This window comes from Hibiscus syriacus, unplaced genomic scaffold, assembly GCF_006381635.1.
Source record: "Hibiscus syriacus cultivar Baekdansim isolate YM2019G1 unplaced genomic scaffold, ASM638163v2 tig00111427_pilon, whole genome shotgun sequence".
Taxonomy (NCBI): domain Eukaryota; kingdom Viridiplantae; phylum Streptophyta; class Magnoliopsida; order Malvales; family Malvaceae; genus Hibiscus; species Hibiscus syriacus.
The window spans coordinates 3,952,751-4,013,698 of record NW_024063088.1 but is presented as its reverse complement, the minus strand read 5'-3'; the positions used below and the strand labels follow the sequence as shown (position 1 = coordinate 4,013,698).

The 60,948-nt window shown below is 32.7% G+C and overlaps 2 protein-coding genes, 1 long non-coding RNA gene and 2 pseudogenes across 3 annotated transcripts; 2 read left to right on the top strand and 3 right to left on the bottom strand.

Moving 5' to 3' along the window:
- Nucleotides 1-4,209: 4,209 nt before the first annotated feature.
- On the bottom strand, nucleotides 4,210-7,383 carry LOC120163037. Its single transcript, XM_039173065.1, has 3 exons — nucleotides 6,595-7,383; nucleotides 4,431-4,460; nucleotides 4,210-4,354 (listed from the first exon to the last, which is right to left on the bottom strand). The coding sequence occupies exons 1-3, from the start codon at nucleotides 6,956-6,958 to the stop codon at nucleotides 4,266-4,268; spliced, it is 483 nt and encodes a 160-aa protein (XP_039028996.1). The 5' UTR covers nucleotides 6,959-7,383; the 3' UTR covers nucleotides 4,210-4,265.
- A 5,019-nt stretch (nucleotides 7,384-12,402) lies between these two features.
- LOC120163151 lies at nucleotides 12,403-17,314 on the bottom strand (annotated as a pseudogene).
- Nucleotides 17,315-23,003: 5,689 nt separating this feature from the next.
- LOC120162952 lies at nucleotides 23,004-26,355 on the top strand (annotated as a pseudogene).
- A 2,432-nt stretch (nucleotides 26,356-28,787) lies between these two features.
- LOC120163077 lies at nucleotides 28,788-30,390 on the top strand. Its single transcript, XR_005519621.1, has 2 exons — nucleotides 28,788-29,155; nucleotides 29,980-30,390. It is a non-coding gene; the product is annotated as an uncharacterized LOC120163077 (long non-coding RNA).
- Nucleotides 30,391-32,424: 2,034 nt separating this feature from the next.
- LOC120163150 lies at nucleotides 32,425-33,849 on the bottom strand. Its single transcript, XM_039173145.1, has one exon. It carries the CDS (start codon nucleotides 33,847-33,849, stop codon nucleotides 32,425-32,427), a length of 1,425 nt encoding a protein of 474 aa, XP_039029076.1.
- Nucleotides 33,850-60,948: the final 27,099 nt, after the last annotated feature.

Sequence of the window (60,948 nt, the reverse complement as noted above, 5' to 3'; positions counted from 1 at the left end):
TATCCTGGGAGACCGACGTCCAACGTTACTTAAATCACCTAGGAGAGGACGAATTTGTCTTAAGGAAACTGTTCATACATGCCTCAACAAAATTCTTCTTCGATTTATGTTACTCTACTCATCCGATTCATTGTCTAAATATGAGTAAACCAATTTCTTGCCTCTATTTTAAGTTTTATTATTTTTCTTCGTTCGATTATATATAATATTTATTATTATTTTATTTCGGATTAACATTTTTTCTAACAATCTTAAGACAGATTCATTCTTATTTTAATTCAAGATGTACGAATGAATTATTTAATTTGAGTTTAAGCCTAGCAGTTTGCCAGTATGAATGGATTTTGTTGAAAATCTAAGACGAAACAAACGAAGGGTTGCATGTTCCATTAACACAATTTGACCCTGATGACCGTTTTGGTTGGGATATGGTGATGGCTCTGCGTCTGGACAAAGTTTCTCTAATTTTCACGTGTCCATCAAGGATGCCATTGGTGTCCATCCAAAGAATAGTACAAATAGTGGGAATAAGTTGTATTGTATCCAATAAACACAACTAACAAATATATCAAGCAAAAGGCATGACCCAACAGACATCATCAAGACATGATTTCGATCAAATTCAAGAGTTGCAATATTTGGGTGGCCTTTAAATTGGTATGCATGTACTGCTTCTTTCTTTATTGATTAATATTTACCATCACTGCCTTGAAACTTTGAAAGCGAGAACTAGGATTGAGACTTTTTGGAGATGCATTCCCACTAACTTTTGTGCAGTAAGGAACTTTTATTTGATTTGCCTATAAGCCATTGCACGTTTATTTTGATTTGTCTATATCTAGTGGAGAAATTGAGAATGAAAAGGGGGCAGTAGAACAAAGGACAAAAAGTCCAATATGCAATTCCAAAAATTGGATAAGGATTATGTTGTTTCAACCTTGAAAAGGTACGACTTGCGCACCAAGCCTTATTGAATTATAATGTTCTTTGTTGGATTAATTCTTCTTCAATTCAAGTTTAGCACTAGCCTTGTCCTTTGTGGTTGCGTTTCGCTTTAACCCAAAGGTTGATTGTTAAATTCTAGGTTGCAATATTGAAATTTCGATAAAGAAATCGAAAAGGTATGTATATTTCTTTTAAATATTTATACATTGAGATTATATTATTGTTTCAGATTTTATTAAATTCCCACCATTCAATAGAAGTTAGTTATGTTTCGAGAATTAATTTATTAAATTCTCATCGTTCAACAGAAATTGATTCTGTTTCGGGTTTTAATCCCATTGTCTACAGAAGTTTTTGTTTTGGATTTTAGTTTTACTAAATCTTGACCTTTAACAGATTCAACAAAATATTGTTGATTGTGAATTTGTGTTGCGGGATTTTAATTTTACAAAATTCTCATCGTTTAACAAAAATTACTCAATTGTTGGATTTTAGTTTTGACTAAAATTCGTTGCGATAAATAAGGTGTCGGAACGAAATTATGATATGTCTTTGAATAAAAATCAGCCCTATAATTTTGTTTCATGATTTTAATCATGTTGTTCAACAAAATTTATTTGATTTATTGTTGATAACAGGAATCGTTTGGAGGTAACAACATTGTTACAAATTTTGTTTTTAGAATTTTAATTTCTAGTTAAATCTTGTTGTTTAACAGAAGCAAATGGTAAAATAAATTGAATTAACTTTCAACTTACTTTTGGAATATTTACAAATTGTGGTTATGTGTTTTAAACGAAACAATGGTAACCTCACTGATTCACCTAACTCGTGACTTGAAATGTGATTCCTATTCAGACTTTGAATAAAATTCAATGATGTTGGTTGTGAGCCACAACGAAAAGCATGTGAAATTCATAGATAGAATTTCAAGACATAATGACATAAGATGTTATATTTAATCATGCCGAATATTGTCAATTATAGGATGATCCTCCTATTCATAGAGAGGATGAGATAGACGTTGTTGTCATTAAAGCTTGAAACCATTCTAAGTTTCTATGTCGGAATTACATCTTGAATGGATTGTCATATGCACCATATTATGAATGACATTTGGCAATGCTCTTAGTTGTCACAGAACATGTGGAGGAAGCTATTTTAGCAAATTACCTTTAATAAGGTAACTTACAAGAAAATAGGCGATACACCATATGAGTTATGGAATGTAGAAACTTTCCTATAACTACATCAAAGTGTGGGGTGTCTTGTATAAGTATAATGGTAAGTCGAGACACACACGTCGTTGACATAATATAATTAAACAATTGATCTCAACTAGTTATCTATATTGATTTTGTAAGATTAAAGATAACATTATGGATCCACTAAACAATGAGTTGAATCGAGATCAAGTTGATAAACATCGAAAGGAATGTGACAAAAGCCCATTAATTTTATGGCGCTATGTGAAGGAAAACTCAACCTAGTTAAATGTAGATCCCAAGATCTAGGTTAAATGGGACAACCCACTTGTATAAACCTTGTGAGATCACTGTGGGGTCCTTATCCCAAGTCCATTCCTATGATAAAATAGTGACTAAACTTTGGAAAAGGTTAAGCAATGCTTTTAATGACCACTATGTTTTTCGGTGAGCCAAACAACATAAGTCACCTATGTGAGAGTGAAGTGTAGCTGCTTCAAAGAAACTATTGGGGTATAGTTCTCTAAACTCTTGTAGAACCAGGATATGTCCACGACAATATGGACATAACCATGAGAACCAAATTCTTCTCAGTTACATATTTGTGTGAGGTATGTCATTGCTTACACCAACGACATGACAGTTCAAGGACATCACATCTACTGGACAACCAGTAAGGTAAACATATTTTCATAAGGGAAGGTTCAAAGGGGACGCTTACCTATCCTATGCAAATATCGAACGTAGAATATATCACCATATCAAGTCAGTGTTTGAAATCATCAATTTCATTCATGTGGGGGATTGTTGGAAAAATAATAGTTTAATTGAATAAAATTGATGCTATTTATAATAAGTCATGTCACTTGGTGAATAGACTTATTATAATAAGTCATATCACTTGGTGAATGGACTTATTTTTTAGTTTAAAGTTGAATCAATTCAATTATACCTATTAGTTTTTCAACAAATTCTTTCAAGAAATGTTTTAACCATTTATCAAAACCTAACCTTTTGATTCATATCCCCTCACCTATAAATAGGTTAGTTGAGGCACAATCTTAGAAACAACTTTGAGAAACAACTTTGAGAGACAACTTTGAGACACAATTCACAAATTTGAATTAGAAAATCACTTAGAAAATTCATTTCAAATTTGTTCTTTCCGGTGATAGAAAAAGACAAGATTGTGTTCGACTGATCATTACAGTTGTGCTTACTTTTGTGGTTGTTTGTTGTTGTATAATGGGAGACCGACATCCAACGTTACTCAAGCACCTAGGAGATGATGAATTTGTCTTAAGGAAACTATTCGTACAAGCCTCAACAAAATTCTGCTTCGATTTATGTTACTCTACTCATCCGATTCATTATCTAAATATGAGTAACCAATTTCTTGCCTCTACTTTAAGTTTTTTATTTTGCATCGTTCGATTATATAATAATATTTTATTATTATTTTATCTCGGATTAACATTTTTCTAACAGTTGTTGATATGACATCCCCACATATCATCAATTTGGATCGGGAACGGACACATAATTTTTATGTTAAGGAAGCGAACTTATAAAATTTCAGGGGACAAAAACAAATTTTCAATAGAAAATACATAAAAAAAATCTAAAATATATGATAATTTTAAATTTTCAAGGGGACGACTACCCCTACCATGCCCTCCTTCGGTCCACACCAAAGTAATGACATGGCGTGTGTCACGTTAACAATTAAGCACATATTGAATTATCATCAACATGTGTTGGTTGTTAGTCAACTAACAATTTTCATCCAACATGGGTTATTTTAATAAAAATTAAAATATTGAGCCTAAAATGTAAAAAAAAGACCGAAATGATAATTTATGCAACATTATGCTTATGCCAAAATTCTATGGTGTCACTTTTGCTTTAATTCACACTTTAAGCTAACCTCAGGCAATAAACATGGTGTAGATAATAGCAATAATCAACTCAGCTGGGGAATTAGCTCTACTCACAATGGAAATTAACATCCCAGATTCTTGAAATGTACACATTTATTGCATCAGTGAGGGTCCATAAGATGTTACAACTAATATCATCTCTAACAACCAGACAAAGAGAATTATGATTCTGGGTTTAACTGAAATGAACTCTTTCTAAAGGCTCTGCATTTATGTTCATTTTCTCAAAAGCAGTGAAATTATCAAACGCCATGGCTCCCAAAACTGTGTCAGACAAGAAAAAGATTAAACTTTTAAAAAAAATGATATCATAAAGTTACCCAGGAAATTAGGGGCATACCAGAGAAAGATGTGGACCATGAACATGAACCTGCCAGATATAAAAATAAGATGAACAAATTTTAGATGGAAAAGCTTAATAATTTCTGTATAGAGAGAAAAGAAGAGTGTAATATGAATCAACACTGAAGCGAGTGCTTATCTAAAGCTCTTTATAAAAACTGGAAATTAATTAAGTAATTGGGTAAAATACACCATTCCTCACTAACTATACTCTCTCTCCTTTTTTACTCAGTGTACTTTTAATTTTTCTAATTTACTCATTGAATTTTTGAATAGCTCCTGTTTTGATCACTCTTGATTATTTTATTATTATTTTTGTATGATGTGGCCTTCTTTATTATTATTAATATATAAAAATAGAAGGTGATCAGCACCACTGTCAGCCACAGACGATCGTCATAGATGGTGGTTGTTCGGTCCAAATTTCATGGGTTTGTTTGTCTCGACCCCCTAAGTCCGAATTTGGTGGTTGTTTCACCAGAAAATGTCTCAAAACCCATGAATCTCGGTTGAAATGTTTTGGCTTCCTCACTTTCGATCTTCAATTCGTGGACTTCAGAGCAAGTTCCAAAAAAAGAGGGAGCATTCAGGCTCAAGGTGTCAACCGTTTTTAACCTGGGTGGGGAAAAAAACTAACTCGACCTGGGTTTTCTTTGGAAAGATTTGTGAAATGTTGCGAGTCGCCACCAACCATTTTAAGGTGCGACTGGAACACTTAAAATTAGGTAATTTTGATAAAACATTTTTGTTTTATCAAAAATACCGTATTTTATCTGCGAAAACTAGAAATCGGGTTCGAGAGTCAGTTACATGTGGGGAAGGATTATAACCCCCACAACGCCCAAAAATTGGCACCTAGTCGATTACCCTACATTAAAAAATCGAAAATTTTGAGTTCAAGATTTTATCTAATCTAAAATTCATTATGTATGCAAGGTTTTTTTTTGAACAGGATGTTGATTTACTTCGGGAATTACCAGTGGTCACCCCCTGAGCATAATGCAGAGGATACACTATTAACTCCTTGGTAAATGAACATTGCCTTGTTTTGAAGACATGATGCAATCAAACAATTAATTCCTAATTAAACTAAGGTTAATTAAGGCTTTCTCTAACTTAAAATGTCAATTTATGTAAATTAAAGAACCTCAAGGTCTAAACCTAAAAATGTAGGCTCTAATATTAACCATAATTAATTATTGAATCAAATAAACGAAATAGTCCCTTGGGCATTAAGGCGAGGGTCAAATAGAAAATTCCCTAATTTTTAAAAAGTTCAAGGACTAAATTTAAAAGAAGCCTAAATTCAAGGACTTGATCTAAAAATAAATCTATTTAAGGACTAAAATGAAATACATCCGTTTAAGGTAAACATAATAATTTTAATAAATAAACAAATTAATTAATATGTAAGTACCCAAAGCTCAAATCACGTAATTGGAAAGAAAAGAAAATCAAAATGTAACAAACAACTAATGTAACGGTTTTTAAAAAAAAAATAACTTTAAATAGTTTTAAGACAAATTTGGAAGGAACAAAAAGTAAAGGACTTAAGTCAAGAATTTTCAATAAAAGATCAAATCTTATGTCAAAATTAAATGAAAAAAGGTACTAAAATAAAATCATTAAATTATAAGTTGAATTCTTTTTTTAGAAAGAAGTAAGTAAACAAGGAATACCGAGTTTAAAGATAATGTGAAACAAGTAAATAAAAGTAAACAAACAACCAAACAACATAAAAACACAATGGTCAAAAATAAAAAAGTAAATGTAAACTAAGGACTAAATTAGAATAGTGGAACATAATAAGGGCTAAACATGCAATAAATCCACATAAACTAAAATGATGAACCAAAAAACAGTGACCAAATCAGATTAAATGCAAACATAACCACAAAATCTAAATAAATTAAAAACTTGATGCATGTGGCTGAAATGCGAAAACACGCTAAAATTCAGGGCATCATAACGCAATTTTACCCTTATCCAAAAGGGACAATTAGGGACCAAAATACAAATTTGTGCTAAAAGTCGAGTGGCTTGAAGGTGATTATCCTGTGTACTCCTAAACGACGTGGTTTCCTTGTGTGTATAAAAAGCTGAAATTAAACCAAAAAAATAATTTTCACACTTATATTAAAAAAAGTGAGAGAAAGCTTTACCCTTTACTCTCCCATCTCCAGAAACCGAAGGCTTCACCGCCAGCCACCATGTTGTCGCCTCTGACCGCTGTGACGACCGTCGTATCCGGTGGACGTCGAAGGCCAAAATACCTCGATCGACTTGTTCTGACACCGAGAATATAGATCCGGACTTAGTTTTGCATGAATTGGCTAATAACTCCTCAAAAGGGCCGAGATTGTTTCGACTTCTACCTCGCCGATCTCCTCCGTCAGCCGTTGGATCAAGCCGATTATGACATATATTGCTCCCCTCTTTAATACGCTTCTTCTGATCGTTCGGATTAATCGACGAAGCTTCCCAACTCCGACAAGGGGGCTCTGTTGAATGGTAAAGTGCTCTCATTCTTTTTTCTTTATTTTGTTTTCGTTTTGAATGGACTCTTGCTTTTTTTAGTTGATTTTTTGTGATGATTCGAACATAAAAAGGAAAATCTTGTATTCACTGTTAATCAAAAAATGGGGTCAATTCTTTATTTTCATTGCTCGAAAAATATCGAGAACCCCTTTTTATATATTTTCAAAGAGGATTCTATAGAACCCCTTCAAAATTACAGATAAAAAAAGAAAATCCCAAACCTTCTCTCCCCTCCTTGATTTTCTTTGTAGGTTATATGGAGAGTCTCCTTGGTGGTGGCATGCAAAGCAACATGAGTAGTAGGTTTCTAGGCATGTCAGGCGTCGATGGTAACAGTGATGGCAGAAGACAATGGTGGCAGGAGTAATCGGGGCATTGAGTGCATCGGATATTCAGGGATTGCCCTTTTTTTTTCTTCTTCTTCTTCCAAAGAACAAAAAAAATTGGTGATTACATAAGGTATCGAGACGAAACAACCCATGAAATTTGAGAGTGAACGGCCACCATCTATGATGGTCGACGGTGGTCGGCGGTGACGTTCGACCATCTTATATTTTTAATTATTTTATATTAAATAATAAAAAAATACCATATCATATAGAAATAATAAAAAAAATAATTAAAAGTAATCAAAACAAGAACAATTCAAAAATTTAATAAGTAAATTAAAAAAATTAAAAATATAATTAGTAAAATAAGAGAAAAATATATAATTTAATAAAGAATGATGTAATTCTACGATGAGTAAAATAAGAGATGAAATATAATTCAACCAGAAATGGTGCAATTTACTCTCGAGTAATTTCATGGGGTGTAGAGTAGCGTAGCGTCCATGCTGATAGCCTCTTTACTCAAAGATATTTCGTCACTAACCAAGCTAAGCTAAATTGAACGTGTACGGCATTTTCTTTTGTTGATTATTATTAAAACTATCTGTGATGGGACTTTAACGCACTAAATACTAATTAAAAATCTATATTTAGAGAGTGAGCCAATGAATAAGAATATTAAATCCATAGAGCAAATGTTTATATGTTAATGTAACACCGTCTCATCAAAATTATTATTTTTTAACCGAAAAAAAAAACAAAAAGCACCCCAAACATCTCGTGACACATGATTAGGGACGATAATGAATTAGGCTAGATTAGGTTTTCAGTCATTCTAATTCAACTTAAAAAAAATATGTTTTTTTATTTTGATTCGATTTGAGTTTTAATATATCTCACGACTTAAATTTTTAAAATATGTTTTTTTATTGAAGAACTTCTAGAATATTACATAAATACCCTGCTTATCACCATCCACTTTAGTAATTTTTTTAGTATTTCTTTTTCCTTTTATTGTCCGACATTTTACCTCACAAGTGTCTTATTTTACAGCTTTTTGCATCGACAACCATAAACGTTTAGACTTCCTTTACTAATGGGACCGATATCCGACAGCTTGTTATCTACTATACTTACATTGACGAGTGTTCGCTTGTACTCATTACGGTGATAGTAAAACATGAACACTTGTGGGCTGAAACATTGTTGGCTTTAATAGGTCGTTTTTAGGGAAACATTGCAATGATTGTTCCTTGAAAGGTTCATAAGTTTAAATGCACGACACTTAGTGTTTAGCACGATAGAACAACGCATGGTCAATTTGAATTAGAAATCGTCGTACATCATTTTTTATCTCTTGCTCTTTCGTTGGGCCTTCTCTGAGTGAAGTTCTGTTTGTTTTCTCTTGAATTTCCTTTCATGATGATGAAGAAAATTATAGTCAATGTTGTCGGAAGATAAATGAGAAAGTAGAGGTGAACCGTTCACTTCCAATGGATGGTGGTCCTTTCAAATGTAAACTCGCTAGCTCAAGGTCAGGAATTTGTTATTGAGTCCTGTATTGTAGGAGAGTAATGAATTTGAGTTTACCATTCCTTCAGGCTCACATCGTATGAGTGATACTGGGATGGCACCAAGGGGATCCGAAGTGATTTTACCTTCATTTATTCGTTTTAATACTAGGTTTCATTTCCTCGTGCATGATTTCGTGAAGGATGTATTGAGCAACTACGATAGCACTAACTCAATTAATTGGCGCCTCTAGGTGTATCATAGGTTTTTTTTTGCCAAAAAAAAACTAGGTACCTTCGATGGTAGATATTTTCACCTTCAGTGGTGTGGCTCAACAAGATTGCACGTGGCTTTTATTCTTCAAGCAGAGGTGTGGGAAGCAGTTTAAAATTGGGGAGCACATAGTAGGTTGGACCAGTAGATTGAGGTTGAGTCTGGATCGTTTCCAGTTTGTCAGGGTGATGCAGAAGTATATTCCTCAAGTTGCCTTGAGGGTTCGACTTTCCTCTCTAAAGAGTATATTCGGTCAATGGTTGAGGACCTATATTTCAGGATTAGGAAAGGTGGAGCAAAACAATTTGTTGTATTAAAGAAGATGGATCGCTAGTTTCGAAGATAATTTCTATCCCAATGCTTTTAGATATTGTCTCAAGAGCAATATCCCTAACAAGTTCAACGTTAGAGATGATATGGTTGGTTGAGAATGTCTTAGGGCGTTCTCGGTTGTAGAGGTGTGTGATCGTACAGAGGTACAAATAAGTTGGCGAAAATACTACTTGGGGAAGGATGAGGATACTCTACTCTCCTTTTGTCATTGTCCATAGACACCTTAGTCAGGCTAGCGACCACCTAGAGGTTTTTCTAAGGGTCTTGGTCCTTATGATGGAAATATACCCGAGATAATAAAATCAAGGGTCATAAGACTCACTTGGTGATGATTCAGTGGGGTTCTAAGGTATTGTGTCAGAACTTCTAGAGATCGATTAATGTCTTGGCAAAATTTATAATTATCAACTGCTCGAATCTTGAGATGGTTAATCTCCAATTACTAACCCTAGGTCGACCATAATTGTGAACTCCATATGTCTATAGTGTCAAGTATGGTGTCCTTATTCAACTCGTGTGAGGGAGATCTTTATGTCTAGAGTTGTGTGATTATTCTCTCAAATACTCCTCTCAAATTACTTAGCTACAAACCGAATAACTTAATCTTTTCAAAATTAAATTAAACCAGGTAAACATGTACATACATTAGTCAATGGAATACATATTATAAGCATGGAAAACATCTAGGTAAAACATTTGGATAAACAAAACAATACTAAACATTAAACATAAAATTACACATCCAAGAAAGTAGATCCATCCTTAGGAAATTTAGTTCATGGTTGAGCTAAAATTCACGTTTGCATTCATCAACATCACCACCCTCAAATATTGCAGACGAAAGTAAAGAAAATGGAAAATAAAAGAATTTAGCAAGAATAATGCTACTCTAGACTCCAGCGATGGCGAAAACAATGTCTTTCGATTGTCAAGGGATTAGGGCAACTTTCGTTACTCAATTGCGTAAAGGGTTTACGTTCGTGCTTTGCCTACTCCCTTTAGGTTCTTTACGTGTCCTTTAATACAGCTCCTTCTAGGGTTCGGCCTGAAGCCCACACTTGCTTCTTTTCCAAGTTGCTTATGTGGGCCAAAGGTAGCTTAATATTTTAATGCTGACGAGACATTTTTTTCCTTATTGTCCACTACCACGGAAGCAAGAATTAGGGTCAGATTCTATTGCAAGCAAGAATTATTCTCCTTGCTTGCAATAGAATTGACCGGCATAAATAGAGATGGGTATGAATTCAAACTTGATTGGTTTTGACTCGACTTAATCTTATATGATTTTGTTTTTAAAATTTGAGTTAGGGTCAGATCAGGTTTTGGGTAAAAATATAGACATGAATATTACTTAAATTGTCCCTTGTATTTTAGAGATAATTCCAATAATATTTTTTTTTATATATATTTTTAATTAGATCTCTCTTTTTTTGATAAAAATAAAAATTATATAGTATATATTTGTGTTGCGTCAAGTGTGAGTTAATCATGTTTTGTGTCGATAGAATCCTTAAACTCAATAAATAAATTGAAGAGTGCATGAATACGATATCCGAATCAGATTCAGATCGGCATAAACCATAAAGCAACATGAAATATTTGTAGTGGGGCATTAATCACATGCACCACTACAAATTATTATGATGCATACATGTACTTCCCCCCTTTCTTGTCACTCAAAATTTTATAAGAGACAAGCAATATGAAGCCAAAACGAGCCAAATTTCTGGGAATATATATGTTTGTTCAGCACTAATAAGATAGTTAGGCAGTGCCCACCATCTTGAAATATATAAACTAATATATAATTCTCATTATTGAAACACAACTGTGGGGAAAAGAGTTTAAATTCATTATTTGCCTAATCAGTGGACCTTAACTTAAAGACAGCTTTAATATACAAACTTTTTGAGATTTTCCACATCCATGACTATTTTGTGGAGGCCAATTTGCTTAAGTTCTCAGATTGCATCACCAACCATGTATGTACCACTCACTCATTATGTACAAGATGAATAGAAGGGTGTTGGCCTGTTGGGTTCAGTTGTATTTTTGAAATTTTCAAATTTCTTCATAGTTTAAATATTTTATTTTTATTTTTTAATATTTTAATTTTACCCCTTAAAATTTATAATTTCTCATCCTCGATATTTGTAATATATTTTTTTAAGTGCGCACCCTTAACATAAAATCACGATTATGGACTTCAAGTAGTGGTGTAAACGTGGACAACAATTGATACATTTTGTACTTTTTAAAATTTCAAATTATCGTATAATTTAAATATTTTTTATATATTTTTTGTTTATCCATAGTTGTACTTTTTAAAATTTTAAATTCTCGCATAATTTAAATATTTTTCGTATATTTTTTTTTGTTTATCCAATTTTGCATCTTTGAAATTTTATAATTTCATATCATAATATTCTAATATTTTTCTAAGTTGAACTCCTAATATAAAATCAAGATTATGAACCATAAGTAGTGGTGTAAATGGGACAGCAGATTTATTGCATTATGGAGATCAAAAATTGGATTCATAAATCAGCATGAAGTCCATTCTTTGCCTTAATCTGAATCAAATAAATACGTTTTGTGCATCCACTATTTATTGAGAGACCAACTATTTTATATCAAATGATGAATTTATAAAATAATAAGATGTAAATTTAAATTTTCTATAGAAATAAATATATTATCGATAAAAAATATTTAAAGTATATAAAAATTTGATATTTTTAGGACGAGGATTATTCCATCACTCCTTCAATTCATCCATTAGACATGTACATTAGAGACGGACGTAAAATTTTATGTTAAGAGACGAATTTTTAAAATTTTAGGAGATAATAGATTTATAAAATTTCAAGGGTCAAATAGATTTTGAATAGAAAATACATAGAAAAAATCTAAAATATATATGATTTTAAATTTTTAGAAGATAAATGACGAGTGATCCACCCCTTCGGTACATTCCTGTGTGCATGTGCATTCTGCAATGAAACAAATTTTCGACAATTTACAAGTGCTTCTTCTCCTTCACTGGTCCTCTGGGTATCTTGTTAAGAACTCTTGAATCAAACCTCTTGTACATTTTGCTCACCTTCCAGCTCATTTTCCCAGAATGATAATGAACTTCCTTCTCGTATCGACTGTACAGATACGGCAACGTTTCCATGCTCAAAGCCTTCGAATTTTCATTCAATCAACAAAAATAACTAATTACTTCAACTCTCTATGCTTTAAAATCATTAATTGTCATCAAGTGATAAGTATACCAATGAAGAGAAGATTCACCAAGTCGAAATAAGATCGATCACCGATACTGTGTACAGAGAAACAATCACCTGCAGCATATTACGATACGTTTAGGAAAAAAAGTAGATTGGAGCATATATGTGCAACTGAGATTTTGATGGTGATACCAGAAAGAAGTTAACTAGGTCATTTCCAGCAGCAACGTGGGGGAATTGTTCATGAATCATGAACTGATTGAACCTGCAGTGGAAGATGGAAGCAACTTCATTGAAGGCGTTTCATTGACGACAACTCGGGGATCTTTGGACGATTCCTGGGGAAAATTTGTGAACCAATCAATAATTTTTCCATCAACAAAACATGGTTTAATTTGCTGTACAAGGTTCAAAATTTATTCGTATGGTTTGATTCAGGTCTCTATTTTTTACTATTTTAGTTCTCAAGCACGGACATAGTTACCTTAGTCATTCAAAGAATGATTATCATTCTTAGAGGTTCTAGATTTAAATAACAGAGACTGCAGGTATTGAGCTTCATCTCAAATGATTGAGAGTTTTTAGAACATATACTACCACTTATAAACACCTTAGATTAATAAAAAATAATTTTAATTCTCAACATTTTATTTTTAGGACAAAAACCCTATATGTTTGACTAAATAATCACTTATCCTTTTTTATAGCATTTTGCGCCTCTAACGCTTCATTTTAGAGTAACAAACTCTTATTTTAGAGTGTTGAACATTTAGTAATAACGATTTTCATTAGAGATGTATTTTTCCCAAAATGAAACGATGGGATTAGAATATTTATGAAAATATAGAAATCAAAATAACTATTTAGTTAAACGTTACAGGTTTTTGTCATTATGTCAAAAAATACCTCTAACGTTTGACTAAATAATCATTTCGACTTATATTCCTTTTTAGAATATTTTGACCTCTAACTTTTAATTTTGGGACAGAAAGATTCCTCAACGGATGAAAATCGTTGGTCAAAAAACAATCAACGCTCTAAAATACTTGGAATTTTGTCATGAAATGAAACTTTGGAGGCTAAAATATTCTAAAAGTAAGAATAAAGACTAAAATAAATATTTAGTCAGACATTATAAATTTATTTTACTTAAAAATAAAATGTTAGATACCAAATAATTAAAAATAAAAAAACTAAAATAAATATTTAGTAACACGTTAGAAATATTTTTAATATTATGTTTTTTTCATTACGCCTTAATTGAGAATAAGAGTTAAAATAACTATATAGTTAAACGTTACAAGTTTTTGTCATTATGTCAAAAAATATCTCTAATGTTTGATTAAATAGTCATTTTGACTTATATTTCTTTTTAGAGTATTTTGACCTCTAACATTTAGTTTTGGGGCAAAAAGATTCCTCAACGGATGAAAATCATTAGTCAAAAAACAATTAACGCTCTAAAATACGTGGAATTTTGTCATGAAATGAAACTTTGGAGGCTAAAATATTTTAAAAAGTAAGAATAAAGACTAAAGTAAATATTTAGTCAGACGTTATAAGTTTATTTACTTAGAAATAAAATGTTAGATACCAAATAATCTAAAAAATAAAATAAAAAACTAAAATGAATATTTAGTAAAACGTCAGAAATATTTTTAATATTATGTTTTTTTTCATTACGCCTTAATTGAGAATAAGAGTTAAAATAACTATTTAGTAAAATATTGTGAGTTTTTTTTATCATAGAATAAGCCAAAATACTTTAAAAAAGAACAAGTATCAAAATAATTATTTAATCAAATGTGAGAGATACTTTGATTATGCTTTCTTTTTCATTACGCCTTAATTACATGCAACACTTAAATGGGGATTAAGAAGAAGAAGAGTATTATTACCATCCAAAAAAATCAGCAGAAATGCAGCAGATGAAGATGAGTGGTGATGGAGATGGAGATGTGACAGAGGAGGGTGAGGAAATTGTACTCAACCACCTCCAAAAGAAACCATATCATTGTTACCACCAATAGTAAAGCAGCTGGCACCTTTGGGTTCCTCACATCAACACAGCAACTGAAATTTCAATTCTTATATATTATATGAACGATACTTGACGAGATGATCTGAAAATGGCAACGTAACGAAATTTTAGATACTTTAAATGACAACAAAAGAAATATAGACATGTACTTAAAAAAAACTTTAAACACTTAAACTAAACAAAAGATAATTTAAGTACTTTTTCGATTAACCTTTATATTACCCATAGAGGGAGAGCACCTTTGCATGTCCGCCACTTATCATTAAAGTTGTGAATCTTAGCTTCCATCAACTTTACATATATTAATAAGGAGTATATATTAGTAGCTTCTTCTTATTTTATAACCCTTTTCATTTGCTTTAGTGTTTCATACATAGTAATGTTAATCCGGTCTAATTGGTAAAAAAAGAATATTTTTTTAGAAGTTTTGGATTTGAGCATTTATATTGTAGCATGTAGGATGTGTGCGTTATCAATTAATTAAGAAAATTTAAATATATATTACATCGTAATCACCCCAGAATATTAAAAAAGAAAAACATAATGTAACAGACTTAATAGAATATTATGTTTTAGTAGAGTTCTACATGTAGAGAGGCCTTCGTAGGAGACCCCTTGTCCCCATTTCTCTTTGTTTTGGTCACGGAAGTTTCTAGGCCTGTAAACGAACCGAACGCACACAAACTGATGTATATTCATGTTCGTTCATTTAATAAATAAACGAACAATTTTTTTTTGTTCATGTTCGTTTATTAAAGAATATAACTTGTTCATGTTCGTTCATTTAATAAATAAACGAACACGAACATAAATGAACACAAACATAAACGAACATAAACGTTGGAGACTCTACCTTCCCTTGTTCTTTCTAGGGGTGTAAACGAGCCGAGTCGAGCTCGACTTGAACTCGAAAACTTTAAGAGCAAGCTCGACTCGACTCGAAAACTCGCGAGCTTAAAATTATCAAGCTCAGCTCGAACTCGAAATATAATAATGAAACTCGACTCGAACTCAAAAAAAAATTCATCAGCTCGAATAAAACTTGACTCGAGCTCGATTGAAGCTTGATTCAAGCTCGATTGAAGCTTGATTTAAGCTCGATTTTGAGCTCGATTCAAGCTCGATTCAAGCGCGATTGACCCAATCCAGGTAAGTATGTTGAAAGGAGGTAGATGCCTTTTATTATAATGCCAAATAAGTGGTCCACTCAGGGTACTTCCCAATGTGGGATATTGCTTCAGCAAGGTCCACTGAGCTATCGTGGGGTTGATGTCTTATTCTGTATTTTCTCTCATCAGCAAGGCCAGTTACGAAAATGTTAACCACAATGACTATGATTTCTTTCGATTAGCTATAATATTCGTGCTTATAATGTAATTTTAAAAAATCTAAAGTTATAATATAACATTATAACTTATAAATTAGTCACCAAAATGATTTAAGAAGATTGGGTAAACATAAATGAATGAACAACGAAATAACCGAACGTCACGAACGTAAATGAACGAACAAGACTTATGTTCATGTTCGTTCATTAATTAAACGAATACAAATCTTGTTCATGTTCGTTCATTTAATAAATAAATCACATAACGAATCCCACCGCACGGTTCATGACGGTTCGTGAATGTTCAGTTCATTTATAGACCTAGAAGTTCCCCATCTGCAACTGATTAAAGCTGGACAACATAATTTTTTGGGAGGTATTCAGAATATCCGGCCTAATCAATCCTTATCATACCTCCAATTAGCGGACGACTATTCTTTTCATACACAATTCCTCCTTGGACGCTTTGAATTATGCTCGGGTTTAAATATTATTTAACGATGTTTTTTTTATGTAATTTCTTTTCTATAACTTTTAAAACATTAATTAAAATTATCGTTAACCTTCTAAATATATAATTATTTTGAATTCTTAATAACCATATAATTAGTTAATTATTTTCCCTTTTTGTGTGAATTCTTTTTGTTGGTGCAAAATATTGTGTAACAAGATTTAAATTTTTAAGTTGTTTTGGGGAAGTGCCATTAGGTGGTAGCATTGATTGATAAAGAAACTACAAATATCTAAATTATACGTAATTGAAATTTTCAAGAAAAATAATGTCTCGGTTGTCCCATTCAGTTCATCCTTATGAAATATGTGTATACATTTGTTATAGACTCATCTCATTTCTAAAACACATGATTTGAAAACATATAATTCTAATATCACTGGTCATGTGAATACAAGGAAAAACTACAATCAAATACAAAACTATTATAAATAAATACAACAATTCCTACTCTTTTATTATGCCTATTTTTTCAAATAAAATAAAATAAAATAAATGGGTAATCAAAAACTGACAACAAAACAAAGAGTTTAAATATACTAAAAGTTCATGACAAATGAAGAAAATATCAACAAGCTGTTTAAAGTACTTGGTGGGAATTTCCTAGCAAATAAGTAGGAAACGTCCACTATTCTTTCATTATAATAGCACTGTGTGGAACTTCTTATGTTCTTCAAGAACTCTTCGGTTACGTCCTCTCTACGGAAACTATTTGGATGAGGTCCTCCCTTGGACCAATCCACATACGTCAATGTTTCATAAGCATTTCGGTCGGGGAATTTCATATCTACGAATGTTGGTAAGTAATGCTCGTCCCCATAACATTCGTTCTTGCAATATTGCCAGAAAATGGGGAAATACGTCTTGTCGGTGATTACTTCGATGTAAGAAACCGATCGATTTGAAACAATTGAGAGCTTCTCGCCATGGTCGAGTTAAATCCAGAACCATGTTGTTGTTGTATCTGCCACGGCCGACGGATTGGTAAGTCATATGACTTGACGAGGGATTTGTTCGAGTGGGTGAGATATCGTAAACGATGGAAAATTGAAGAGAGGGATACATGATTCCAAAAGAAGAACGAAACATTTGTTGGTGACATCGAGCAATGCGTTTGCTAATAAACGGTGTTCCGCTTCCACCATATTCATTTCTCCCCATCTAGCTATCTACATTAATTCATGTCAGTATTAATATTAATATTAATGGAACGAAAATAGAATGAACGCAATCAATGAGTAAAATGAAAGTACGATAATCAAATAGCCATAAAGATAAAATTATCTCTCAATGTTGTATAGATGGTCCATTTGGCATCCATTCATTTTTTTAGTATTTTAACACTCAACGTTTCGATTTTAGTCAAAATAACTTAACCAAATTAAAATTTGAGGCTAAAATACTCCAAAAAGTAAGGATCAAAATGATCATTTATGAAAAAATCGGGGGCTAATTTTATTTTATACCAATAAGATACGGTGGGAAAAAAAAGGGGATGAAGTAGACCTTACTAGGAATCCAGCGACCATGAAAACCCGAAGACTTTGGCATTGTTTCAACGAAAGAAGGATCAGAATGAACGTAGATGGAATATAAGCGTTCATGTCCTCTAAAGAATTTCTCCCAAAGTGGAGCTAAAACACTCTTCCTCTCGTCAAGAACTAAACGCCACTTTTTGGGTTTGTCTTGTTGGGAATTCTTCGATTTTCGGAACAAACGATGCCCTCCAAAAACAACTCCTCATCCTTCATATTATGCCTTGTCCCCGGTGCTTCAAATAATTCTTTCACGCAAACACCTTCGTTCCTCTTCATCTTTTTCATCGGTGTGACGAAGCAGGACTATGGAGAAGTCGGTTGAACAAACCCATCCTGCATTCGGTTTTCGATATGGACGTTAGAGGGAACGGCGGGGAGAATCGTAGACGGTGGCGCTACGGAAGTGCGGAAGACGGAGAGCTGATTGAGTTGGAAATCCATGGATCATCTTTGAAATAGAAGAAACTTAGAGTGATACCTATGCCCAAGCCTAAACCGAAGAGGATAAAATAGGAAACAATGTCATGGAATTGGATAGGTGAACTGGGGAGCTTGGTGGTGGGTATTTGAGAACGCTCCACCCTGTTCTTCTTCATTGTCGATGAGGAAGTGGCAGCACCGTCGTGAGGTGATGGTGGTGGATTGAGAGCTGCTCTTCTTTCTTTTGGCTTTTAATCATGAGAAGAGAAAATTATTGTCGTCGTCGTCGTCGCAAATACCGTCAACATGAAGATTTTCCCCTTTTTTTGGACTTTTAATACTGGATATAAAGAGAGAAACATGGACATAGACATATACATATTCTTTTGAGTTACAAACAACACTCAAAATCTGCTTTGGCTCTCTCTCAAAACGTTTTTCAATAACGGTTAAATTGTACAATAAGATAGCTTAATTACATCAATTAAACCTGTCAATTGGATGAGTCGAGTTGGATCGGATAAATTAAATTAATTCAATGAGATCAATTTAAGTCTAACTAAAGAGTTCAGAATTTTTAGAGCCGAATCGATTTTAGGTTTGAATCAATTTCAAATCGGATTAATTTCAAGTCATTTATCTTGGATGCGGGTTCAGAGGGTTTGGTACACTCCGGGTTATGGATATTTCATGTTCCTGATCCAAGTTAATTTAACATATAAATTACTTTTATTCATTATTTAAATTAAAGTTATTTGTAAATTTTAGTTATTACCAATGTTTTTAAAACGGATCGAACCTTGAACCGGTGAAGGTACTGGTTCACTGTCAATCGGGTTCAACCACGTTCAACGGATTTATATAAAATAATTTTTTTTTAAAATTTTACATAATATTCAAAGTAATATTAATATATATATATTTTTTAAGTTTACAATATTAAAAGGTATAAAAATATCACAAGTCATAAAATATAAATTAAAAAACATAAAATCAAGTGAAACAAAATAATTCAAATCAACTACAACATAATATTAAGGTAAAACATATTAAATAATAAATATAATTATATAACTATAATTAAAAATAAATTTGGGGCTGAAAAAATATAACAAACGATGTTGTTTGGTTTAATTTAAAAAATCTCACATGGCTAAGAAACATAGAAGAACATCCCAAAGTCTAAAGAGTAAAATATGAGAACAAAATAATCCCACATGGCTAAAAACATAGAAGAATATCAACTGACTTTATAAATACTAGAGGTAATTTGACATTCAAAATCATGGAGCCTTTTGGTGAGCACACGCGAACTTCTTTCGCTTCAATTGAGCGGAATTTCAGCTTCAATTGAGCTTCTAAATTTTTTTTTGAGTTCGAGCTTTTCGAGTTCAAGTTTTAATAGTATATTTCGAGTTCGAGTTGAAATTGATAATTTTTAGCTCGTGAGTCTTTTAGTTGAGTTGAGCTTACTTTTAAAGTTTTTGAGTTCGAGTTGAGCTCAGCAGTATTCGAGTTCGACTCGGCTCGTTTAACAAATGATGTCATTTGGTTTAATTTTTTTTAAAGAAAAAAATAGAATCGACGGTTCACACCGGTTTTGCCGGTTTTTAGCCGGTTCACCTCAGTTTTTCTGATTCTCAGTTGGTTCTTCCAGTTATTTATCGGTTCTCAGCCGGTTCTTCCGGTTCTCTACCGGTTCTGTGCTTATTTGGTTTTGGGAGTTAACTGGACCGGACAGGCCACCGGTTAACGGTTCAACCGACCGGTCTGATCCGGTTTTAATAACATTGGTTATTACAATCTAATCATATTTTTAAACATGTTTTTTTATTATTTAATATATAAATAAATATTTACACAAAATCATTGATCAAATTACAATATAATAATGAAAAAAATTAAGAGTTGATTGCATCATAGGTCTCTAAACTATAACCATCATTTTAAATTTATCCTTACACTTTTGAATATTCAAAAGTTTGGGGGACCAGTTTGAATATTCAAAACTTTTGAATATGTTTGAAAGTTTGAGGACTAGTTTAGAATGATAGTCATAATTTAGGATGAAATTGAAGTATTTAAAAATTTAAGAATCAATTTAAAATGAAAATCATACTTTAAGGACATGTGATGCAATTAACTCAAAATTTTAAATTTAGACAGCCATTCATTTTATACTATTCCATCTACTACATGAAATCGAAGAGAAAAAACAAAATGTCCCTTCTATCTTTTTTGGGTAAATTACACATTAGTATCTAAACAATCAGTTTTGATCTATTTTAGTTCTTAAACTATCAATTTTTTTAAAATCATATCTAAAATTTTGTTTTGTTTCATTTTAATACCCCGTCATTAAGTTTTGAAAAAAATGAACGTCTAGGTACTAGAACACATTTAGTACCTAAATCATACTTAAGATTTGAAAATTTTAAAATTTAGGTACTAAAACATATCAAAACTGATATTTTAGATACTAAACGCGTTAAGTTTTTAACGTCGGTGTATTAAAATAAAACAAAACAAACTTTAGCTATGATTTTGGAAAATTGAAAGTTTAAGTACTAAAATAGACCAAAACTGATAGTTTAAGTACTAAATATGTACCCTTCAATTTCCCCCTACAAAAACATTTTTGAAAGCTTTAGGTATGATGAGATGAATTTAATAAGTTTATGAGTATCACATTCTATCATTAAAGTGTACAAAATTCGAAACTTCTTTATGTTTTTTTTCCATACGTATGCAACAAATTACAAACTTAACTCTACACATTTTCAACCATTAAATGTCCATTTAAATAATAATTTATTGTACTTGAGTGATAATACTAAGATTCTTAGGTGGCGTTGGTTCGTGGAATGTTTTTGAGGGAATTAGAATCTGTGAAGGAATTGAATCTGTCAGGAATTGAAATCCAATTCCATATTCTGTTTGGTTCGCAAACATGTCAGATGAATTTGATTTCAGTAATGTAAAATGACAGGATTGTCCTTTTTTTTTGCTTAATTTTAGTTTGTTTTATAAATTACATGTAGCAATATTATAAATTTTTTTAAAAATATTAAATTTTAATTTATTGATTGATTATTCATTCAATAAATTATAAAAAATCATGTAATAAATATCATAAGTTAAAATAATCCAATTAGGGATGGCATGAGTTGGGTTGGGTCGGGTTTTGGTCCACCCGACCCGACCCAAGAACAAGGAACCTCCATCCGAGACCCGACCGACCAAAATAAAGTTTCGACCCGACCCGACCCGAAATAATAAAAAAATTATTTTATTCAATAAAACAGTGACTTAATTGAAAAAAAAATTATATATAGAGGGTATTATTGTAATTATTCCTAAATATATAAGTAAAATTATATATTTTTTGGGCCAGGTCAGGTATTTTCACCCTAAACCCGAACCCGAATATCACACTTAAAAAAAAAGACCCGACCCGACTCGAATATATGAATTAGAAACCCAACCCGACCCGAAATAATAAAAAAATTATTTTATTCAATAAAAACAGTGACTTAATTGAAAAAAATTATATAGAGGGATATTATTATAATTATTCTTAAATATATAAGGTAAAATTATATATATTTTCGGGTTGGATATTTTTCACCCTAAACCCGAACTAGACCCGACCCGAAAAAAATAAAGTTTCACCCGACCCGACCCGAATATATGAATTAGAAACCCGACCCAACCCGAAATAATAAAAAAATATTTTTATTCATATATGAATAAGTTACCAAAAGATTGATGAGGAAGTATGATCAAATTTCAATTCCCTTCAACAAGGGAATTGAATTTCATCATAGAATGAATGAAATTCACTTTCCCTCATTTGATGGAAAGTTGAAGTCATGAGGGATTCAATTCCCTTTGAAAACTTGAATCAAACATGAGAAAGTGGTGAATTGGATTCCAATTCCCATAATTCAAGGGATTCCTGCGAACCAAACGCCACCTTATAGTGATGATATCCTATAACAAACCACGAAATATATAACTTGTGTACGAAATAATCTGAACGTAGAGATCAAGTTATAACCTTAAGACATCAACGGAGTTGCTCAAGATACCCAACCGAATCTGGTCTCTTGAAATATCATACACATCGTTGGTAAATGCTCTGAAAATGGAGCTAGGTCATTCTTGCAGTCGGATCAAAGAGTTGTTGTGAAAAGAAGAAGAGTCAAACGGTCGGTCAAACATACCGAGTTAGCTGGTTTAATGTATCACGTCAACATTCCATTACTGTAGCAACGACGTTAATTGCGAGTGATCGATTTGTTATAAATCTATAATATTAGTGATCAAGTTGTTACTTTTAAAACATTAGCAAGAAAAAAAAACTTACTCAAATATTGACCATTTATGTAGTTTACCCATAAAAAATGATATAAAACCGTCCATGTCCATGTCCGATTTTTACTTTTATATTTCAAGACCAGTCGATACCTACAATAATTGCGTTAAAATGAATGGATCAAAAGTTTAAAAATTTGGAAGCCAATTGGTTGCAACTGTTGACCAACCATACCTCCTCCGACAAGGGAAGATCAAAGAAACTCTATCCATTTCTTTGCCTGAAATCAACCTGGGAAACTGATTCCAGTTGTTGGGTCATTCTCGTTTCCGAGTAACAAAGAGATAATGAAGCTGAAACCCAACTGGGAACTCAAAAACTGCTGCAACCATGAGCAAGTTGTCTTTCTCGTCACTGTAGCTGTCTGCACTGTTGTTATACTTGCGGTACTCACCAAATATATGCCTCATTACAGTTTTCCTATCTGATAAGAAAATGCCGATGGAATCTTCTTTTTGGCTGTGATTTGCTCTAGTTAAAAAGTAGTAACATTAGCTGATTTGGGTAATTCTTGTTTCTTTTTGAAATGGGATTTATGAAGAGTTCAAAAGGGTTTGTTTTTATTCAGCAAAGGTTTTGCTTATTTGGAACAAAGTGGTTACCTTGTGAATTACTTAAAGCATATAGATGTTTATTTATTGGTTGCATTTAATTGAAATGTTGATTTTGTTGAAAGCTAAACCTGCTTCTGCTGGCTCAAGGTTGATGCTCTTTCAATTAATTGGAGTCAGTCTGAGCCTATCAGGAGGCTGTAATTATGAACCCTTAACTTAGATGGTTCATGGTAAGTGGATTCACCTTTTTTTTGGGTGGTTCAACTATTAGATTTCACTTCTGATTTACTAGGCATTTGGTAAAAGAATATATATTTTTTCATTGGAAGCTTTAATGTGGTGCAAGCCTACATGCCAATCCTCAAAGAACAGCAATTTATTGATTTTAATGAATGGTACTACAAATTAGGTCGTTTAGATTCAAGCTAGAGACTACAGTTCATCTTGTTTCAGATTGTGCTAAAGTTAAAGATTCAGCAATTCAAATGTGGAATTGAATTGTCAAAGTTCGTTGATATTACGAAAAAAGAGGGTCTATCAAACCTAAATTATCTTGTAATTAATCTTTGCTTCAAACTGACTCATGGAGAAAGCATATTTATACTTTGATTGCATATTGACTATTCTGATTAGAAGATTTATTGCATCATATCAGTTTCCAGATATGTTGTACTTTGATGATTTTCGGCTCCGGTGTGCAATGCTTTTTGCCTTTTAGTTTAAATCTTTATTTGATCTTTGCAGCTGTGGAGAACGATATTGCTAAGACCTTTCAAGCTTGTAACTGTATTCCTTCATGAGGCTAGCCATGCTATTGCTTGTAAACTCACATGTGGTCATGTAAGTATTTCCTTGTGTTGCTACATTCCATCCCTAGTAATTAGCATTTTCCAGCAAATTGTTATCAGATATTTATTGTGCAATGGCCTTAGTTTGCAGGGTAAATCGATATTTTCGTTTACTCTTCACGCTGAATTTCTGTTATCAAGTGGAAAAATTTACTCACTACACATTTTTAAATACTTGGTGGTTGCCTAGAGGAAATGAAAGAACATAAAATGTCAACTTGATATAAACAATGAGGGGAAATGTTTTATCTCTCTCCTGTTTGGATTTTGGGCCCGATCATCAATTATAGTACTTCCATTAAGGTAGCAATCATTGAAATAAATCTTTACAATTCGTTAAAAATCTGAGCTTTGTTCATGTTTTCATATAATGAGTTTATTTGATAGGAGAATTAATTTCTTTTTCTTTCTGAAGACTAGATTAGTGAAATGGTCATCAGGCCATGTATATTTGAAACTTATTGTATAACACCTAAATGTTTCACTTAGGATCGATGAGATAACAGGATATTAGGTCCATCAGTTCGATTTCTAAGTGAAACAATAGTTCTGTTTGATTATCTTACTTGGCTTGCTGCTCTTGTCTTCACTTAAGTGATGTTTGCCCATTGGTGCATCTTGAGAGCCAAATTCCAAGTAACGAATTTGTTGATTGCATAACCTTGAAATTTTATCGTTTGCGGGTAATTTAGTTTCTAAGAGGACCTCGTATGCAGGTGGAAGGGATCCAGGTTCATGCGGATGAAGGTGGAACCACACAAACGTGGTGGAATATACTGGCTAATCTTGCCGGCCGGATGTACCTTCATTATTCCTTGACTGCTGCTCACAAAACAGATACAGACCCCATACATTTATAGATGCATAATTAAGTCAAAATTTAGTTGAATTACAGCCTTTTGACATTGTGCTTTGATGAATTGTTTTCATCCAAGTATATGTTAACGCATGCTGTTGTGCATATAAATTTGTTTAAAATATTTGTTTCGCTATCAATTGTCTCTTCATAAGGTTGCCTGTGTTGTCCGAACTGACACTTATCTTTGCACTCTAGATCTTGGTTCTTCTTTCTGGGGAATGGTTTTGATTCTAGCATCGACAAATCTTCTGACTGCGAGAATTGCTGCAGGATGTTTTGTTGTTGCTCTACTTGTTGTACTCTGTGTAGCAAAAAATGTAAGTATTCATGAACACCTAGAATGATCCATCTCGTTTCTTTTATGTTCCATCAGTAGTTTATAGATGCTAGATTGCATTTGCAAGGTTATGTGGAATACGAATGGCAAAATTCGAGGATAATTTTTATGTTTGTATGGATCTTTATTATCTTTTTATGTTGTTTTGGCAGTGGACACTAAGAGGACTTTGCATTGGTATGTTTTTCAATAGCTAGAATGAATATGGCTTGATATTCCATCTAAGTAATGTCAAACCATGTGTATTGAGATGTCAGGGTTTGTTGTTTTCCTTGGTGTGGTTTGGATTCTTCAGGAAACCACAAAGATTCGCATACTTCGGTATATTATTCTGTTCATCGGTAAATGAATCTCTCTCGCTTTCTTTGTCCGAGACAAGAGGATGATTCCTGTTACTTTCTTTTATCCCCATTTTAAGGAAAGTGATATACCTTACTGCAGGTGTAATGAACAGCTTGTTTTCAGTGTATGGTACGATTTCGGAATTCGAAACACAGAAGGTGATGGTTTTAACATCCGTTATATGATTTGCTGATTCAGTATAGTATATACTTGATGTTACAGATATATACGATGACCTCATATCTCGTAGAGTTCACTCTAGCGATGCTGAAAAATTTGCAGAAGTATGTCCTTGTCCTTGCAACGGTGTTGGATGGGGTGTCATCTGGTGAGAATTTCGAAATAAAATAGGAAACATGCATGAGGATTAGTTGTGACTTCAATTTGTTGAATGAATTTTGGTGTTGGGGGCAGGGGATTAATTTCATTGGTGTTTCTGTGTGGAGCAATGTATATAGGCCTTGTGATATTGTCTTGAGTTAAAAAATCTGCTTCCATTTTCATATTGTTTATGCTTTGATTTTGTTTCTTTTTCACCTCTCTGATTATAGGTATCATTTTTTTTTGCAGGGAAGATTGCTGCTTAATTCGCCATTTACAGATTTCCGACAAAAATATCCGGTTCTGAATTAATACGTGCATTTGAACACACTTGACTTCGTCATCTTGAATGTTACAGTAACAAGTATAACAATGAAGTTAAGATTCAATCAGTAACTGATTGTGAATTATGTGATAATATATGTTAAATTTTTTTATCGAATTTATTTCTTTCTAACGATGTTTATCGGATATAAAAAGTTGTTCCTTAATGAGGTGTTACTTCAATGTCAATGTAGAGATTTATACACTGATAATATAGAGTTTGCATGGAATGGAGGCTGAGTCCGGCATTCTATTATGGATTTGGAGGCAACGAGGTTTGTCTTGTCGGATTCTATGGCAGCAATGGAAGGGAGGGACCAGGTATCAGTGACAGCAAACACTATTGTTCCGGCACCAAGGTCTTATGCTGATACGGTATTGGGTGAGCATATTCAGGCAGCTTCCATCCCTTCGGAGAGGTGGATGTTTCCCTTCAAGCGGAGGATGTTGTTGATAGAACTGGAATAGTTCGTCTCCTCGGGAAAACTATTGGATATCGAGCTCTTTGGAATAGAATTAGAACTCTTTGGCAATTGCAGGGAAAGTTCCAACTTATGACTTGGATAAAGATTATTTTATAGTCCGATTAGAGGCCGAATGTGATTTTATTCGGGTGCTTACAGAAGGACCATGGATGGTTTTCGACAATTATTTAACGGTACAATCGTTGAGTATGAATTTCTCTACCTCAAAAAGTCATCCTTCAAGGGTTATTGTGCGGGTTCGTTTTCCGGGACTTCCTTATCGTTACTACACAAAATCTCTCCTTCGTATGCCGACAGCTGAACTTGACCAAGTGATTAAGGTTGATTATAATACTAACTTGGGGAATTGCAAGGTTAGCGGTAGTCGCTGATTTGAATAAACCATAGCTCTCATGCATCGACATTGATGGATTTATTCAAAAACTGTAATATGAGGGGCTCCATCAGATCTGTTTCAAGCGATGTTTATGGCTATGCAAAAGACTTATGTGGTTTGTAACTTGCAAGCAAAGAAAATTGGAGTGAGTGATAAATCGAAACCCTCGTGAGATATTAATTCGGAAAATACGAATGTTTGAGGATAAAAATAAATATCGACCCTGGATGGTTGCTACCAAGCGCCGACGTCGCACTCATAAGGTTGCTGTTCCATAGGCACAGGTGAATAGCATGACCGATGGAGGTGATAATACAAGATATGCAGCCCTCGCTAATGATGGAGATGGGTTTCACCCTGTCAGGGTAAATGGGGAGCGAGATATGAATGTAGCACAGGGGAAGGCTGTGACCGTGATTGCAGAGGAGACCTTTAATGGTTCACGCCAGGCAACTGCAACCTTGAAAAATTTAATCTTCATATAATATGGATATTTTTTTATATTTTTTATTGAGAATATGTTTTCGTCATCCCTGAAATTTTATAAGTTCATTCTCAAATTTTATGAATTCATTCCTTAACATGTAATCTTGAGTTTGTCCCTACATGCATGCTTATATATATATATATAGTTTCAACTCCAAGTTAAAAACATACCTTGATTAATTAATCTTATATATTTTATGGTTTTGAAATGCATCAAACCCAGAGGGAAAATGAAGAAGAAACAAAAGAATTGGAAAGATTGATGAGAGAAGGATATGTTGGAGGGCAAGCTTGCTTGCACTCATCATCATCAACATGAGCCTCTTTGACTTAACCTAATATGCATGTTGCCTCGCAACAAATGATGAAGATGCCATGTTTTTCAACACCTTTTGAAGTTCATTAAGTGTCAGAAATGTTCCCCCACATAGCATGGGTGAAACCAAGAATGAGCTTAAGATTTTATATTAGGAGAAGAAATTCTAAAATTTTAGTAGATGATAAATTTCTAAAATTTCAGAGGACGAAAACAGATTTTCAATAAAAAATACATATAAACAATCTAAAATTTATGATAAAATTTTCAGGGGTGATTGCCTCCACCCGCCCTCTTCGGTTCATCTTGGGTGAAAATAGCAGTAAAAGAATATTGTTCTTTCTAGAATTGTTGGATTTGAGTAACTATGTCTGTAGAGTGTGCATGCGTTGTTAATAAGCTAAAAAATTCAAACATATACTACATTATAATCACTTCTAATTATTAAAAAAATATTTCTCCCTCAAGTCTCTCTTTTGTCAATTTCATTTGATTAAAACATGACTGCTAGATTCGACAATTTTTTTCCCGAATGGAGCCATATCATGCAAAGTTTATAAACCATTTAGTGATTTGATTTGATTCAAATTGATTGATGATCAGCATTAATGACAGCATTAGGGTACATTAAGAGCCAAAAATGACTTTGGACTTTAAGTGTCACACACCCCAAATGGGGTCTAATGTTAAGCTATTTTAAACTTTCAGGCCGTCTATTGAGTTCCTAAAGGGATTTCTATTGTGTTTAACCCTAAACTCAGAATATTCAAATACACATTTGTTTATTTTCAGGTTTTCTTCCCAAATTTTTAAATTTCAACTGGTTATTGCTCTCTCTCCGTTTTGATTTTTTGCTTGGTTAGTCGCCCAGAGAGTTGCCGTTAACGACACCGCCAGCACTAAAATGTTCAGCTCGTCATTTTCGATCTGCTGGTGGTGGTGCCTCCTTCACCGTCATCGTCGGTTGCAAGATAGGCTGGGAAAAGCGTTTGGGTTTCGTAAATACATCATCACTGCCGCTCACTGTCGTGAACTTACACCGGTAATGGACTATCAAACCCTTAAAATTAAAATTTGTGATTTTTGGTATGAAACCGGTCACCGGAGGGTGGCGCACACGTCGTTGCGTGTGTGATTGTTTTCTGCAAACCGGTTGGACTAGTTTGACCAACTAGTTAACCTGAACCGTCTTGTTAACTCGAATTGTTGATCCGAACGGACCTGTTAATTTTGACCGTACACTGTTTACTTTTTTTTTTTGTTGATCGTTGACTTAATAGTTGATCATTGACTGTTAAGTTTTTTTTTGAAGATCTATATCTTGATATTTTTCAATATCCTGAATCCGTTTTTGTAGTATGTTTTGTCAAATCCTAAATCGAAAGTCCTATTTTTTTTTATTTTAGTACTTTACAATATAGTTGTGTTATGTAAATTATGAAATTTATAGTCTTACTTTATGATATTATGTTCTGAAGGTGGTCATGTGTCTCTGCACCACTCCCCCAATAAGTTTGAATCACCTCTATTCAGTTTAGTTTGACTCTGCACGTTAAATTTGAGATATGTGTGAGTGTTATTAACTGAATTATTAGTTGATTCTGTTTAATTAAGTTTTATTTCAGTTCTTTTACAGTAATATATTATCATTAGGTTTCCGTTCCGTAGAACCTAGTATTACTGTTCATGGCAAAAGTAAAGCTTAGCTGGCCCTCTTGACCCATACGATGCATTTAGTCATCTGATTATATTATATATTTGTTATTTGTACGCATGTTCGTGTTCTGATTATATTGGTCTGAGATATGTTTGATATCTGATTGGCATGGCATCTGTGTGTTGATATATTTATGTCATCTGCATAAGTTCCTCTACGAGGGTAACATCTTCGTCCTGTTTCTACATGGAATCCTCTACGGATGGCATAATCCCCCTTATGTTTCTGTATGGGATCCTCTAAGGATGAAAAAATCTCCATCATGTTTCTGTTTGGGATCTATTCGGAGGGTTATATTCCCATTCTGATTTTTGATTTCTGTTTCTGTTGGGATCCTCTATGGAGGACGATATCCACATCCTATTTCTAATAGGGATCCTATATGGAGGGTTATATCCTCATCCTAATTTTTGTATTCTATTTCGGGTACCTCTTCGGAGGGTAATGTCCTTATCCTGTTATTCTCGACGAAACGTAAGGTTGTGTGAATTTCCTGTTATAATACTTTGGTACTGGTTAGTTATTTTACTATTGCTTGAATTTAAAGTTGCATCTTTATGTCATATATGAGTTACTCATTGAGCTTTGTAGCTCACTTTATTTTTGTTTTTCCTTTTCAGATTATCTAGTTATAGGACTAATATAACTATCAAAGGAATAGTCTTAATTGTATATTGTATGAGGTTTAATATTTATTTTCAACCTCTTTAAAATGTGGCATGAGCTTATTTATGATATCATATTCGATAAATGTCTCTAAAATGATTTAATAGGAATTTCGTTTGTAGGTCATTTAAATGACGTGGTTACATTGATTCCGTTATAACTCATAAGCTAGGTCTAAGGATTACATTGAGACAGTAAGCTTAACATGAATAGACCTCACTTTCGTTTAAGACAAAAGTTTAATGACAAAATTAGGAAAAACCCATTGTTATTTGATTACGGAAACCCACGAAAAAATGAACAAAATGAAGCAGACATGAGTTTTCATGCATCCCATATTAATTCAATCAAAGCTATTTTCAAACAATTACTTATCCTCACACAAATCCCATTTTTTCCCCGGCAAATATAATATTATTAAAGATTTAATCAAACAATTTTAAAACCTAAGTTGCATGACTCGTTAAAAACATCCGTAAACTTATACGAAGGAAAAGAGTACAACACAACTAGTAAAAACTACACTAAAAAAATTACAAACCCAACAACCATCTACCAAAATCAATAAAGTACCCTGAGAACCCAATTCAAACCGACAACAATGGAAACCACTTTAATCAACTATTTCACTCTTTCACCATGGATCTTGAGGATCTAAGAGAAGTATGTCATTTCTTTTGTATCACTCTTCAACACCTTTTTTCTTAATTGGCTATTATCTTTAATTTGATATATATTGACATCAAGGATAAGTAACTAAGTACTACTTTAGTCTTCTAAATGTAAAAGCTAGCCTTAAGCTGTCATTTAAAATGTCCGACTAGAATATGTTGTAGATCCACACTTTTACTTGCTCACCCTGGAATTCAAATTTCCTTTGATAATTATCTATTTTATTGATTGTGTCCACCAGTAATTTTACTTGTGCTTATCCCGTACACAAATTGTATCGTTAATATATATGTCTACCTAAAAGGTATTTACACTAAATAATCCACCGGATACACAGATGTGCTTATCACGGACACGCTTAACCACCGGATCCCCATAGGAGATCATCAGCAACTTCCAGCTTGCAATTCGATTTACACTCCAATAATCCAATTTAATTCGAATGTATCCAAATTGATTTAATAACCTTTTCATCACATTGTTCTATATACTTCTTTGGGGTCAACTTTCCTGTGTTGACTCAAAAATTCAAAGTGTTACATAGAATTTCATTCCAGATAGTGTATTTTTCCTCGGATTCTCACTAAATAATTGTAGGTATCAATGTTTGGGTTCCCATGGTAGGGTCTTTATCGGTAGGCATGATGTGTTTGATGAAAAAGAATTTTCATCTGCAACTTCTCACTCGATCCAAATAGCTTATCTCCGATGTTTTCTTTCTAATCCAGTTTCAGTTTTGAACTGTCCTCAATCCATTTTTTCTAAAAAAAATATATAATTTTCTAATACAATTGATACTTAATTAATTATTGATGTTAATTCAATAAGTGATTTTATAACAATGAACGAGGTTGGTTTAAGTGATAAGCAGTTTGATATCGCTTAATCAACGTCTCAAGTTTGTGTATGCAGAAAATTTCTACGGGGAGACTCACCACCCACCAAAGACATATGTATTATGCGGGTCGATCCGGATTAGTCAAGGCAAAGCCTTGGAACCAGTAGTACAATAAAAAAAGTGATTTTATAACAAACAGAGGAAAGATAGAATTTATTCAAAACATAAATCACACAGACCATAAAGAACACCGAAGACCGCAATCAAACACCTGAGAATGACAAGAACGAACACAAGGAACAACCATCGAGGCTTATAGCGAACATAAAATCGAACCGAATAAAAACACAGCAGAAAACCAACACATGCAGACATGCTATCTTTCCTGTTGAACCCCCATGGCCATGGAGTATGTACATTACCTTTTGCTCCCTGGAGGAAGCTGCTCTGATCGAGCCTCAAACTTCTTTCTGTAGTAATTAGAACCATAGTAAGTGCCACCTTGAACTTCAGTTAAGACGCTGCTTCCATCATAAAGAGTGTCCCTTTGCATGTACGTGAAAGGAACATCGCACATGCCTTTCGTTGCTATTAGGTCAACCGTCACCTTACTCATCGGCGGCACAACGACTTTGTGCAAGACTTCTACCTCGGTGGACGATTCGAAGACCTTCCCCAACTCGATTCCTGTTTTGACTTCAGCCGACATTTCGATGCTCCCCTCGAAAATGAGCGGAACACTGATGTCCATCGATGCCTTCATGCCCAACGTTAGCGAAAAATCAGTCTTCCAAGAACTACTCTTGGCATCTTTGTTTACGAGCTTGACGTCCATAGAGGATTCCTTTTCGGTAAAGTTGCTAGCGGAATTCTGGTCGACGACGATGACTGTTTCGTTGTAGACCCTGGCATTATCGAGATCGTATTTAACATCATATATTTGCCTTGACAAGATATGCTCCTCCACCGTGATTTGGGCTTCTTTGGTAACGGAGTGCACAACTGCAGCAACACCATTGCCCGTTGAACCTTCACTGAGCCTCTTGCAGAAATTATTGTTGCGCAAGCTGATTAGGGCTATCTTATCATCGCCAAGTTTGACGGGACGAAACAAGGTTTCCATGTTGTCGGCGGTAGTGTCATCGGTATCTGCCCAGATCCACTTCGAGTCACACCTATAGAATTTCCCGGTTTCAGGGGACTTGATGCGAATGTTTCCGTCGTTGGCAGGAACAATCTCGCATGCTACGGTTGATTCGCCGACGTCGGTCTGTGCGAAACACGGAAAATTGTTTCTGTAAAGGTACATATACATGTCATTATCACCCTTAAAGGCAACGTACCTAGGTAGAATCAGTAACAAACTCCAATCAATAATTGTGAATTCATCAGCTCTTTGGCGACCAAACTCTTTGTTGTTAGACATTAAGCCGTGATCGAACTTTGGATCCTCCAATCTCCATGACCATACATAGCAACCCGATTGGATATGCATGATTCTGAATGTGTTCATAGCAGTGTCTACGGAGACAAACTTGAACAATGTGCACGACTCCTTCGATTCATCTTCCTCCTTCTCTTTCGACGTCGTTACGATCCAGGGTCCCGAAGGGACAGATGGAAGATAGGTTCGCTGCCAGTATTTGTTGTTTTGACAACTTCTTATATGCACCAAACCTCTAGTTTTCGAACTTTCAACTTCGAACTTTGCATACGGGCTCGTAACCTGAGGTTCCATGAATCTCAGATACCCGTCAGCTTTTCCGCCTTCACGAATATAAGTTAAGTACCCGATCTTATCGACGGATTCGATGACTATAAACCTCGGCAAGTTCGATGCCATTTTGCTAGCTTTTTTTTTTTGAATGGATGATGATCTCTACAAAGTAATTTGCTCTCTTGATGGTGTACTTGCTTACCTCAACCTCCTAGGGTTTGCTATTTATAGCCATTTCATTTCATTTCATTTTTTGGTACGTCCATTTCATTTTATTGCCACTAGTGAAAAAAATAACATATTTTAACAACTTGCTATGTCGTTTTCTTATTTCCTTGATCCAATATTTTTAATATGAGCTTAGTGGCACTTATGGAGAAAAGCGGTTAAAGTTTGAGTATTGTGGAGTTCGACTAGATTCAAAAAGTTCAAAGTGGAGCTCAATTCGAAAACTCGCAAGCTTAAAATTATCATTCTCAACTTGAAATCAAAACTTAAACTCAAAATATTCTCATACTTAGCTCGATCAAAGCTCGAAGACGAGCTCAAAATTAAACCTTAAGTACATGAAAACTCTTATGTTGCATTTAAAAAAAACAACATATAAATGTTACTCCATTTGTCCCACTAGATTTGTCCATTTTGATTTTTAAAATTGTCTAATTCAAAATGTCATATTAAAAAGTCAACAAATAACAACATTTATATTTATTTTTTACCTTTATTTGTCTCATTCTTTTACATATATCAAATCAAATTTATGAAATCTATCAATTATTTTTTAGGGATGATTTTGTCATTTTCCTTATTTTATATAACTTAACATACAATCAATTGTATCTCCTAAAACTATGTATTTGATCAACATTGGGCAAAAATTATGAGACGAAGAGAGTAATTTTAATAATTTAATTTAAAAATATATAATATATATATATATATATTATATATATATATATATATATATATATAAATGAGTTGCTTGCGAGTCAAGTAGCGTATCAAGTAGTTTACTCAGGTATATTAAGAATTCGAGTTGTGTCCATTCGATTTAAGTGTTGATCGAGCTTTGACCGAGTCAAGCTGAAGTAGCTTGCGATCGTATCATTTACAGCCCTACCACCGCCAGCCTAATCTATTTACTATTTTGAAAGGAAAAAAAATTGAATTTTCTTTAATAGTATATGATGATTACAAGTTAGAATATATTCAAAACTTTTCTTAGTTTATTGACAACGTATATACACTCTACAGACACAACTGTTCAAACTTGAATCTTCTAAAAATAAGTAAAAAAAAAGAAGAATGGTAAGAAAAATTATAAACACATATGAAATTAATTAAACCCAACAAATTTCTAATTACTTAATTAATTTATTAAAATTTAATCTAAGATAAAAATATAAAACTAAATACATGTTATAAATTAAAATAAATATATCAAGAAGTATAACAAGAGAGAAAATGAATAAGAGAAATATTAAGTATAAAGGAAAACAGAACAGAAAAAATAGAGAATCTAATTTTGGTTATCGTTTTATTTTTTATTTACTCGAATGATATTTATAATATAAATATATAAAATAAATGAATACGAAAAACAAATGAATAAATAGAATTAAATTAATGAATAAAAATTAAATAATTTAAATATTTTTACATAAATAATTTAATCTTGATATAAGATAACATCATACCTTACAACACCTAACCATTAGATGCCAAAACACACCAACACATGCTTAAACAAAGACCAAAAATAATAAAAGGTAACATAAATCATTTCATATCATAAAATTATTTTTAATTATTTATCGATAAAATAATATCTCTTCGAAATTTCTTTTGTTATTGATAATACAATAGTTAGAACTTGATTCTTTTAAAAGGAATAACATTATATTTTTATAATTAAAGTTATTTAATATATTAAAAAATAGTAGTATATAACTTTTTTTAAAAAAAAATCCTGATGGACAAAAACGAAGTTAGGATTTTAATCCAATGAGATAAGATATAACTAACAATAAAAAGTAATATAAAATTAAAATAAATTAAATTTTAAAATTTAAATATATTTATTTATTTCTATATATTTTTTAATAATACAATATTAAAAGGCAGTGACCCCAACTTATACATAGTTTTGTCCCTACCGACGTGATTACTCTAATATACACACTAGCTGTTATCCACCCACTATGTCAAAATAAATAAATAAAAGAAAGACTTCTACGTGCAATTGGACAATGAAAAAAGTGTAACATTGTTTTTTTATTAATTATAATAAAATATATGATTAAAAATAACTCTTAATTATTTCATGTTAGACGCCCACATCTTTGGTGTAATATTATTTTAAAATGTGTAACATTATTTTAAGTTATCCGAAAGAAAAAAGAGTTCAAATAAACAAAGATTAAAGAATCAACAAACCTCAATTTCCAGCTAATTAAGATTTAATATCCGAATAATCACATTTAATAATAGTTATATCCAGGGTTGAATTTAACGACGTAACGACTAGTCAAAATGATACTTATTTGTAATTATATTGATATTCTATGTTATGGATTTTCAAATTGAATTTGAATATATGGTTTTGCGTTCGTGTATAGTTTTTTACGACTCTCGGCTCTGATTTGTAGTTCTCTATGATATTTTAATAGTTTAATCTCCTTCTGTGGTTTGTTTACCGATGCAGTCATATTTGTTCGTATTAATTTTTCGTTTAAGTCTTTTGTTTGGGATTTTAACATTTTCCATGTATAGTCCTTGTATGATCTAAATTGACTAGTTTCTTGTGTCAAAGTTATATGAAAATATTCAAATTATATATTTGATTTATGATGATAGTTGCAAAACTTTTTTGTAATTTTAGATATATATTTTTAATTTTTAATAAGATTAACAAGTTATATTAAAAAAAGAGTTTCATAATAAACATTTTAAACCTAATTAAAAAAACAACATATGTTATAACTTACTTTGTCATTTTCTTATTTTCTTGATCCAATATTTTTAATCTGAGCTTAGTAACACTTATGAATGTAAACGAGTCGAGTCGAGTTGAGTTTGAGTATTGTTAAGTTCGACTAGATTCGAGAAGTTTAAAGCTGAGCTCAATTCGAAAACTTGCAAGTATAAAATTGTCAAGATCAACTAGAAATCAAAAATTAAAGTTTAACTCGAACTTGAAATAGTCTCAAACTTAGCTCGATTAAAACTAAGTAAATAAATAAATAATTTAATCTTAAAATGAGATATTGTAAGACCTACCATCTAACTCATTAGATGTCAAAAAACACCAACTCCATACACAAAGACTTAAAAAAACATCAAACCTCAAATTTTAAGACTTTTAATACTCAAATAATTACATTGAATTGATTACATCCTAGAATCATGTTCACTCACAAATTAGTATAATATTTTTAAACGACGTGTATGAAAAATAGTTAATTTCTTTTAAAAATTTGGGTAAAGTACACAAATGGTCCCCCGACTATAGGACACTACTTTGTTGAGTCCCCCAACTATTAAACATTATACAATGGTCACCGACTATTCATATGTTTCAAACTCGTCATTTTCTGTAAAATAAAAATTAAAAAATTGATTGTTGTTTGAGATGGATGTTAACCTACTAACTGAAATATGATAAAATTATATTTTAATGATGTCTATTGGCATAATCGTTATTTTTAAGCACTAGCGGGAAGATACAACGTTTCAAGGCACTAGTCGATGACAACATGTAAACGGAGATTCAATCCACAAAATACACCTCAAACAGTTATGGGAGATTTTATCATATCCCAAAATATGTTAATGTCCAGCTCAGAAGGTCATTAGTTTTTAACGAAAAAAGATGAGTTTGAAACATATAAAGACTCGAGAGACTATTTTGTAATTTTAATAATCAGGGGAATCAATAAAGCTTTACCTTATAGTCATAGAACCATTTTGTAACTTCTAATAATTGAAGGACTTAATAAAGTAACATCCTATAGTTGAGGGGTCATTTGAGCACTTTACCCTAAAAATATGTATACTTTGAGAGAGATTGATCTTTAAAATGATTCACGAATCAAGTTATGATCCACATTTGCCTAAAAATAACGTAATTTTTATTTTATAAATAATAAAATTTTAAAGATTAATATGACTATAATCGATTAAAATCCTGGAATGATTTATGTAAAAACGATTTTTTTCTTAAATTTTTTTTTAATTTTTTAAAAGTGATTTTTTAAAAGATATCGTCTTGAATAATTTGGTATTTCCTTTTAATAATAAAATTTGGTTTGAGGAGTCGTTATCAATATTTGATTAGAGTGTGATTGGGCACCCAAAAACATATTTGTCATTTCAATAAAATATTAATTTTAATTAAAAAACAAATTTAATATATGCGTTACCAAAAATTTGAATTCGGAAGTCGGTTACGCGTAGGGAAGGACTAGCACCCCCACATCACCCTAAATTGGTACCTAATCAATTAATTAATTGACTTTGCAATGAAATTTACGAATTTGAGATGAATTTAATTTAAGATTTCTTAAAATAATATTATTTGAATTTTAAGAAGAAACACAATAATATTTAATTATTTTCTATCGATGAGCAATGACACTTAGAGCATTCACTTCCCACTCCAATAGAAATAACATAATATTACAATTCCATTCTAAAATTCATTATTGATTTGAGTGCATAAATGAAAAAAATAAAACAAATTAAACTTAATTTTTTTAAACATGTTATTTTAATTTTAAGAGGGAAAATAATAATATTTAATTATTTCCTATCGAGAATAAATAGCCTCTCATGTCGTATAACAGTCATTTCTTACTCCAATTGAAATAAAAATATTACTATTTCGTTTTAAAATTCATTATTAATTCGAACGCGATTTATTTTTAAAATCATATTAAAACACACAAAACAAAATGAAAATTAAACACATATATCAAACAAATACGATTAATTAATTATTTTACCAACATTTAATGAGAATAATGATTTTCAATTATTTAAATACGTCCAGATGAGACCTTAGACTCAATATAACAATATTTTCTTGGTGAATTTAATTAAAAGAACATAATCTTTTTTTCTGTCCCAAATTTTAAATGTAATCAATATTTTTAGGTTTCACATAATGGGATATACTTTCGTTTTAAAATTATCGAAAACACCTTTCTTATACGTTAAGACAATCACTTCACAATAATCCTAAAATTAACGCATATTACCCTTAATCCAATTATTTGAATCGAATCGAGAACATATTATATTTAAAAAAGATAAATGACACCTAAACCTATACATACAAACAAACATGCTTATATAAACATATAAAAAAATTAAATTAAATAACCTACTACCTTGTCTTGATTAAATTAAATAAGATTTAAAGGCATGCATCAAAATAATATATTCAATACCATCAGATTACATATTATGCTACATCATGCTTAACATATAAGATTTAATTAAAAAGACTTACATGTATATAAAATATCATTGCATACGTGAATCTCTCTAAATGAGGCACAAAATAAATATATAAACCAAGCCCACTCGTCGCCGACGAAGTAAAAACCAAGGTAAGCTCTCTTTTTTCACTCTTTTATTGTTTCGTTTCTTTCTTTTCTATTTTCTTTTATTGTTTTTTTCTTTTTTTTGTTTCCCCCGAAAAACTCTTCTCCTCCTTTTCTTCTCAACCGAATCCTGCTTATATTTCTCCCTCTTTGCTTGTTTGGTGAGAATTCAGAGAAAGCTATAACCATATGGAAATGATTTCCCTAATCCTCATTAAAACCCAAATCTCTTTTAATTTAGTGTAATTTTTTAATGGGTTTGGTATTGCTTGTTGATTGATTTTTCTGATTTGGTTCTGTTTGTCACTGTTTCCTGAGATGACGATGTTGGCAAAGTGACGATGATGGTAATGGGTGGTTGGAACAGCGGTGGCAACGACGACGACATGGCCTGAAAATTAGGGTTTCACCAAACCCTAATCTCAATAGGCTTAGGTTTGGGCCGTTTATGATGATTTAATTTGAGCCCGACTGGGCTTATAAAATTGGGCCAGTTGGCAATTTTGTAATAGGGAAAAAAGAAGAAACAATGAGTTTTTGACCGGTCAAATTTTTTGCTTTGAAATATGATATTGTCTCAAGTGAGACTGAAAATGAAAAATATTTCAAGAGAGATTTTTGAAGATTAAACCTGAAAGAGATATGCTCCGCTGTTCTTCAGGGTAGATTAGTTCAGGAAACTTTGATTCACTTCATTGATCTTCAGGGAAGATAAAATTGAGGAAAATTTGTTCCACTTCTCCCTATCAAAGATCAAATCTAGAAAAAAGGGGATCTCCGTTGCTCTTTAGGGTATATCATATATGGAAAAGGGGATATGCTAAACTACTTTTCAGGGTAGATTGAATCAAAGTAGATTTGTTCCACTGCTCCTCAAGGAAGATCAAATATGGAGAAAGGGGATCTGCTCCGCTGTAATACCCCAAATTTTGGTTAGTGACCAAAATATAAAATTTGAAAGTTTGGTAGCCAAAGTATAAAATAGGAAAAGTTTAGGGACTTGATTATAATTTTACTAAAAATAATTTTTATTCAATAAGTGGATATTTTAATATTGAAAATAGGATTTTATTGAAATCAAATTCATGATCTGGAAATTGTGTTAAAAACTAGAAAGTGTTAAGTCCGGTAAAAATTAGTTAAATCGAATCTAATAGAAATTTTGGAAAAATTGAAGGATGATAAATTAGGTTTGAAAATAGTATTTCCACAATTTAAAATGATGGAAAATAATATAAATCATTGGATTTTAGGATTTAATTTCATATTAAATTTGGACAGTTGGATTAAAGTGGAAAGATTATAATTTTTGGGAAATTGCAAGGGCAAAACAGTAAAGAGAGAAATAATTTGTTCATATTTGACATTTGGAAGATGATAAGGTTGATGTTTCTTGGTTTTATGGTAAATATGAAGTTTTATTAAGGATAAATTGGTCTTTTCTCAATTAAATGAATAAAATATTCATTTTAGCTTAAATTAAAGGTAAATTAACATGAAATTTACCTAACATTACATGAAACTTGTTTATCTTTTTCTTCTCCAAGCCGTGATATCCACCAAAGGTGATAGAAAGTTTCTTTTCAATTTTTGAGCAATTTCTTTTGGATTTTGAGTTATGCCGTGAAATAGAAAATTACTCTACGCGAAAACACTATCTTTTGGTACCATTTATGCTTGCTAATATTTCTTGATTTCAAAGATCCTAAATTTTAGATTTTGTGTTCATATCAGTTTTTATGGAATTGATAATGATTTTTGATGTTTTTGAGGTTGTAGATTAATTTTCAAGCTTTTGTGATGATTAAAACATGTTCAATATTCCTAGAAATTGTTCTTTAAGATTTGACCAAACTTTAAGTTGGGAAAACTTTGTGTTTTGATGAAATTTGATTAGGGATTTGATTACAGAGATGTTGTAAGGTTGGATGGAAGTTGATTTCATGCTTGAATCGAATCAAAATCGAGCAAAATCATGGAAACCTTAGTTTTAAACCTTTAGAACATTTGACCAAGGCTTGTATGGATGAGAAAGATTATGGAAAAATTATGGAAATGATGTAGGAATTATTCTACAAGCCTTAGAAAAATTTGGAGACCATTTGGTATTTTTCAAAAAGTTGAGGGATCAAATCGACAATTTTGGTAAAATAGTGGGTTGTTGTGTAACTGTTCTATAGTTGAAGTACTATGCTGGAAATTTCTGTTTGGGAATTTAAATGAGTGTTAGGATGTGAAATTTGATCATTATGGAACTTTGAAAAGTTTGGTGATTTTTATGCAGTATTCGAATAGTTAGGATGTTTAAATGTAATTGTGCCCTTGTAAAAGTATTTGGTTGGTAATAATTTCAATGCTGGAATTTTTGGTATTGAAATTTAAGTAGTAAAATGGTGAAAGACCATTTTATATAATTTGGAAAAGTTGGTGTCAATATTAAAAGAATTAATAAGTGTTGAAGTATTTTGGTGTGAATAAGTTTCAAGTATAATTATGGATTTTGTTTTGGAAATGTATTTATGTTAGTACAATACTAACATATGTATCGATATGAATTTGTGATTTTTTACATATCACAATTGACTTTGCATTCGAAGCAAATTGAGTATAAAAAGGATTAAGTTTGTAGCATTTTGACACAAATATTTTGATATATATATATATATATATATATATAGTGCCAAGGTGAGTGCAATACATGCATGACATTGTACATAGATGTTTTATACATCATCAGGAAGACTTGCGATGAGTCTACCTTGTTTATATTAGCATGATATTATGTCATTATTCATAATATCAACATGGCCTTGATATGTCAAAGGGTGAAATCATAATGCATTGATCACTGATAAATATGATATTTTTCCATGAATGTTATTTCGTGTATGAAATGCCCTAATGTTGATTATATGGTGTTGAATTATGTTTTGATATAACAAATTTAAGGAAAATGTTTTTTGGACTTGAATTGAATTTATTCAAAGTTTAAAAAGGTTTCAAAAATAATTCAAAGTCCATTAAATTCGAATTTGAGCAAAAAAACAAATGTGTATCGATACCCCTATGAGTGTATCCATACATTGGTGTACCGATACCCCCTTCAGGTGTATCCATACACCTATGACTGCTCAAGCATCGAATACAAAAAGGGTATCGATACCCCTATGAGTATCCATACACTGGTGTATCGATACCCCATACAGTGTATCCATACCTATGGCTGCAACAACTAGTTTAATTTGAATTTAATGAAGGTGCACCGATACCCTATGAAGGGGTACCGATACCCCATGTTATGAGTAGCCTTGTTTTACAGAAAAATAATCCCCAAATGGCTCCAAAACATCCCCAACGGCTAGATACGACTTCAAACACATTCCAAGTATAAATACAAGTTGAGGACACTTGAAGAAGTAAGAGAACAACTATCCAAGCAATCAAACACAAGAGAAAAGTTTTTCATTCTTATTTCATATTTCTCTTGTAAATATTTTTGTTCTTGTGAGCTTAATTCTTGTAAACACCTACCTTAGAGAAGTTTTCTTATTTACATTTCCTCTCATTGTAAAGGGGAAATGTTCTAGCTGATCCCATGAAAAGCTAGGGAAAGGTTCTAGTTTAGCCCGTGTAAAACTAGGGAGTTTGTAAAGGTTATCTCTTTATCCTTAAAAAAAGAACAAATTAGTGAATTTGTTGGAAAATCCTTAGTGAAGAGCTAAAGTAGTGGATGTAGACTTGGTTGAGAAGTCGAACCTCTATAAATCGCTGTGCAAATTTTCTATCTTTCAATGTCCTTACTCCCTAAACACAAGAACCGTCCGACCCCTCTTGGCGAACTCTATTGGTTGTCGATTCAAGCTTATGCGAATACCAATAATTGGTATCAGAGCTTAACTCGTTAGAAGGCTTAACATCCTTGAGACGATCCTAGAAGACGCTTTACCAATTCCCAACACAATCGAGAAGATGGATTCCACCTCCGGCTCTTTCCACTTGGAAGACTCCCAATCGATCGACAAGCCTCCATACTTAAATGGAGCAAACTACCATCATTAGAAGAAATTAATGAAGTTATTCATACAATCCAATGATCTTGATGAATGGGAGATGATCAAGAACGGCTATTCTTCTCTAAAGAAGAAGGAGAAGAAGTGACCAAGAACGGAAGAAAACTCAAGTTAATGCTAAGGCCATGCACATGTTGTTTTGTGCATTTGGTCCAGATATATATGAAGGATTTCTTCTTGTTCAAGTGCAAATGAGCTTTGGAAAAGCTCGAAAAGCTTCATGGAAACAAGAAAGATGAACCAACAAAGGTGGTGTCTCTAATGGCTCGTGAAGAGCCTGAGGTATCTTCTAACTCAAATGAATTAAATTCTTATTCTTTTAATGAGTTACAAAATGCATTCGATGAATTATTTTCGGAGTTTGAGACCATGAACTCCAAATATAATAAAATGATTTCAAAATTAAAATTGAAAACGATTTTCTTTTGAAAGCTAAAATTGATTTTGAAAAATTATTTAGAGCTTTCAAAAATGAAAATTGAAAGTTTTGAAAAAGAATGTTTTGATTTAAAAGTTAAGCTTGAATGCTTAACAAAAGAAAAAGAAATCATTTTAAATAATTCATCTAGTTTCATAATGGCAAAATGCTCACATTGCCATTATCATGGTCATAAGGAACATAATTGTCCTTTGAAGAAAGGAAAATGTTTTAAAATTAGACAAGTATGGGTTCCTAAGGGAACAAGGGGCATTGAACCTAACATCCATCCAAAGCAATTTGGATACCAAAATCAAAATAAATGTCTCTTGTAGGTGTGTGGAGCAATGGTGATGAAAGTGATGATATACAAATGCTCTAGCCACACTTGAAAAGGAATGGGTAACCTCTAAGCTTAAAAGCTTTTTAATTTTTGATTAATTGGTTGCTCATTTGATTTTAAGCATGCATGAGTTTTTGGATTTAAATGATTATGTATTATTGTTTTAATCTCATGTATGTTAAAAAGGTTTTATGATGAACATTTTAAAGTTTTAATGATTTTTCAGAATTTTTGGTTCATCATAATAAAATTTTGGTCAAATTTGGTTTTAATGCAAATGATATCTTTCTAATAATTGATATCAACTTTTCAAATACTTTGATAATTTTAAAATTTTGACCTAAATTTAAATGTTTATGCATGTGTTTCAAATGTAATAGATATCTCTCTAATAATTGATATCAAAATTTTCAAATGCATAACATTTTTGAAAAACATTATGCATATTCACTTAATTTCAATCATTGATATTGCATAAAGTATTTTAGACTTGGATACATTTAATTTCATGTGCTACTAACATGTTTGTTATTCTTTGTTGAAATTCAATTTTCTTTAAGTGTCAAGTTCTTAAAGCTAAATTTTGTTTGGAATGCACTTATTGAGGGGGAGCTTTGATTTTTCAAATAATTTTTTAATGTCAAATTTACCACTTACTCTCCAATGTTATTTTAGAACTTTAAAGATTGAATTATTTTTGATATAACAAAAAGGGGGAGAAGTTTTGGTTTGAAAAATTCAATTTCTTAATGAAAAAGGGGAGCTTAACATTTTCATATATTTTCCAACAATTGGTATCTTTTTAACAATTGGTATATTTTTGTAATCAGTTGATATCTTTTTCATTAAACATTTTATTAAGGGGGAGTTTTGCCAAAAACAATTTTTCAAATGTTGTTGAAAACATTTTGATATTTCGATATAACAAATTAAGATAAATGAATTTTAAGATTTTCCAAAAGATTTTCTAAGTATATTCGATATAATTATTCGAATATCAAAATATTACTCCAAATCTTTCAAATGTCTTTTTTAATCCTTACTCAAGTGTAAAATTAAGTTTTAAACTTAAAATAATTTCAAAACAATTTTACAAAATATTTCGAACTATTTCAAAGCCAAAAATTCCAGATTGCTCAGAGGGAACCGATTCCCCCTGAATGGTTTGGCTCCGAGAAAAAACAGAATGCTCGGAGGGAACCGATTCCCCCCTATTCGACGATCGAAATATTTGAATTTTACATTTAGGGAACCGATTCCCCATGACGGGGTACCGATTCCCCCACGCTCCAAGCTGTTTTATTAATTGATTTCACACTAAAACGACTCTATTGACTCCACTAATCATCTCCAACGTTCAGAATCATTTAAAGGTGTATTTAAACAAGCTTAGAAGCCATTGATCAACAACAAGAAACAACAAACAAGAGAGAATCAAAGAGAAAGCATCAAACCTCAAGTTTGAGCATTTTCAAGTCTATTTCATTCAATATTCATTTTTGCTTTCAAGAACACTTATTGTGCTCAATTGTATTATTCTTGAGTGTTCTTTCTTTGTTCTAGAATTGTGCAAACATCTTGCCTTGTGAGGATTTTCTTGTAAGTTTGCAAAATTTGTATTATTCTCTTTGGGAGATAGTGTTCTCAAGAATTTAGGGTATAATTCTTGAGGGATTTGTAAGGTTACTCTTTGTCCTCAAAAGAAAGACAAATTAGTGAATTTGTGGAAAATCCTTAGTGTGGATAGCTAAGGTAGTGGACGTAGACTTTGGTTGAGAAAGTCGAACCACTCTAAATCGTTGTGCAATTACTTTCAATATTCTGCAAAAGCTTCCACCAAAATTTTAATTGCAAATTCACCCTCCCTCTTGGCCGATTCCATCAATCGATTAACTCAATAATTGGTATCATAACCTTACTCATTTAAAGGTTTAATCACCTCTTGAGTCAATTCGGGAAGAATTACATCGATAATCAAGTCATCAATGGCCTCTGCTTCAAACTTCGACTTCAGTCTCGATTCGATGCCCTTCAACAAGCCTCCTTTCTTCAATGGAGCTAACTATGCCTATTGGAAGAATATGATGATGTATTTCATTCAAGCCAGTGACATGGGAGCATGGAATATTGTAGAAGACGGATATATCAAGCCTCTCACTCATCCAAGATTGTGGAGTGAAAGAGAGACAAGAATGTTCCAGCTCAGCTCCAAAGCCATCCATATCATATTTTGTGCTCTTGGACCAGATGAATACGGAAGAGTTTCATCTTGTACAACCGCCAAGGAAATATGGGATAAACTTCAAGTCACACATGAAGGCACCGACGAGGTAAAAGAATCTAAAATTAGTCTTCTAACACATAGCTATGAAAATTTCAGGATGAAACCGAATGAAGATATCAAAGCTATGACGGATAGATTTTCAACGATTGTTAATGGTCTCAAATCATATGGAGAGATCATTCCAAACGTAAAGCTTATAGAAAGTTAGTTTACTCTCTTCCGAAATCATGGCAATCAAAGAAAATGACAATCATCGAGGATAAGAACCTAAAATCCTTAACTCTTAAAGAGCTAATCGGTTCCCTCGTCACTCATGAAATGATTCTTGAAGATGAGGTGGACCTCGATAAGATTGACAAGACACCAAAAGAGAATGAGAAGAAGAAAAACATTGAAGTTGCTCTCAAATCCACAAAGGATAAGAGTGACTCGGATGAAGATGACGATGACGAAGAAATGGCATTATTTGCCAAACAATTCATAAAATTGATGAGGCCCAACCGAGGAAGAAAATTTAAACGCAATAAAGGCTTCAAAACTGAATCGAAGGAGAAAGCCCGATCATTTGCTACGAATGCAAAAACCGGGCATGTCAAATACGATTGCCCTCAATTGAAGAAGGGTCAATCCAAGAAGAAACACAAGGCTCATGTAGCTACATGATGCGATGAAGAAGGTTCCGATGAAGAGGAACAAGAAGTAGATAACTTGTGTTTAATGGCCATCGGGGAAAATTCTCAGGTTACTTCTAATTCATTTGATTCAGATGAATTATCTTATGATGAGTTATTAGGATTATAATGGTTTGGCTTCGGATTATAAGACTCTATTTTCAAAATATAAAAATGATGTTTCAAAATTGAAAAATGAAAATAGTATTATGTCCAAAACCAACAATGAGCTTGAAAGTAAGATTAAAGAATTGCAAATCAAAATTGATGATTTCGAAAAGAAAAATAATGGTTTGCATAACTTACTTTCAAAAGTTCATGATGATCATCAAAAAGAAATTGATGATCTTAAAGCTTCTTGTAATAAAGTTGGATCAAAACATTTTGAAAAAGGTGAAAATTCAAAATCCAACTTTATTAGAAAAAGTTTTAGAAACTACAATAATAGAGGTCCTCAACGAACCTTGAATGGTAAAATCATTAAGAGTATATGGGTTCCTAAAGAACTCATTACTACTAAAGATAAAGATATCCTTCATAAATGGATACCAAAGGGGATAAGAATTTTAGAAACTAATGAATATGGACCCAAAAGAATTTGGGTACCAAAAATTAGAAATTAATCTATGTTTGTAGAAAAGGAGCATTGCTACAAGGAACGGGAAACAAATCCAAACTCATGGTACCTTGATAGTAGATGCTCAAGACACATGACCGGAGATAAAAGCCGGTTCATTGAGCTTAACGCCAAAAATGGAGGAGAATTGACTTTTGGTAATAATTCAAAAGGTCACATTGAAGGTATAGGTACTGTAGGTAATACCTCTTCCATACAAATTAAGAATATTTTATATGTGAATGGATTAAAGCATAATCTATTAAGTATTAGTCAATTATGCGATAAGAGATTCAATGTCATGTTTGAAACTAATGGTTGTAAAGTTATTGACATTGCATCTAATCAGATTATGCTTATTGGTCATAGAATAGGAAACATATACATGGTGCATTTAGATTCTATTGACATGACTAATTTATGCTTAGTAGCTAAGAATGAGCATGATAGTTGGTTATGGCATAGGAGACTAGGACATGCTAGTATGAGTGTTTTGCAACGGTTAGTTCAAGGAGAATTGGTTCGAGGGCTGTCTAAACTAAAATTTGATAATAATAAAATCTGTGATGCTTGTGCTAAAGGAAAACAAAAGTGAGTTTCTTTTAAATCCATTAATGATGTATCAACTAGTAGAGTATTGCAATTGATTCATTTAGATCTTTTTGGGCCATCTAGAACTGCTAGCTTGGGTGGAAAACAATATGCATTTGTCTTGATATATGACTATTCTAGATATACTTGGGTTCTATTCTTAAGTACTAAAGATGAAGCATTAGAAAAATTCATCACGTTTTCAAAAGTAATCCAAAACGAAAAAGGTTACTCTATAACTAGTGTTAGGAGTGATCATGGAACTGAATTTGAAAATCTTGGATTTACTAATTTTTGTAATTCTAATGGTATTAGCCATAATTTTTACCCCTCAACAAAATGGAGGTTTTGAAAGGAAAAATCGAACTTTAGAAGAAATGGCTAGAACCATGCTTTATGAAAACAATTTGCCAAAATATTTTTGGTCGGAAGCCACAAATACTGCTTGTTATGTTATTAATCGAGTAATGATTAGGCCTATTTTGAAGAAAACTCCATATAAACTTTTTAAAAATAAAAAGCCTAACATTAGCTATTTTTATCCTTTTGGATGTAAATGTTTTGTTTTAAACAACGGTAAAGACAATCTTGGCAAATTTGATGCTAAATGTGATGAAGGAATTTTTTTGGGTTATTCCTTAAGTTCTAAAGCTTATCGAGTATTTAATTAAAGAACTCTAGTTGTAGAAGAGTCTATACATGTTGTTTTCGATGATAATCTCCTTCCGAGGAAGGATTCTAGTTTGAATGATGATGTAGGTATTATAAATATAAATGATGTTAGACATGACGTTGGAGAATCATCATCAAAGGAAGAAACAAAGATGAGGAAACTCATGATCCTCTCGAGAATCCAATCATTGAAGAAAGGGAAGTATCTTACCCAAGAGAGTAAAACTATGTCAAGGATGGTGAAATCATAGGTGATCCATCCAAAGGGGTAACAACTCGATCTTCTTTTAGAAATATTTGTAATTATGTTGCATTTATCTCATGCATAGAGCCTAAGAATATTGAAGAAGCATTAAATGATGAACAATGAATTATGTCTATGCAAGAAGAGTTAAATCAATTTAAGAGAAGTAAAGTATGGACTTAGTTGAAAGGTCTAGTAATAAATCTACTATAGGTACTAGATGGATATTTAGGAATAAGCTTGATGAGAGTGGTAATATAGTGAGAAACAAGGCTAGACTTGTTGCTCAAGGGTATACTCAAGAAGAGGGCATAGTCTATGATGAAACATACACTCCCGTAGCTAGGATGGAAGCAATTAGAATGTTATTAGCATTTGCATGTTTTCATGAATTTAAATTATATAAAATGGATGTTAAAAGTGCATTTTTAAATGGTTTTATCAAAGAAGAAGTATATGTGGAACAACCTCCAGGTTTTGAAGATTCAAAATTTCCGGATCATGTTCTTAAATTGACAAAAGCACTTTATGGTTTAAAACAAGCTCCTAGAGCTTGGTATAAAGATTGTCAAACTTTTTAATTGAAAAAGGTTTTTCAAAAGGGAAGGTTGACACTACATTGTTTTTAAAGCATAAAGGTAAAGATTTATTAGTAGTTCAAATTTATGTTGATGATATAATATTTGGTTCTACTAATGATGTTCTTTGCTAAGAATTTTCTAAGATAATGCAAAGCGAATTCGAGATGAGCATGATGGGGGAGCTCTCATTTTTCTTGGGACTCCAAATCAAGCAAAGAAAAGATGACATCTTCATCAATCAAGCTAAATACGTCAAAGATATGCTCAAAAAGTTTGGACTGGAAAATGGGAAACCTCATGACACTCCAATGAGCTCTTCTACAAAGCTTGACTTGGATGAAGGAGGTAAATGTGTGGATGTTAAATTATATAGGTCAATGATTGGTTCTTTGCTCTATCTAATTGCAAGTAGACCGTACATTATGTTTAGTGTTTGCTTATGTGCTAGATTTCAATCATGCCCTAAGGAATCACATTTACTAGCTGTTAAGAGAATCTTTAGATACCTTAAGGACACTCCTAGTTTAGGACTTTGGTATCCTAGAGACTCTAGCTTTAGCTTGCATGCCTTTTCTGATACGGATTATGGAGGATGCAAACTAGATAGGAAAAGCACCTCTGGTACTTGCCAATTCCTTGGAAATATGCTGATTTCTTGGTTTTCAAAGAAACAAAATTGTGTTGCATTATCTACCACTGAAGCCGAATACATTTCAGCTGGTATTTGTTGTGCACAAGTTTTATGGATGAAACAACAACTTTTTGATTATGGAATTGAAGTAGGTACCATTCCTATCAAGTGTGACAATACTAGTTCTATTTGTCTCACTAAAAATCCCATTCAACACTCTAGAACTAAGCACATTGAAATAAGACATCACTTCATTAGAGACTATGTCACTAAGGAAGATGTAGTTCTAGAATTTGTTGATACTTTGCATTAATTAGCGGATATCTTTACAAAGCCTTTAGACAAGGAACTTTTTTGGACACTTAGGAGAGAATTAGGTTTAACTAACCTATCTTCACTTAGTGCTTAAAATAATTTTAGCACTTTTAAGAATAAATGAAATATGCATATAATAATATTTTTTGATTGTATTCATTGCTTTTAGTTAGGGGGAGTTTATGATTCTTGGTGAAAATTAACTTTATGTTCAAATAATTTTTAATGATAAATTTGATTGATTGAACATTATTAATTTTCAATATATGAGTTGCCAATACCACTAGAGAAAACTAATTTAGCTTTTTGAGTGTTTAAAATCAGATTTTATCAGTTTTGGTAGAGGGAATCGATACCCCCTTGAAGGGGAACCGATTCCCCCTTTGAAGGGGAACCGATTCCCCCTTTGAAGGGGAACCGATTCCCCCCCACAGGGAATCGATACCCCCTGGGGTTATGGTTTTTAACACGGGCAGAACACCCCAAACTCTCAAACCCTCTCTTCTCTCTTAGCTGTTTTTCTTCTCTACTCTCACCCTATCTCCATACTTCATCATAACAACATTTTTAATCGGAATTCTCTTCAAATATCATCTCCTAAACCTATTGGAATCATAAAAAGCGTGCAAACTTCATCTAATCTCACTCAAATCCGAAATTCTTCAAGGTATTTTTCTAAAACTTATATTTCATCAATTTTTGAACATAGAACTAGTTTTAATTAGTTATAGGTTGAACTTTATATCGGGTATTGAATGTTTAGTGATTAGAAACTAGATTCTACAACTAATTTCATCAAAAACACAAGATTTTTCAAAGATTTTGAAAATTTTCGAAATTAAAAAAAAATTATATTTTCAAATTGTTGTGTTTTGATTTAATTATATTGTTATTATGAAAACTATATATATTGATTCTCAAAACCTTATTTTTCAATAGTTTTCAAAAACTTTGCCCATTAGGATTGGTATAGAAAATCTTGAAATATTGAGGACTCAATTGAGTTTTGGGATTGATTATTTTGCATATATGTGTTTTAAAATTGCAGGTTATTCTTTCCATTCCGATTATCTTAAATCATGTCTCATAAACGTTCTAGAGCTTCCTCTAGACGTTCTAGCCAACCTCCAAACTCACCTCCAAATCCTCCACCCATCCAACAAATTCTTAATCTTAATCCCGATAATCCAAACATGACCATTCACAATTCTTGTTTTAATGAACCCGGTCGAAAACAAAATCTCTACTTTAGGTTTTTTCAATACTTTGAGTCCTACAAAATCCGGGAAGAACAAATCCCATCTCTTCAAGCCATGTTAGACATCAATTTTTGACATCTTCCTACTCTTCAAGAGTGGAAATTTGATATACTCTTCGAGCTTGAACCTATAGTTTACCACCAACTCATTCGTATCTTCTACTTTAATGCCGTTTGCATTCAAAACTGAGATAAAACCTTAACCATAGGAATCCGATCCTATCTTCTAGGACGATTCCTTCATCTTGACTCGGAATACATTGCACCTCATTAGGATTAGATAATGACGGGTTAGATAAAGAAAAACTAACGGTAGGATCTCAGTATAAACGAAGGGATAGTGCGAGTGTTTTAGATCTTCATGATCGTTTTCTTCATCTCATGATCTCTTGGTGGTTTCGACCATCTGGAGGCCGTTACTCTACTCTCCGAGCCATGGATTTATTTTGGCTACATTGTGTCCAAAATAATCTTAAAATCAACCTTCCACAGATTATCTTTTCTAAACTTATCGAAACCGTAAATCTTGTTCCTAATAAAAAATTATGTTCTTCTTTAGTTTATGGTTGTATTCTTAGTAATCTGTTTAAGAAGACTGGGCTTAGAGTTGGTCTTGATGCTTCCTTTCCCCTAAAAAACCAAATCAATCTATTCTCTTTAACTAAATCATGATGGAATATCAATGAAGAAACTGGTCTTTGGGTTCGTACCGGTGAGCAACCTTTGGAAGAAGATAACTCCGACGATGAGCCGGAGCAGCACGAGGAACAAGTACAGTAAGAAGATCAAGTGCCTCTATACTTCTGATCATTTATGAAGAACATTGATTTAAGGCTTGCATCCATCGATTCAAATCTGAAAGCTACGACTGAAATGATGAATCGTCGCTTCGATTCGTTGGATGAAAAGATCGATGTACTTTCACGTGATGGATCGATGGACGATTAGGCCCTGTTCTTGCTTAATTTTATTGGATCAAAACTTCAAACTTATTATTTTAACATTTTGGATATTTTGGAATGTTTAAATTTGTGGATTGTTTGACTTTGAATTTGTTTGAGTTTATGGATGTTTGAACTTATATTTCTATATATTTGGTTTGGTTAAATTTATTCATTATTGCATTATTTACATCATGTTAGATATATGACCAATTTCACCATATCACGTTGTTTCTGAATATTGATTATGAAACTAATGGCTAACGTTTCTCTTGATTGTGATCTTAGCAGCTTAAGCTATATACATTTTTCATCAATTGCCTAAATGATTTCAAAACCTTGTTTAAAATATTTTAAAAGTATTTTTGATTTAACAAAAAGGGGGAGAAATGTTAAAGTGTTTTAAAGGGGAGAAGTGTTAGAGTAAGGGGGAGTAATTTCAGAACTTGATTTCAAAATCTTAAAATTACTAAAATGTTTTGTTATATCAAAAAGGGGGAGATTGTTGAAAACAATTTGATATTTCGATATAACAAATTAAGATAAATGAATTTTAAGATTTTCCAAAAGATTTTCTAAGTATATTCGATATAATTATTTGAATATCAAAATATTACTCCAAATCTTTCAAATTTTATTTTTAATCCTTACTCAAGTGTAAAATTAAGTTTTAAACTTAAAATAATTTCAAAACAATTTTACAAAATATTTTGAACCATTTCAAAGTAAAAAATTCTAGATTGCTCAGAGGGAATCGATTCCCCCCCAAGGGGGTACCGATTCCCCCTAAATGGTTTGGCTCTGAGAAAAACATAATGCTCAGAGGGAACTGATTCCCCCACAAGGGGGTACGATTCTCCCTGTTCAACGGTCGAAATATTTGAATTTTACATTAGGGAACCGATTCCCCATGAGGGGGTACCGATTCCCCCCACGCTCCAAGCTGTTTTATTAATTGATTTCACACTAAAATGGCTCTATTGACTCCACTAATCATCCCAAACGTTCAGAATCATTTAAAGGTGTATTTAAACAAGCTTAGAAGCCATTGATCAACAACAAGAAACAACAAACAAGAGAGAATCAAAGAGAAAGCATCAAACCTCAAGTTTGAGTATTTTCAAACCTATTTCATTCAATATTCATTTTTGCTTTCAAGAACACTTATTGTGCTCAATTGTATTATTCTTGAGTGTTCTTTCTTTGTTCTAGAATTGTGCAAACATCTTGCCTTGTGAGGATTTTCTTGTAAGTTTGTAAAATTTGTATTATTCTCTTTGGGAGAGAGTGTTCTCAAGAATTTGGGGTATAATTCTTGAGGGATTTGTAAGGTTACTCTTTGTCCTCAAAAGAAAGACAAATTAGTGAATTTGTGGAAAATCCTTAGTGTGGATAGCTAAGGTAGTGGACGTAGAGTTTGGTTGAGAAAGTCGAACCACTCTAAATCGTTGTGCAATTACTTTCAATTTTTTGCAAAAGCTTCCACCAAAATTTTAATTGCCAATTCAACCCCTCTTGGTCGATTCCATCGATCGATTAACTCAACAAATGTTTTGTTATATCAAAAAGGGGGATTTTGAATTATGTTTCGATATAACAAATTTAAGGCAAAATGTTTTTTGGACTTGAATTGAATTTATTCAAAGTTTTAAAATGTTTAAAAATAATTCAAAGTCCATTAAATTTAAATTTGAGCAAAAATGCAAATGTGTATCGATACCCTATGAGTGTATCCATACATTGGTGTACGATACCCCCTGCAGGTGTATCCATACACCTATGACTGCTCAAACACCGAATACAAAAAGGGCACCGATACCCCTATGAGTGTATCCATACACTGGTGTACCGATACCCCCTGGCTACAACAGCTAGTAATGGCTAGTTAATTTGAATTTAATGAAGGTGTACCGAGACCCTATGAAGGGGTACCAATACCCCATGTTATGGGCAACCTTATTTTGCAAAAAATAATCCCCAAACGACTCCAAAACATCCCCAACAGCTAGATACGACTTCACACATTCCAAGCTATAAATACAAGCTGAGGACACTTGAAGAAGTAAGTGAACAACTATCCAAGCAATCAAACACAAGAGAAAAGTTTTTCATTCTTATTTTATCTTTCTCTTGTAAATATTTTTTTTGTGAGCTTAATTCTTGTAAACACTACCTTAGAGAGGTTTTCTTGTTTACATTTCCTTTCATTGTAAAGGGGAAAGGTTATAATGATCCCGTGAAAAGCTAGGGAAAGGTTCTAGTTTATCATGTGAAAAACTAGGGAGTTTGTAAAGGTTATCTCTTTGTCATTGAAAAAGAAAGAACAAATTAGTGATTTTTTTTTGGAAATCCTTAGTGAGGAGCTAAGGTAGTGGATGTAGACTTGGTTGAGAAGTAAAACCACTATAAATCGTTGTACAAATTTTCTATCTTTTAATCTCCTTACTCCCTAAACACAAGAACTTCCTGACCCCTCTTTGTGAACTCTTTCGGTTGTCGATTCGAGCTTCCGCAATCCCAACATATGGATATACGATACCATGGATGAAATAAATAACATTATATGCCCAAGTAAGTTGTTGAAGGACTGAGTATAATTAGCATGCCATAGAGTACAACATTTGCAGGTTTATATTAGCACTAGTGTGTAAAGACATTTAGTGCAACACTATAGTGTGTAAGGACACTAAGTGAATATAGTGGGCACGACCTTATGTGTATTATGGTGGGAACTACCTAATGTGTATTATAGTGGGCATGACCTTATGTGTATTAGCAATTTGGTGCATATATTACTCGAATACCTAGGGTCTTCATAGGTTTACGTTTGGGCTACATGTATTTGTAAAATGATTATATTTATATCATGCCATTTTGATTATGGTAAAATATTAGACAGCAGGTATGGTGATCTTATGCATTGGAAAATGACATTTAATTTCATGCATGAGTCATATTGCACTATTTATTATTTTAAATTGCCTCACTAAGTATATACTTGGCGTGTGATGATTCTCACGCGTAGGTAATGATCAGAGTAGGAGTACTGAGAAACACCAAGCATCGAGGAGTATATCACAATATCAGTAAGACATCATGTGATGTGATTTTGACTTAGTTATTGGCATGTACTTATGAATGTCCTAGTTGCTCTGTTGAACTATTTTGGAACTGGTTTGTAATGGCTAAACTAAATTGTTTTACCCTATTTCATCATGGATGATATTAACCAATATTACTTTTATAAACAAACGTATGTTATATTAATATATGTTTTAAATATTATGCAAAAGTTTATGTGATTTAATATTTTATAATAATAACTGCATTTTGTATAAATAAATTTTAAAATCACTTTTGAGTTGGGAAATGTTTAAAGCAATTCATGTGACATTTATAACCTGTATTGACATAAGTATATAGGTTGTAGGTGTTACATTTATTCGTATCAGAGCTACAAGTTTAGTCGTTTCTGGATATGTATTAGGTTTAAATTTAGTCAAGAATGTATACATGCTACTAGGATGTCAAAATTTTACTGATAGTTCTATATATGCTATTATTCTTATTATTTAGAGAAGTTACTCCTTAATAATGATAGATGATTTTGAACGTGTTCAAATGATGGAGCATCAGGAATGTAGTAGGGCAACTGAGCATGTTACTCTGCACAAAGTGGGAGTAATGAGGTGAACCAAAATCCACCTAATGCTCAGCAAATGTAGACCTGCCTAATCCAAATCAATATGAAATGCATGTGCAAGATCAAAGATGTTTCTCCAGGTATTGGATAATATCATCAATCGCCGAACCTCTGTGTCAGTTCCGAAAGAGCTAAGAAAAATGAGAGCACCAAAATTTTGAGGTGATTCATACGCTGATATGATGACCGCCAATTACTGGTTGAATGATGTTAAGAATATACTGAATAAGATCCCTTGTGATGATCAAGGAAAGATAGAAGGGGTTGTGTCTCCACTGATGGAGCAAGCCAGTGTGTGGTAGAATACAGTTACCACATGAGTTCCTCCTGAATAGATCACGTGGGATTTGTTCTTGAGGGAATTCTATGAGAAGTACGTTGTAGATGTTTTCTCAATGAGATGATGCAACAGTTTCTGAATCTGAAGCAGTCTAGAAGAACAATATATGAATATGAATGTGAGTTCAACAAATTGAGCCGATTTGCATAGGAGTTTCTTCCGATGGAGAAAGCCAAAATTGATAGGTTTATTTATTGATTGGATCCTCAGTACAAAAGGATCTTGGTTCTCATCACTTTACTACTTTTCAAGAAGTTGTAAACAAGGCTAAAGCTATAGAAAAAGTTGATCTTGAAGATCTGAGGCAACAAAGGCTCAAAAAAGCAAAAGGTTTGGAAAGTCATTCTCTGCGTCATTTTATAAACACAAGAAAGGTCATCAACAGAGAAGTTCTACCTCCTCAGCATCCATCGGAAGAAAGGGATTTTCTAGACGGAAGTCCAAACAGACTCAGACAGCTTTGAGAGGTACCCAAGGTTTGTGATTTTGTCCTACTGCAGAATATAAGTTTTATGGAAAGAGACATTCTAGTCAGTGTTGGTTCACTGAGGGAAAATGCTACAAATGTGGCAAGCTGGTCATTAGAAAAAACATTGTCTAGAGCTATATCCATACCAGTCGGTAACGGGACCCCAGAAGGGTAGAGGTGGAAAAGCAGGCAAACCAGGTACATCTAAGGCTGCATCCAATCGTGAAGGAAAGATTGCTTCTTGAATCTATCACATCAAAACTAATGATGATCGAGATGCCCATGAGGTTATAGCATGTACCTTTTATCTCTTTGATGAACCTATTTTTATGTTGATTGATCCTGGTTATACTTACTCTTATATTAGCGTAAGGCTGATTAGAGATAGGGGAATCTCTTTAGAACCTATTTCTAGTGATATTGTGGCAATCAATCCATTGGGCATAGTGCGAGGATTAGTCAGATATGTAAGAATTATCCGATAAAGATACATGAGATGTAATTTCCTACAAATATGTTGGAATTACCTTTTGAGGAGTTTGGAATAATCTTAGGCATGGATTGATTATCTTCCTACTATGGTTGGGTAAATTGTCGTTTGAATAGAATTTTTTAAAGGATGCAAAAGGTTCAAAGATAATATTTGTTGTAGAAAGGGTGAATCCCTTATCAAATGTGATTTAAGCCTTTTCTACTAATAAATTTCTGTCATAAGGATGTCAAGCAATTTTAGCAAATGTGGTGGATTTGCAAGCAACTAATGTTGAGTTGGAAGACATTCCAACACTGTGATAATATCAAGATGTGTTTCCAGATGAGTTACCTGGATTACCTCCTGACAGTGAGGTGGAGTTTTGTATTGATGTATTTCAGGTACAACGCCTATTTCGATGGCTCCATATCGAATTACCCCAACAGAATTAAGGGGATTAAATTCCCAATTACAAGAATTGCTAGATCTAGGATTCATTAGACCGAGTGTTTCACCTTTTTGAGCATTGATGTTGTTTGTGAAAAAGAAAGACGGATCTATGCGATTATGCATAAATTATTGGTAGTTGAATAAATTGACTATCAAGAACAAGTATCCTCTCCGAGGATTGATGATTTGTTTTATTAGCTTAAGGGAGCAACAATTTTCTCTAAGATTGATCTGCGATCGATATGTCATCAGTTAAAGATTAAAGAGAAAGATATTTCGAAGACAACTTTCAGAACATGGTATGAACACTACGAGTTTTTGGTGATGCCGTTTGGTTTGACCAATGCTCCGACAACATTCATGGATTTGATGAACTGAGTATTTCAACCTTACTTGGATTAGTTTGTGGTGGTATTTATTGATGACATTCTAGTATACTCGAGGACAGAGAAAGAGCATGACGTTCACCTTCGTAATGTGCTTGAGATCCTTAAGGAGAAAAAGTTATATGCCAAGCTGCCAAAATGTGAGTTTTTCCTATCAGAAGTTACTTTTCTTGGCCATGTGGTCTCGCAGAAGGTATAAGGGTTGATCCTAAGAAATTTCAGGTGATAGTGGAGTGGAAACCCCCAAAGAATATTGCAAAGGTTCAAAGCTTCTTGGGACTTGCTAGTTATTATCGAAGGTTCGTGATGAACTTTTCGATGATTGCTTCTCCACTGACCAAGCTCTTGAGAAAAGATGTTCCATTTATTTGGACTGGAAGTGCTACGAGAGTTTTGAAACTCTAAAGAAGATTTTAATAGAAGCACCAATACTGGTACAACCGAAATCTAGTAAAGAGTATGTGGTGTATAGCGATGCATCTCATAATGTTTTAGGCTGTGTACTTATGCAAGAAAGTAAGGTTGCATCTTATTCTTTCCAAAACTAAAGATGCACAAGAGAAATTATCCCACACATGATCTTGAGTTGGAAACAGTGGTGTTTGCTCTAAAGATTTGACTCCATTATTTGTATGGTGAGTGATGCTACATCTATACGGATCATAAAAGTCTAAAGTTCTTGTTGACTCAAAAAGAGCTAAACTTGATGAAAAGAAGATGGATAGAGCTCTTAAAGGACTATGATTTGGTTATTGATTATAATTCAAAGAAGGAAAATGTTGTAGCGGATGCACTTAGTCAAAATACTTTTGCAGCTTTGCAAACATTAGATGCGTACTATCTTTAAAGGAAAATGGCACATTGTTGGTTGAATTAAGGATAAAGCTGACACTTCTAGATCGGGTAAAAGAGCTACAGAAGAAAGATGAAAGATGCTTGGAAAAGATTGCACAAGTGGAAAAAGGTGAGACTAAAGACTTTGACGTCAAGTCCAATGGATGCTTGTATTACCGATGAAGAATATGCATTCCACAAGATGATGTGTTGAAGAAAGATATTCTGTCTGAGGTACATTATAGTCCGCTGACTATGCACCTAGGCGAGAACAAGATGTATTAGGATTTAAAGAGTCGTTATTGGTGACCGGGTATGAAAAGAGCCATAATTGAGTTTGTTGCTAATGTCTGACGTGTCAACAAGTAAAATTTGAACATCACGTGCCTTTGGGATTTTGCAACCGATTTCAATTCCAAAGTGGAAGTGGGAAATAGTCACTATGGATTTTGTTACAGGGCTACCTTTGACACCAAATAATAAGGATTCCATTTAGGTGATAGTTGATCGGTTAACTAAGTCTTCACACTTCATTCCATTGCGAATGAAATATTCATTAGACAAGTATGCAAAGTTATATAAAAAGAGATAGTTTGACTCAATAGTGTTCCAGTATCGACATATTCGATAGGAAACTAAGGTTCACATTAAGATTTTGGAATTCTTTTCATAAAGCTTTGGGTACTCTATTGAACTTAAGTATGGCATTTCATTCGCAGAATGATGGGCAATCAGAATGGACTATCCATATATTAGAGGATATGCTGAGGGCATGTGTGATTGAGTTTGAGGGATCGTTGGAAAAGTATTTGCCTTTAGAAGAATTTGCCTACAACAACAGTTATCAATCGAGCATCAAGATGGCTCCTTACAAAGCTTTATATGGGAGAAAATGTCGAACACCATTAAATTGGTTCGAGTTAAAAGGTCAGGATCTGGTTGGCCATTATTTATTGAAATAGGTCTAGGATAAAGTGAGGATAATTCAAGATAATCTCAAGATATAATCTGATCGACAAAAGTCTTATGCATGTTTGAAACGAAAATAGATTTAATTTCATGAAGGTGATAAAGTCTTTCTTAAAGTATCACCTTGGAAATAGATATTGCATTTTGGGCGCAAAGGAAAATTAAGTCCAAGATCATTGATCTTATGAGATCTTAAAGAGATTCGGACGGTGGCATACCAGTTAGCATTATCTCCGGAGTTAGACAAAGCTCACAATGTTTTTCATGTGTCGATGTTTAGCAAGTATTGATTGGATCCTTCACATGTCATTGCACCGAAAAAATTGAAATCCGACCAGATTTAACTTATGAAGAAGAATCA

Bases quoted from the DNA above. Each gene is read 5' to 3' on its own strand.
- LOC120163037 (XM_039173065.1), bottom strand. From the start codon at position 6,958: ATGAGAGCACTTTACCATTCAACAGAGCCCCCTTGTCGGAGTTGGGAA. The intron at 4,461-6,594 runs GTAAAGCTTTCT...TATATCTGGCAG, and splicing joins TGGAGATGGGAGAGTAAAGG to GTTCATGTTCATGGTCCACA. The intron at 4,355-4,430 runs GTATGCCCCTAA...TGTCTGACACAG, and splicing joins ATGGTCCACATCTTTCTCTG to TTTTGGGAGCCATGGCGTTT.
- LOC120163150 (XM_039173145.1), bottom strand. From the start codon at position 33,849: ATGGCATCGAACTTGCCGAGGTTTATAGTCATCGAATCCGTCGATAAG.